Genomic DNA, 67,179 nt, shown 5'->3' with positions numbered 1-67,179 from the left:
AAGCTAAGTCCCCTTCTGTCCTGCTCTGAACTTGAGACTGTTCTCCACACCTTCATCTCCTGACGCTTAGACTACTGTAACTCTCTTTTCACGTGTCTGAGCAGAACCTCCCTGAACCGTCTACAGGTGGTTCAGGATGCCTGTGCTCGGCTTCTGACCAAGTCCTCCAAACACACCCACATCACCCCGCTTCTCCTCCAGCTTCACTGGCTGCTAGTCAACTTCAGGGTTCATTTCAAGATCCTGGTTCTAGTCTATAGGGCCTTACATGGACAAGCACCATCTTACATTGGTGATCTTCTTAGCCCCTACACCCCCAGCAGGTCCCTGAGGTCCAGTGATCAAAGCCTACTGGTTGTGCAGCACCAGGCTAAAGACTAAAGGTGACAGATCATTTGCTGCTGTGGCCCCCAGACTCTGGAACTCTCTCCCCCTGAGCCTGAGATCAGTGGACTCAGTGGTCTCCTTTAAAAAGCAGCTGAAGACTCACTTGTTCAAGCTGGCTTTTGTATGACCTTCTTAAACCACTCTCTCTTTATTCTGCTCTCCCCACCTATTCCACCTTCCTCAGGATCCACTGATTTCCCTCTTTCCTATTCACTCTCTCTCTTTCTTAACATTTTTTAATCACAATTGCCTATTTTTGCTCACTTTAAATATATTTTTAAACATTTTCTTAATGTTTTTTTATATTTTTACATTTTTTGCTTTTGTGAAGCGCCTCGTGATTTTTATCTTGAGAGGCGCTATAGAAATGATACTTTCTTCTTCTTCTAGCTAGGGCTCATGGGAGCTAAACAGCTTTTATTCTAACTTTTATTAGGGATTGGTTTGTTTATAACCCATTTCAACCAGAATCTTTTCAAACTAAGAAAAATCATGAATTTTTATTCCTCAGTGTTATAATTATGTGAGAGTTGGCAGTGGCAGCGTAAAATGCACAGTGTTTGCAGATGGTGACAAAATATCTCTTTAGTTTGAGACTACTCACCCTACCTAATGTGGCTTTCAGGAAAATTCCCAGCTTTCCTCTACTGCTCTGATCCTGTGATCCTGGAGAGACAAAGTGATGTCACAGTGAGAGAAAATGCCAGACTTATTCACCTGATCAATTAAGGCGGCCCAGAAATAAAAGAGCCTACACCTTTACTATTGATCTACACACAGTCAGTTTTCTCGGCATTGTTAGAAACATTATTTTCTTAATCAGTAAAGGTCAAATTTTTAAAATACAGCTAACAATTTTCACATGACCTTGTGTGTTGCTAGTGCACTGTTTATTATCCCTCAAAGGCAAACATCTGACAGATTTAGTGTCAGTTTGGTTCCTTTTAATGTCTGACCGAAGCTGCTGCTTCTCTAAAATCATCTGACCTTGCTTTGGAGTGATCTCTTACTGTGCTGTCAGCCATGTCACTAAGAGGCTTGCGTGCTGCAGATCAGTTTAGCGAGGCCTCGCCTGACTAATCTGATTACTTCAACAAGTCTTCTACCACTGCGCAAGGCAGGACAAACGAGAACAAATCTATCCTCATATGTTGAGCAATCCACCATATTACGGAGGTCACAGAAAATGCATGTCTGCATTTTCTTTTTGAGCATCTTGACTCGAAAAGCTTTGTTTTTCCATGAGGCGTTTCTCGTCTCTTACAGGCTTAAATTCCAGCTGTCAGGTCAAAAGAGCGCCTTTCAGTGGCTTACCACAGATACCACTAGAGTATTTTCAGCCCCGTGCTCCAGCTTACATACATCTTGTGCCCTGATGAGCATCGCTCCAATAAGTACATGTGTAAGATGCGCATGCTGGGCTTTGCGTCTTCAGTCTGTGCTGAAAAGGCGGGGGCACAGAGTTCAAAGTGTGGGGAAAACTCATCAAATACTGAATCAGTCTAAATTATTTTCTATTTAGAGTTTTGAGAGATGTTCTGTTTATTTTTAATGCTTTTACCAGTTGCTCATCCACTTGTTGGAGCACATTTAAGTCAATATATCTCAGTCGCTGACTTCATTTGCAAAAAAAATAAAAACAAAATAAAAATGACAGCAAAACATTTAGAAAAACATTTGGATGTTTGCTTAAAAAGTTAAATACATATTGTTATTACATGAAATTTACATTTCCTTTTTTTCTTTTCTTGCTGTGGACACTGAAGGAACTAAAGCTGATAAAGACAATTGGGTTTAAGTTATTGATTTAAAGGTTTTATCAGTGATTAAACAACTCCTTCAGGCATGATTTTGTGATGACTGTTAACGTGGTGTAGCAGCAACAAGCGGTTAGAGGGAGATGTGACCTGGCTTTTGCCTAGTCGTCCTCATCATGTAGCCCAGTCCGTGTCACAGCAATAGGCATTACCAGATCGTGTGAGATCATGCATGATGTTGATTTCAAGATGTAACCAAAGCTATAAACACAGCTATAAAGTAATCTTCTCTCAACATAAAATGAAATTACGAGGGAGAAATGATGAATTTCTTGCTCTATGCAATTTTCAGGCTGCAGTTTTCTTACGTTCTGTCTGCATGCAGTCATTGCAAATCAGCTTTTTGTTGCACGTGAGCATCTTGCAAACGGTGAGCACACTTCTACTTTCACCTCTCTCCCCTTCTTCCTCACACCACCCTCCCCTCTGCACACACATTTCCCACACTAGTGTGGATTAAATGCTAAGGTAGGTTGAGAAGCCAAAAGCTTGTCACTCCTTCCCACTTTTTCCTTCCCTTTACTTCTCCTTAGCTTTTGATCTATCTGGACAATCTATTTTTACCAATCCAAATTCTGGATCAGGATTGCTCTTTATCTCTTAGGTACCTGTGGTTTGGGGTAGGTCCCAGTCCAAAACAGGGACGAGAAGACCCAACCTAAGCAAGAAGACCAGTCCACTGGAGAATATGGACACTTTTTATTCTTTTAGCACTTTCTTTCAGGAACTCTAACACAAGAAGAAACAATTGAACTCGTATTTGTGTTCTTTTTCACTCCTTATGACGCTTGGATTACTTTTATTTTTCATAATGAAAAACCAAAGATAACTTCATGTGCTGCGTATCTCTAATCCATCAGGAATGTAGGTGTTGTTTCGACACTGACTGACATGGCTGATGTATAGAAATCTGCTCCAGGTAAGATTTCAGTCATATCAAAGGCTCTTCCTTAAACTGGTTTGTCAAATAAATGTGAAGAACGTCTTTTTACAGCATATCTGAGATCTGCTCGTGAGATTTGCGCAGGAGGAAGGCCATCAGTACATAGAGTTCTCTATAATCTCTTGCAACTTTGCTGACGGCTGCGAACCCTAAACACTTCAGAGGAATGAACATTTTGATTTATTTAATTAATTAGTAGCACACTGAAACAAGACAAGTGTTTATTAGACCTTCTCTTACCTCAGAAACTGAGAGGACAATGTCTATGAGGTACCATTTTTTTTAAGTCATACAGTCATAACTTAACAGCAATATAATTGGGTTATTTAGCCTATCAGAAGAAAAAAACAATGGGAGTTCATTTTTCTAAGTCAAATTTTCACCATGGTTTTCATAGATTTATAAATATTAAAGATTCCAACTAAATATTTAGTTCAAAAGCTAAATATTTATTTTAGAGTTATATTTGTTTTACAAACCAAATATTTAGATCTGACATAAATATTTAGTTTGTAAAATAAACACGAAATTTACCAACTAAATATTTAATTTGGAGCTAAATATTTATTTTACAAACTAAATATTTTACTCCAAATTAAATATGTATTTTGGAGATAAACCTAAACATTGATTTTGCAAACTAAATGTTTAACCCCCAAATAAATATTTAGCTAAGATCTAAATATTTATTTAAAAAAATAAAGATTTAACTCTAAATTAAATATTTAGCTTGCTAACAAAATATTTAGTTTGGAACTTTAACATATATAAATATATGAATAACATGGTGACATTTGACTTTGGAAAATTAACTCCCATTTTTTCTCCTATGGTAGGCTAAATTACCCAAAATACTACTGTTATGACTCTTTGACTTTATAAATGGCACCCCATAGATGCCATTAGCAGAGACTATGATAGGCTTTCTGGTGTCTTCAGGATTACGTTATGTCAGTTAAATCCACGTAATTGTATATTTTACGTTTAAATATCTCTTTGAGTTGAGCTAAAACTATGATTTTTTTTCAGCCAAGTAGTATGAGTATTCACTTTTAGCTTTCTGAAGAGTGCTCAGGTGTGGTGAAAAGTTAAATGGCAGACAAGTGAAAAACTAAATGTTTTACTAAATATCTTTATCTTTTTTAAAACGTGTTTAATGAGACATGATTGATTTTAAGGACACAACAGTTTTATGTAAAAAAAAAAAAACCCAAAAAGCATAAAGTTAAATGCAAAGCATGCAACTCAAATAGAGTGGAAGGAAATCAAGAGATGTTTGAGAATTTTAAATCAGAGGCAAGAAGAAGCGAGGAGACAGATTTAGCTTCTGGTTACCTGGCATTCGATTTGAACTCTGTGGCTGTGACAGGGCTAATGAGCTTGTTACAGACCAACTATTAATTCTTCGAGGGACAGCGTGGGCTCAATGTCCTCAGTCAGCAATGGGGCCAGATGGACACTGACAAGATTCAAAATCACTTTGCGTTAAAGGAAAAAGCTTAGCAGGATTCAGGGAACGTGTCTTTATGTGAAGACAAGCCTGAGTCCCGGAGCTGGACAGTAAAAGTTGTAAAATCTGGTGTTAACAGTTTCCTAATTCTTTGCTCTCTTTTTTCCTGGAGGCAGTGATGGCTTGGGGTCTTGCTACCATCTGTCCACTTTTGGACTAGAAGTCTGCAGAGTGCTACGGGAGACATTCCCAATACCACAGACTCTCACACTCGCTGGTACAAACTCTCAGTTTACCTTTCTGAGGCATCAGAAAAACTGTGTGAGGGAATGGAAAATCAGAGAGACCCTCCCTGTCTGCACAACCTTGCCTACCACCCGCGATGGCGGCACCGCTCTGTCAAAGTATTACGAAAAAGGCATATATGGACAGTTGTTGCAGAGAGTTTTAGCAGGTGTAGTAAGTTTGGATTATTATCATCATCAAAATTACCATTGCCATCAAGCACTGTGCAGCACACCAGAACATGGAGGGGGAACTGGTTTCTTCTGTTATTACTCACAATCTTATTATACCCCTGTCAAGTCTGGGCAACTACATTCAAAGTGACCCTGGTTGGACCCTGGACTTGTGACCTCTTATACTCTAAGGCGCTACCTGACTTGGCGGCCCGCCTTGCCACCAGCCGCATAAACAAGAACCCCTACCTCAACAAAGGCTACTGGTATGACTACACTCTGATTAATGAGGACTGCAAGGCAACCCGAAGTCTTGTTCGCTTTGCTGATCTGGAAAGTTACGGGGCTGCTTTCCTGGGCCCTGCAAACTCCGGTTACTGCTCTTCAACTGCTTTGTATGCCAAAGAGTGGGATGTTGGAATTTTATCCTGGGGTTGTCTCAACCCTGATATAAAAACAGGAAACATGTATCGTACCTTCCTGAGGCCACTTCCATTGTCCTCCCAAGTACTTTTCACTGTGTTGAGGTACTTCCATTGGGCCCATGTGGCCATCATCTCAGAGGAGACAGATGTGTGGGAGTCCACCGGGCATGAGTTGGCCTCTTCACTAAGGACTCTTGGCCTGCCTGTCAACCCTGTAGTCACAATGGAGGCTGACAAGGAAGGGCCTCGGAGAGCTCTGACTAAAATACGAGAAGCAGACAGAGTCAGAGGTTGGTTATACATTTTCAAACATATAAACCTAACATGTTTTATTCCAAGTTAATCAAAGGTTTGTTGTTTGTTACAGTGATCATCATGTGCATGCCTTCTGTGCTGATTGGTGGCCAAGCCCAGTATAAGCTCCTGACAACAGCCTTAACAATGCGTATGATAGACCGCGGTTATGTGTTTATTCCTTACGACACTCTTCTGTATTCACTACCTTACAAAGACACGTACTACTATCAGCTTGGGAATGACACCAGGCTCCGTAAAGCCTATGACGGGGTTCTCACCATCACAATGGAATCTGGAGAGCGTAATTTCTACGAGGCCTTCAGAGATGCTCAGGACAACTTTGAGATACGAAGCAGCACGCCGCCAGAGCAGGTAAGACACTTCAGCAAAGTTCTACTGTGATAAAAAAAAAGAGAGAGTCAAGACAAATAAATGCCTTTGTGTATTTTCCAGGTTTCTCCTTTCTTTGGCACCATTTACAACATGATGTACTTCATAGCCATGGCTGCAGAGCAGGTCCGTTTAGACAGAGGCCGCTGGGTCACAGGTCAAATGCTGAGCCAAAGTGAAGGTGGCTTTGAGTTTGAAGGGTTCAATCAGCACCTGCAGGCTGGAAAGAATGGTGAAGGGATGCAGGCTAGTTATGTGGTCCTGGACTACAGTGGCATGGGCAACACACTCTACTCCACACACTTTCTTCATGCTACTCACACAGATGGAGAGACCGGCGGCTTGAAATATCTGGGTCGTTCAATCCACTTTGCAGGGAGCACTCCCTCCAAAGACTCAAGCTGCTGGTTTAGTCCATACTTTGCCTGTTCTGGAGGTTAGTGAGCTATCAGAGGAGATACATCTATGCCGGTGTGGTGGACAATACAGCGCAATCTAAGTTGTATTCTTCCTTTCTTTCCAAAGGCATGGATCCAGTCACACTCTTCTTTCTGTTTGTCCTGTTAGTTCTGTTTGCTGGATTTGTGATAAACATATTTCTCCATCTGAAGTGAGTATTGCAGAGTTAGAGCAGAATAACGTCTCACTATTCCTACCAGAAGCTCTCATGACTGTTTTATTTGGTCCTCACAACAGAAAAGGCAGAGTTGGGTTTAGCTTTGGAGGCGATGGAAGCAGCGGTGCTTCAAAGGTTGTCTTGACTCTGGATGATCTGGTCTTCATCAATACTCAAGTCAGCAAACGGGTCAGTTCTAAAGCACTGAATCCATACTAACCACTGTTCATGTTTCCATTTATTTACTGCCAGCTGACACTAATCCTTAAACTCTTTGTGAGCAGAAGCTAAACGATGAAAGTATAATGAAAAGCCAAGGGGACATGAAGACACCTCACCACTCAGTGTCTGGTCGCAGCTACTTAGCCTCTTCCCCAGACAGCTCCAATGTCGCCGTGTTTGAGGTGAGAAATAAACAAAATGTATGTTCTTCCTGTTTTGATGCAGTTACGAAGCTTTTGGAGGGCAACGGGGGCAGAGAAGTTAAGCACCCGCCTCGTAACACAAGTGTTGCTGGTTCAAGCTCTACTCAGTCTGTCACAGTGGCTGTGTCCTTGGGCAAGGCACTACTACATTGTAGCTCATCACCACTGCTGTGTGTGAATTTATGTGTACGTAGGTGAATGACTGTGTTGTAAAGCACCTTGGGGGGTTCTAAAAGGCGCTTTAGAAATACAGGACATTTACTCGTGATTTTACAGCTAATTTGTTGTTTTGTTTCCATTCTAGGGTGATTGGGTTTGGTTGAAGAAGTGTCCCACGGGAACGGTGTCAAGTGTCAGTAACAGCACTGAAGTGGTTTTTGTGAAGGTAAATGAATGTTCAAGAGATAAAGAAGGTTGTTTTAGTCTTGTTAGGTTGTTGGGTCAACCTAACAAGACCTTACTTTATTGCCATATAAGAAGTATAAAAAGTTGCATTCATTGTTTTCCTCTCAGCTCAGAGAGATGAGGCATGAAAACCTAAATCTGTTCCTGGGACTGTTCTTTGACTCCGGGATCTTTGGCGTTGTGACTGAGCACTGTACCAGGGGCAGCTTGGAAGATCTGTTGGCCAATGAAGAAGTGCGTCTGGACTGGATGTTCAAGTCTTCCTTGTTAATGGATCTGATCCGGGTGAGACTCTCTAAACAAACTCTACACGATGCATGTCACCCCCAATCAAACCGTCTCATTACACATTTCCATTCTCCAAAATTAGGGAATGAAATACCTTCATCATCGGGACATCATCCACGGACGGCTCAAATCCCGTAACTGTGTGGTGGACGGGCGCTTTGTGCTGAAGGTGACAGAATACGGCTTCAATGAAATTCTGATCGCACAAGACATCGACTTAGATGAGGAAAAGCCTGAAGGTGAGACCTTACATCGAATAGTAGCTTTTATTTTTTTTAGCTTGTCATGGTTTTGTTCATGGTAATGTAACCTTTTTTCAACAAGACCTGCTTTGGACGGCCCCGGAGCTGCTGCGAAACTCAAATGAGAGGAGGAGAGGCACTTTCTGTGGAGATGTCTACAGTTTTTCCATTGTTGTGCAGGAGGTCATTTCTCGCTCTACACCTTTCTGCATGCTGGACATGCCCCCAAAGGGTGAGTGACTTGACACAAACCAACAAGCTCAAAGCATGAAATTTCAGACTGAACTGAGGAAAAAAAGGACTGTTTTTGAAAATGCCTCTTAAGAGGGAGTTACATTCACAAATAGATGATGAAACATTTGTGCGTAACCTATTTTCATGTGTTTCCTGTGCTTGCATGTGGACAGAGATCATCAACAAGGTGAAAAACCCTCCTCCTCTGTGTCGACCCATTATCTCAGTGGAAGAGGCTCCTTTAGACGTAATACAGTTAATGAAACAGGCCTGGAGCGAAGAGCCGGAGAAGAGACCAAACTTTGAGGACATTTTCAAGCAGGTACAAGTCCTGAAAACAAATAGTTCTCTGATGGTTTTGAAGTGAATCGATCCTTACTGTTGGCTCTTTTTCTCATGGCAGTTCAAGTGCATCACAAAGGGAAAAAAGACCAACCTGATAGATTCGATGCTGCGGATGTTGGAACAGTACTCCTCCAACTTAGAGGATCTGATCAGAGAGAGGACAGAGGAGCTGGAGGTGGAGAGACAGAAAACGGACCAGCTGGTGGCTCAGATGTTGCCCAAGTAAGAGTCCAACAGCTTTCATTGATGCTTGAAAGATGAGGTCAAACTGTTGTGTCCTGGTTGGAATGTGAGATTTTGACATTAACAAGCAGCAAAAAGGACCAAGGAGACTGCAAATTGTTGTGTTAATAAAATACATCTAAAGGTTTCCCTTCAAGGTCTCATTCACGTTTTTCTTTAATGAATCTGCTGTGGTCTCTAGTAGGAATGAATGGATGCCTTGAGAGTTGTTTTCTGTGAAAGACAAAAGCTCTCGCATTGTTTAAAGGGATTTAAGTTTGTTGAAGGAGTGAGGGGGCGGAAAACAACAGGATTTAATATTCATGAAAACAGCATTGAAACTCTTCCGCTGCCTTCTTTCTCTCTTTTTCTTGGGTAATAAATAGTAGCACTGATGTGTCGTCTTCATAAAAAACACAAGCCAGAACACGTTCAGCCATGCTATGGAGCTGGGTCACACAGGATGCGCCACGCCACTGAGCGCTTCTTGGAAAATCGAGCGATAGTCATTGAGCGGGACTTGAGAACAGGAAGCTGAAAGTGACTCTTTTGTTTTTACATGATCAGACTTGGCGTTGTGTTTTGTGAACTCTAATTCATAAAAAACGAGCAAGTAGGTTACTTATTAGAATATTTATCAATAGTACTTTAAAGTAATCAATTCTGCGGATGGGTTTACGCCGTGAAGCCGTTCCGTGTTGTGATGTCTGTTGTAAAGAACTCCACAATGTTGCAAACTGCCGCGGTGCTTGAAACATGCGCCCTAGGCGCATCTTGCTAATGGTTAGCTTCTATTAGCCCAGACTAGTGCTCTACTATCCGCTTTACAAAGGTCGTACGCCATGGTGAGCGAGGCCATGAAGACTCATTTTAGACGTAGAAAAGACAGGATTTTTCTGACCCAAATGTTTCCCTGTCTATTTCCATTCTGCGGCTAATGCAGGTGATAGAGGTTAAAGAAAATGTTCACATTTAGCATCCATGTGAAACTGAACGTGACCAATCGTATTTCAAAAAATACAAGTTTTACAGCTGAATAAACTATTACTACAAAGGAAAAAGTAAATCTAAGAACTATTTTCATTTTGCATATTAAACAACTGAGATAGATATATATGTATACTGTATATATATATATATACATTATGTTATAGTAAATATGCTATAGTAACAGGAGATACTAAAATAACTACAAAAACTTTTGCAGTTTTGTTTTCTACATGCTTGACTGTCAGCCTGTTCTTCACCAATCATCTTCTTCCTTCAGGTCTGTTGCCCAGGCGCTGAAGTTGGGGAAACCTGTGGAGCCGGAGCACTTTAGTGAAGTCACGCTTTACTTCAGTGACATCGTGGGTTTCACCACCATCTCAGCTCTCAGCGAGCCCATCGAGGTGGTCGACCTTCTCAATGACCTCTACTCGCTGTTCGATGCTATTATTCCCCTGCACGATGTCTACAAGGTTTGTCGTCTATCTGAAAGAGTCACCGCTTGAAAACAGTTTTGATGGTAACTTTTTGTGTGCTTGTCTCTTGACTCCTGGAAAAATTATAGTTGATATTTAACAGATTTATCTTACTTTGTAGAAAACATAGAATTTGATGGAATTTACTCGGGCAGTTAGTGTGTATTTTATTGTAAATTTTGTACAACACTATGAAAGTAATGTATGTGATACTTGTCTTGATAAATATTTAACAGATTCTTTGGATGAGATGTGAAACAAAAACAATCCTGTTATTTAATTTAAAGTTAAAGTCAAAGTTCCATTAGTTGTCACACACACAATCATGTGTGTGTGACATTTGTTCTCCGCATTTGACCCATCCCCTGGGGGAGCGGTGAGCTGCAGACACAGCTGCACCCCATTTCGTGGTTTAACCCCCCAATCCAACCCCTTAATGCTGAGTGTCAAGCAGGGAGGCACTGGGTCCCATTTTTTTCAAAGTTTTTGGTATGACCTGACCAGGAATTGAACCCTGATCTCCCAGTCTCAGGGGGGACACTCTACCACTAGGCCACTGAGCTGGTCACATTTATTTCTAATATTTGTTTTTTGTAATTAAATGACAGAGACTGTGTAATAATAAGTAGGATATTTGTGCAACATATGCTGCCAGATATATATATATATATATATATATATATATATATATATATATATATATAGACATTTCATTAGCTTCATTTCTGATTCTAAAACCTCCTGAGAAAGATTTAAACACATTCCCTGAGTTCATGCACCTTGCTCAGCTCCTCTTTTCTGTGGCCTTCAGGTGGAAACCATTGGAGATGCCTACATGGTGGCTTCAGGAGTTCCCACCAGAAATGGGAACCGCCACGCAGCTGAAATGGCCAACATGTCCCTGGATATTCTCCATTGCATTGGAACCTTCAAGGCGAGACACATGCCTGACATAAAAATCAGGATACGTATTGGCCTGCACTCTGGTGAGGAACACGCTTGTCTGTAATGCTCAGTGAAGTCAGAGGTGATATTAACATGCAGCTGCGTAAAAGACAGAAAATATTAAAGTTGTATGTTTACTAAACTAAACATAAATGCATCAGAACATCTAGACTTTGGATTAAGTAAGACAAATATGTCAGCTTATAATACAAAAGATGACAAAATTTATGCTAATTGCAAACGTCTGGAAAAATTACTCAACCTTATGAGTTTTTCCTACAAATGCATGAAAAAATTAACCTTTTTAGCACAGCAATATTCTAAAAAATGTAAATTGTTTGAATTCAAATGGGTTCAATCTTCATTTGGAAGTGAACAAGAGTTAAAGTAGAATCCAAGCTGCTAAATCAAGGAGATATTTTTACCTCCTTTATCCTCGTCTGAAACTTATTCCTGGAGCAGTGAAACACTATCCACTTAGAGCGCTTTCATCCAATTAAGACACTGGGCACTTGGATTTCTGACTCTAGCTGGTGACTTTCTTAATGCGCTGGTTGGTGGCACGCTGGCATTAAAGAAAGAAAGAAAAATTCTGCTAGAACGTTCGCATTAAAGATAAATAAATGAACAGCAGAGAGAATTGGAATCACAGAAGAAATCAGTGAAAATCGAATGGTCATGTGAGTCAAAAGTTATGAAAGTCAAGAGGAAGTGGTTTGTTTAACCCCCAAGTGTGTGTGTGTGTGTGTGTGTGTGTGTGTGTGTGTGTGTGTGTGTGTGTGTGTGTGTGTGTGTGTGTGTGTGTGTGTGTGTGTGTGTGTTTCAGGCCCAGTCGTGGCAGGTGTAGTTGGCCTAACAATGCCTAGATACTGTCTGTTTGGAGACACAGTCAACACAACATCTCGAATGGAGTCCACATCGTTGCGTGAGTGTCTTCTCATCCTTTTTGTCTCAGTTTTATTTAATTATATTATTTTTATTAAAATATCTGACTGGAGGATGAATATGTGACAATTTGACTTAATGCTGCTTCAGGTTAAACTGGGTTCTAAGACACCAGTTTGCAGTAATACTTTAACACCATTGGCAGAGTACCAAGTCCAGCTATTTGAATGAATATAAGTAATTTTCTCCAGATTTTTATCTACGAAATTATAAAAAAAAAGTTTTTAAATGCAAAATTAATTAAACCAGGTGTTTCTACTCTGACAGCTGGACATTGCTGTATAAAAGTGTTTATTTGTTGTATTTGAAATGACTTACCTGTACGTGGCTTTCTGTTATATTAAAAACCTAATACTGTCAGAAGCAGAGCAACAACGGGTCTTCTACTGCCACCATGTGGCTTGAACAGCACACAACACCCAGACTTCTGCCTGATTCAACAAAAACACTTCTTAAAAACTTCCAGAGATGGGAATTGTGGCATCAACAAGTCATCTCCATGTTGTGTTTTTGTTCTGATCAGCAACTGAACCAGGTTCATTCACTGTGCTCAGCTCAGCTCAACTCAACTCAGCTCAAGCTTTAATTCTAACGCGCCTTACAGGCACAGGGGTGACACCAAAGCGCTGCACAGACATGTATTAGTAATAACAGGACAAGATTTAAAAAATAAATAAAAACAGCATGCAAATTGCACTAATAAAAGAAAATAAAAGCAGACGGCCTCAGGTAAAGGCCAGATCAAATAAAAAAGTTTTTAGCCTGACCTTAAAAACTGACTCCGATGGTGAAGCACGCACGTTAAAGGGTAACTCATTCCAGAGTTTCAGGCCTGCCACGGAAAAAGCCCTGTCTCCTCTTGTCTTTAAAGGAGAACTACGAGTAGGAGACTATTGTCTGTGGAGTGCCCGTGCTCGTGTATCAGTGTCTGCAAATATGCAGGAGCCAGTCTATTTAACGATTTAAAAACCAACTAAAGCACTTTATAATTAATCCAGAAATCCACAGGCAGCCAGTGCAAGGATTCCAAGGCCGGAGAGACATGGTCAAATTTCCTTTTTTCCACCAAAAATTTTGCAGCCACATTTTGCACTAGTTACAGCCTTGCCAAATTTGCCCTGGTCGCTCCAAATAGGATGGAATTACAGTAGTCAATCCGTGCTGTACTGTAATAAAAGCATGGACTACTGTTTCCAGGTGTTGTATTGTCAGGAATGGTTTTATTTTAGCTCAACAGCGCAGGTGATAAAAAGAGGTGGACAAGACTCCATTTACGCGGGCATCAAAACCCCAGGCATTGTCAAGTTTAACGCCAAGGTTTGTGACAGCTGTCTTTACCTTTAAATTAAATGGCCCAAAGCCAAGCGAGGTGGTATCAATGCGGCCATTAGGTCCAAATAGGACTGCCTCTGTCTTGTCCTCGTTGAGACACAAATAATTTGCCAACAACCACTTCTTCACATCAAACAGGCAGTCTCCCCCTCCACTGAGGGGGATATAAAGTTGGCAGTCAACAGCGGAAAAAAAAGAAAACTAATGTCAAAATGATGGAAAATATCCCCCAATTGGGAGAATATAGATCAAAAACTGAAGTGGTCCCAGCACAGAACCCTGGGGAACACCCCTGGGGAGTTGCGAGGAGGCAGACGAGAAACCACCCATTCTGACGCAAACGGTTCTGTTTGAAAGATACAATCTGAACCACTCCAGACCCGAACCTGAGACACCCACATGCTGTCTGAGGCGGTCAATTAACACACTGTGATCCACCGTGTCAAAAGCAGCTGTGAGGTCAAGCAAAATGAGTAGGACAGACTCACACGATCTGTGGCAAGCTGACTGAAATCACCTGGTTTAGTTGCTGAGCTAAAAAAAACAAGGCATGAAGATGACTTGTTGATCCCACATTTCCCCATCTCTGGAAACTTCTAAACAGATTATATTTTGTACTCTGTGTGTAAAAAACTGACCAGTTTTCTTGTATTTTGCATAGCTTACAGAATCCACGTCAATCAAACCACCGTTAACCTCCTGAACGACTTGAAAATGGGATACCAGATTCAAATCAGAGGCCTGACAGAGTTAAAGGTAAGATGAATGACTCAGAGCACTCATGAGTGTAAACTACGACCACACACCCATGCATGAACGCAAACCATCATCTGTTTGTAGGGAAAAGGAGTTGAGACCACATACTGGTTGGTGGGGAAAGACGACTTCCACAAGGCTCTTCCAGTCCCAATAGAAGTTAAAGAGTGAGAAAATGTTTTATATGTTTACTACATTTTATAGTAATGAAGTTTAATGTTTTTTACATGGAAATGTTGTTTTCTTATTGCAGTTTGGGGGTCAACCATGGGATCGGTTTGGAGGAGATTCCCGTCGACAGAAGGCAGAAATTCCTAGATCGACAGAAGAAAACAAACTAACTGGAGGTTTTCGTATACTTTAAAGAAAACACAAACCAGATCAGTGACTGTGTGTCTCACTTTTTTGATGTGGCTTCACCAGAATTGTATCTCCAAAGCAAATTTTCCTTTTTACGTTTTCTCTATTTGTAGTTTTAACAGGGCAATGCCACAATAAATCCTGCATTTTTACAGTTTCCTTCCCACCAAAACACATAAATACAGCAACATTTTAGGGGCGGAGTCACATTACAGGTCAGACGTGTGTGTTTGTGTATGTACCAGACGTTGTGCACTGTGGAGGTAAAACATGGTTTGTTAATTTAGAAACGGATTCATATCTGGTCTAAAAGGACATGATTGATTTGTTTTTCTGTTACTATTCGACCACTGGGGATTAAAATTAAAACAAATGATTCCCAAAGAACTTTTTCAGGAGTGGAATTTATCACCATCATTTTTTGAACCTATAAACATAACTTTAAATACCTTTTTTTTTTTAAATCCAGCCCTGATTGGTTGCATTTTCTGGTTTCCCTTTCAGTCAACATTCGACACTCTGCATGCACGCCTGAAATGTTCAGCACAGACTTCTAACTTATTATATCTATTCTGCAATGATGCACAGAGAGTTTAATGATGAATAAGTCTGTAATGTTATGCTTCAGCAGGCTGAACTGTTTCTTTGTGTCTGTTTTCCAACCAAACAGTCACGTTTCGCCATTTTTTTGTATATACTGTAAATGTGTGCTTTGCTTCCTGCACTGTTGGGAGCATTTTTCAGTTTCTTTTGAGCTTCAGACAGAAACTGAGACAAATGAAACACAGGAGCTCAATCTCATTGTGTTCAAACAGCAAGAAGCTGCATCGCTGGACTAATTCTGGAGTACTGAAAGGCGGACGATGTCAGGATGGGAATTCGCTCTAAAATCAAACTGCACACCTCTTGGCTTCTTCTCCCCCCTTTTTTACTTGGCAGCTTGCTGCTGATCACTTTCGACCTCTACTGAATTGCTGAAGTAGCTGACTGTATGGCATAAAAAACAAAAACTGATGACGTAATTATCAGGTTGCTTGTGGTGTATTCTTTCACATCATTAACTGTTTAGTGGTATTGGCTGTTCAAGCATAAAGAAACCCATGAAAACGAGGACTCGTGCGGTCCTGAAACAAAAGAGAAGGGGTCTGCATGTTTCTTTAATTGATGGGTATCGCAAAATCTACAAAATGACTATTCCTGTTTTTTAGCTGATGACTGTCTTTGCAACTTTTTTTAGATTTATAATCAATTTGCCAAACAGATAGATCACATCAAAACTGAATGGGGCTCATTGTTCATTTTGAAAGTGATCTCAGTGTGTTTCTGTAAATAAATAATGGTTTTAGTGAAGACTGTGTGGTCTGTTTTTGCTGCCCACCATCAATTCTGTTGAAGCTAATCTCCTAAATGGTGTCCTGATGCTGTTTGGTATTATGCTTCACAATCAGTGAATCAATAAATAATACGTTGGAAAAAGCTGGTAAATCAAAGTAAATATCGTGAAGCTTTTTGTCTACATCAGATTCCTTTAGGAGTTTGGTCTCTTTGTTGATGTAACTGCTTGAAAGTGATGAAGATCCTTCAGTAGTATTGATCTTTACACTGAACTTGCACTAAATAGTGAGGTGGCTGATAATTTTATTTAAACCAGAACATTAGCAGATTGTGTCTGCACAGCTCACAGGAATGACCTGTTTGTTCTTATTTCTGCAGGTTTTCTTTCATCGCTTTGAAGGCTGCTTTATTAAAGACATATTATGCAAAATGTCATATTTTTAAATCGTTTTCTTGAGCCAGTATGTGCTAAAACGAACCTTTACATGGTTAATGATATGTCACTCAGACCCCCACTGCCCTCTGTGGCATAAATATTGCACTTGCAACTTCAGAGTGCCGGTCCGGCCCCTGTTGGATTTAGTAAAGTGGAGCTGACATGCCTGGTGGGTCTACTTCCAACATGATTCTTGCATGTTTTAGATCGTGAACACTGCTGATTTGTTTGATTTTGTGATAAACCGCTCTTATAGAAACTAATGAAGGCTGAGGAGAAATTCAGCAGTTAACGTGACAATGTGTAATTTTACCCTTAAAGTGACAATGTGTAGTTTTTACAATTAATTTCTGGAAATATCCATCAAAATGTTGTAAATGAATTAAAAGATGCCCAGTTTTTGAATAATATTGGCAGTTTCATAACATATAACCATAAAAATCTTTTCTAAAATACATGGGAGCGGGTCTAAGTCTCTGGGCGACGCCAAATTGGATGTCATGTTTTCTTCTACGGGAGCCCGGGAAGACAAAATGCATTTACTGATTTTTAACAAAAGTTACAACACTTTCACGAACAATAAACGTTGTTGTTTTACACATTTACCTCTTCACTTGTTGCCAGCAAGCCCCCATAATTCGGGTCTGGATATGAAGCAAAACAGGAAGTGACAAATCCACTGGGGGCTGGTGTCAGAAGCAAGCAAATCCTCATTGACTCCCATGTTAAAAATACCAATTTCACAGCAGAAATAAACATGTTTACAGCCTGATTCCAAAACATGTTTTAGGTTTAATAGATCTAGCTTATACTCATGACAACTCTGAGGGGGTGAATTTTTTCTCACTCTTCTGTTTAAGTGTATTAAAGGGGCATTATGGAAGTTTAACAGCCAAAACATTTGTAGAAATAATAAATTTCTTCTTAATACATTCTCCTGCAACGCCCTGGTCCTGTAGAATGAGCCCTGGCATTTTTACTGTGATTGCCTATTTTTCTGTAAAATCACAGAAAAAGAGAGCTGCTCAGGTCGAGCAGGCTGCTTCATGCGCGTTCACGCTCAGGCATCGCCCTCCGAATCGTTCTTTGAACGTTGTTTCAGCTGTCATCAAGGATATAAATGTTACAGATATAAAAGACATCATTGGCGCTGTAGCTCACCTAGTAAGATGATGGACTTTCATGCAGAAGACTTGGGCTCGAGTCTGGGTGTGAACATATTTTATTTAGTTTCTGTTTTACATTAATGGTATTTTTTACAGTACGATGCCCACATTTTTATTTGAGACTCGCCGAACGGCATTGAATTCACAGATAAAAAAGATGTGGGTTCAACTTTCATTTTGGAACAAATTTTCAAGCAAGGGAATGGAATGATCTGAGCATGCAGGAGGGAGGACTGACCCATCTTAAACCTTTGTCGGCTGTGCTGAAGAGAAAGGTACAGAACCAAATTATTTAATTAATTAGCTGCACGTTTTCCTGTCCTCTGTCCTCCGGGCCACACACACACACACACACACACACACACACACACACACACACACACACACACACACACACACACACACACACACACACACACACACACGGGACTGTCTCAGCTGTTATTTTCATTAAGGAGTGTGCAAGTACAGCATGCGCGCCTCGTGCACGAGCCTACTATTGAAGCTGCCGTTACGCTTTTGGCCTGAGGGGGAAATCGTGAGTATAAAAATTCAAAACTACATAAAGTCCCTTTAAATGCCTAAAATTCAGAATAATTAATGAGCATCAGACCCACATGACTGCAGAGCTAGCTCCAGGGAAAGGCCTCAGCCTGAGCCTCGGCCTCGCCTTAAAACTGTTCCGCGATTTTCAGTCTCTAAACTTAGACCATTAGTTATGCCATTTGTGTACTCTTTTTGGATATTATTTGTGCAATTGTTGAACAAAAAGACTTGCTGTGGTATTAACTGCACTAATAGAGCGTCCAAAGAGTCTCCACTTCTTTTTTTCGGTAAGTAAAATTATATTTATGTATTTTCGGTCACTGCCGCTCTTGCGCTAGCTGAGCTTAGATTTTAACATGTACTGTTTAACCATTAAATTTAAATGTAATGGGGTAAACCCCAGTGCATTTAACACAATGCTGTATTTTTCAAAATGGGTTGAAATATAACATGCTGGTGGAGCTGGGTTCCGACTATCGGTATGGTCCCCTCCCCTCAGCGACAGCTCTGCGCATCTCTGATCGCAGCGGCGCCTGTCTGCTGCGCAGCTGCCGGCTTGTGGAGCTCTTGGATGGAAACCGATGTTTTCCACTTGGTTCTCCCCAGTGGCAGCTCAACGCATCTCTGATCGCAGCGGCGCCTGCTGCTGCACGGCTGCTGGCTTGTGGAGCTCTCGGGAGACCTTTGTGTTCCACACGGTTTTACCCAGCGGTCAGCCCGGCGCATCTCTGACTCAGAAACTCTGGTGTTGTGCACAGCTAACTCTGGTTGTAGCTAGATAGCTACCTCCATTAGCTTAGCTCCCACCTCTGCGTTAGCTTTGAGTTAGCTTGTAGCTACATCGCTTTAGTTCGACGAATGTCGTCATTTGATCCCAGCCTTGCAGCCTAAATAAGCCTCAGCTCCACCTCTTTTCTCTTTTATGGAATTGTCTGGGCTTAACGGAACCTATGACACGGTCAAAATGGTGGTGGTGGCCACCTCCCATTTTGGCACAAACACTTATAATTGGAGCCTATAGAGCTCCGGGAGTTGACGTCACTTCTCCCGGCATGCAACATTTCAAATCGAAACGGCGCCATATTGGCAGGCAGAAGCCGGCAGCTGGACTATTTGTTATTGTCAGAAAACTCAATCAAACGGGAAATATGGTAGATTCCTGTTGTGCCCCAGGATGCAGAACAGACGCGGACGACATAAGGAATGAGTCATCTACAGGATTCCCCAAGATCCGGAGCGCCGCAAACGTTGGATCATTATAATAAAACGCGCTAGTGACCGGGCAAAAATGAAGCTGTGGGATCCCGAGAGTAAAGGTTTTCACTTATGCAGCGACCACTTCATATCAGGTACTTAAACCAACGTTTCCTCAACTGTGTATGGTATTTATTTTAAATGCTTTTATTACGATTCTTAGTGGGCTTCCTAAACTTATTTTGGCGTGGCTTTTTCTGTCTTATTACTCACAGCAACAAGTAAACATCACGTAAAACGGTGCCTCGTGAGTTCTGCGAGCTGCCGTTTCCCTGTTTTATGATGACAGCAATTAACCAGCTAAGCTGTTTTTTATTTTTAAGCAATGGGTGATCATTTGTCAGATCACACATAAAAAGCACTTTGGATTGCTATTATCTGTCTCACCGAGACTACTTACGTGTAAATCTGTTATTTGTCCGTCCATCCATCCATTTTCATCTGCGTATCCGGAATCGGGTTGCGGGGGCAGTAGCGTGACTTCCCTCTCCCCAGCCGCCGGAGCCAGCTCCTCCGGGTAAATCCCAAGGGGTTCCCCGGTCAGGTCCGGTGTTGTGCCGGTAAGAAGCCCGCTCCGACCGCTTCTGGCGTCGGAGCGGGCAGTAGAGTCGAGAGTCCCAGACCTCTCCCCAGCTCCTCCGGCCGGGGGAATCCCAAGGGGTTCCCCCGGCCAGGTCCGGTGTTGTGCCGGTAAGAAGTCCGCTCCGACAGCTTCTGGCATTTTTAAAAAGTATCCCAGGGGCACGGTAAGGGTCGGAGATGTTTAGTCTATTTAATTTCTGACTATATAAAACGATTTCTTCTGTTTTAAAGTGTGAAGTAAACTCAGACGAAGTAAAATCCAAGCGGATCTCATTCATGTTCATGGTTACATCCGTGTTTGTTTACCTTTTTTGCATGCCAAAATGGCGTCCACTAACTGACAGTCACGTGGGGTCCGGAGCTCTATGGACACGAATTGTCCAGTATATATGTTGTTGGTTGCCAGTGATGAAAAGGAATCTGATGTTCTTGTTATATTGCTGGAGGTTGTACTCCCTGGGAATTTTTTGACCCTGACCATGGCATTACACCCTAATGGCCATCTGTTGGTAAGGTTGTACTTTAAACACAAAAATAATGCTTTCTTGCAACGATTTAGGTATCTACTGCCCCCTATCGCCAAGGGAAATACACACTGTCACTTTAATCTCAGGAAATTTCCATCAAAATTTTGTTGAAAATGAATTAAATGATGCCCAGTTTTTGGAAAATACTGACAGACTTGTAACATATATAACCATAAATATTGGCTCTAAAATACATGGGAGCGAGTCTAAGGGTGTTTCTCAGTGTCGAGACGCCTGGTCTAGCTAGGCAATGTCTTGCTAGGCCAGGTGCTGTTTTCTGGGAAATTTTTGACCAAGGCTAGTCTAAATGACTAACAAATAGAGAACTAACGCCTCAGTAGCTCATGAACATTTGTACACACCTGGGCAATTCCTGAGGATGTTTCTCCTAGGCAACCAGAACGGGACCAAGGCATCAAGACGAGGTTCCTTGAAATTGAGAAACACTCTTAAGTCTATGGGTGACGTCATATTAGACGCAAAGTTTCCTTCTACATGAGTCTGTGAGGACAAAACGCATTTACTGATTTGTAACAAATGTTTGAAAACCTTTGTCATTCATAAAAGTTGTTGTTTTCCTCTCTGCTTGTTGCCAGTGATGAAAGGGAGACCGATGTGCTTGTCATTTTGCTGGAGGTTGAATTATCTGACAAAGAACTCGTTCGGAAATTGTACACCAGGGATTTTTGACCCTAATGCCCAGAACACACCAGATGTAGAGGAAGTGTGAAGATGCGCCACAAAGCACCATGGAACGACAAGTGCTTATATTCAGCGCCCTTGTTAACCTACGCTCTCGGTCACAGCAGCTGCGAAGTGCCACGAAGGCTCGTGCCGTACCGTGCCGCGACCATTTTGGCGTGAGCTCTAATTGTTTCGTGAGCCATGAGTGAGCCGCGTTAACTTTGGCAGGAAGTCAAACCAAAACAGGAGAGGCAGGCCGGTAAATCTAACAAAATAAAGAAAATTTTCTAAACAAAACATCTCAATTGATAAATGTGATAATTTTTGTGCATCTAAACAGACTAGAGAGATGAAAATGAACAAAGACACACACACACTCCTGCAGAGAAACCATCGACATAAATATACTGGACAATTCCTTTCCATAGACTCCAATATCACGTTTTTGAGGCCAAATGGGAGGTGGCTTTGTGGCTTTTTGCAGCTGGTGTGTTCCGGGCATAATGGTCTTCTTTTATAAGGTCTTACTCAAACACAAAGATATCACAATAATAGCTTGCTTGGAGTGCCCCCATCACCAGAGAAAATACACACAGTCACTTTAAGGTGTTAAAATTAGGAACGCCCAGTGAGGAAATAAGTTTCACTTTTGGATTCACTAACGGAACACTAGGGGGTGCTAAAAGCAAGCCAAAACTGCCTAGTATCTCTTTATAAATGTGCATGATGCAGTCACACCCTCAACCTCACTGTAACGCCTTGACACGTTTATGTTTATGCTTATTTATTTGGCAGACACTTTTATCCAAAGCGACTTACAATTTATAACATATAAGGCATGTTGTGATCTGTGGGGGAAACCGGAGTACTGGGAGGAAACCCACGCATGCATGGGGAGAACACGCAACTCCACGCAGAAAGGCCACAGCAGAGTTTCAAACCTGCAACCTTCGTGCTGCAACAGTGCTAACAACTGCACCACCATGCTGCTCCACTGCACCACCATGCAGCCAACACACATTTAGAATACAATTCTGCTGTTTATTCTGTCTGCACATAATGAAATCAATCTTTCATTAGATATTAAAGCTCCAAACACACAGCTGGATCTTCTGTTATATTTAGTGTGTTTGAAGATCAGCAGGTAAATCTATAAAGCATCAAAGTGAAAAATCACCTCAAATTCATTATGCAATTATTATATTTGACTTCTGCTTTATTTTCTAGTCACCTTGATAATCTTTTAGCCCTGTGCATCATGCTCATTTGCATTGTGGTTGACCTCTACAGACTGTGATGTTTAGTAGCTGCAGATCAGCCTAGGATGGAACAATGTGTTCTCCAGCAGTTCTCCTCTTGTCTCTGTGGTTAAAAAATGCTAAACTCTGCACCACAAAAGCTCCCATCATAAACACGAGATCATGAGAGTTCCCCTGCTGAACAGCAGCCGCGAAGCCTCCTGCTTTCTGACTGACACACCGGCTTGGAGATGCCAGGTTAAGCAGTTAAGTTGTTTTTATAACAGATAGGCAGGACACTTCCGGAAACTGACCTTTAACAATAAAAGCATGGAAACATTTACCGTCAGAACATTTTACTCCATAAGACTATAAGACTGAAACTAAAAGAAAAAGAGATTAAGATGTTTTAAATAATCATACTTAATTTGAATAAATGAAATAAAACATATATATATATATATATATATATATATATATATATATGTATGTATGTATATATATATATATATATATATATATATATATATATATATATATATATATATATATATATATATATATATATATATATAGTATGGAAGGCATATGCTTCCCAAAACTAACAAATAAACAAAAGACCAATTCCCAAACTATTTTTACTGTATATTTCTGCGTTATATATTGTAGCGCAGACAAATCGATTATTTTAATTTGTTATGACCAGGAAGAAGTAATATTCTATATAAATATAAAATATCAACCTGCTAGGTCTTTATTTTATATTATCAGAAGATTCTAGGATTTCATTCAGAAGATCTAGGTTCTTTGCTTTTTCAGTGATCAACCACACTTCGTGTTACTTCAAGAAAGAGTCAGGTTTATAAAAGTAAGAGTTTATTTTACTGTGGCAAGGTGGAGAAATGAAGGCCCGGGCAGGATTTGATCCCCAGACTCCCAGGTGAGAGTCATACGCTCTAACCAGTCAGCCAAAGGGACATCCTCTTGGCCAAGTAGCCAGGGCGCATCATCAATCGGGACACTGTGACAGGATGCTCACACTGCCACATTACAAACAATTTAAAACATGATTAATTAACTAAGCATTTACTGTGAGTGGATGTAACTAAACGTGATGAAGGAAACTATGTGTGAATACGATGTCAGTCAGAGCTTCCTTATCAAAGTAAGCTGAGTTCTGGTGAAAAGAATTTGGTTTGCTCTAAGCTATAAAGTTGTTATCATCAGAAGAACATCAGATGCAATCTGTCATGTCTACTTTGACCGTTCTGGAGAGACCCTCTTGGTGGATCTGAAAGTTGCAGGGGTTGGCTGACCTCTGGCACCGGAGGACTGTAGAATACCGTGGTACCGACTCTTCAGTCCAGAGATGTCTCAGGTCACAACAGCTGGATGGAACCGTGCGTCTGGCGGACTCTTAAGGAGTCTGACAATATCAGCTTTGTTTCTGCAGGAACTGTTTGCTCATCAGCTTTGCAGGTGCAAAAAGGTTTTGATGACGTGTCAAAATCTTTGATGGTTAAAGAGGTTTTGCTACAGATGGCCGGCCTGAGCGAATCTCTAGAACTGTCGAATCACTCAGGATGATCCAGTTTTAAGGTTTTGATGTTATGACTTGCACAGCCAATCAAAGGCTGACAGCTTGGGAGATGTTACCTAGACAACTCAGAAACACACCTTCTTTGATACCGGATTTTCTGACTGGTTAAAAGGGCAAGTTATGTGTTGGAGTTTAACTTAACCGTACTTGTTATTGTGTGAGTGCAGGTGTGAGGACCTCATCGTATAAACATGTTGAACACATAGGTTCTAGCAGACAAACATAACATACCATCCATTCAGTGAGCACAGATTAATGAAGCATTTTATTATACTATAATTATTATAAGTAGTAATAAACAAATGTTCATTTAATAATAAACTAGATTATAAATCATGGAAGAAGTTCATATTGATGTAGGAAATCATTCTTGAATTTAGCAATTGATTCGAGCTGGAGTTCTTCCTTCTGTGGAGACAGCCAGATGGGACCTTGGGAAAGAAAGTTATTGTTTATCTATTAGACATTGCAGAGTCTGTGAGTCCCAGCTGGTATGAAGGCAGGCTCATTTAAAGGGAACACATGCAGTGTTGTGTCTCCTTTCTGACCAGATGTTGAATAGACTTGTAAGTCGCTTTGGACAAGAGTGTCTGCTAAATACATAAACATAAACAACATAAACATAGATGTTGAAAGGTCAGACTGTACCTAAACTGACCATTGCTGAATGATACAATATATAGTTTCTTGTTTTATTTATATCACGAATCAGTCTAACCAGGAGAACTGTGCAAAGTCAGTGGAAATGATCATCATAACGAAAATTCAGTTCATGTAATTACATCAGTCATTGTGCAATTTTGTCTGTTATTTGAAAATAAAGGGAGGGGGGAGCAAAATAAATGTTATCATAGCAAATTCTCTAAATTATACAAATAAATAAACAAAGAGACAAACAAATAAATTAAATAAATAAATAATCTCCGTCAAAGCAGGTGCTGTTTTCCTGTGTGGACACTCAGAAGGCTTAATAAAATCAATTTTTATGTTATAGAAATGTTAAATGCTATATTTTATTCATCTAAAGAAAGGGGAGATCCTGTCTTACGCACCAGTTTAAAGAGTATTTTTCATGATTGCTTTTATTTTGAAAGGTTACACAGGATATTGAGTTTCCATCCCGTCTGACTTGACAGCGGAGGGTATCCACGGGCTGTGGGCACCCTCAGACAGGTGGAGGAGACGTCCTCGAGAATCTGAGCTGCTTGGTCCGGAGGACTGGGCTGGGCTGCGGGACCCGTGGTCGCCGTACACGCTCGGTGCACGGATCCTCCTCCACCCCATGCACCCCGCAGCTGCTGGGTCCACATTATGGAACCAGAACCACAACATGGTTCGGCTCATCTCGCCGTCCTGATCTCTCACACACATGCTTGATGCTTCGGTGTGTGGACTCACACGGGGAGGACGATGGATAGCTGCAGAGGATACACGAGGAGAACCCACAGACTCGAGTTCTTTCCCTGAGATTTCTTTCCGCCTTCCGCCAGTTTTAGTCTTCATTCCTCTTCCACGGTCATGGAGCACCAGGCAGCCGAGCCGCAGAACTACGAGGACGTCCAGAAGAGCGGCTACCTCCGCAAGCATAAATCGATGCACCGGCGATTCTTCGTGCTGAGGACGGCCTCTGAGCACGGTCCCGCTCGGCTCGAGTACTACGAGAACGAGAAGAAATTCCGCAGTAAATCACCTGTGCCCAAGAAGGTCCTGAACCTGGAGACGTGCTTCAACATCAACAAGCGGGCGGATTCCAAGAACAAGCACATGATCGTCCTTTACACCCGCAGCGAGAGCTTTGCCATCGCTGCGGACAGCGAGGAGGTCCAGAACGAGTGGTACCAGGCGATGCTGGACCTCCAGGACAACTGTAAGACCCGAGGAGAGGGGTGTGATTTTTATTCCTGCATCAGGCCTGTCCTGCCCTGAAGGCTGTTGGGCTTCATGTGTTTGGCTCGCCCTTTTCTGATTCCGTCTGCTGGTGTCACTAGAATATATACTTAAGATTTATCTTATTTAATTGTTAGTGCTGAATCCCGTTCTTTTTATTTAACAGTCTAAGTGGAGCCTTTTGGGCAGTTTTTAGGCGGAGGGGGGCAGGTGCATGCGGGGTAGACCATCACGCTATGGGCGGCATGTGCTGTTTGTGCAGCACAGATCCAATCAGCTCTGCGTTTTATTACAGCCAAACCCGCACATTTGTTTTATTCTTATGTCCGTAAATGGAAACCGGTGCGTTAAATGGATCGTGCATGTGAACATGGAACAGATTATCGCCTGTTCTGAGTGAAAAGCAGCCCGAAATCACACGACGGTGTGTTTTTGCATGGCGCAGTGGGCATATAGCAACCATCCAAGGGATGCATCATATAGTAGTAGCCTATCGCGGTGCACTCCGCTGCAGCCTGTGTGTTTTTGTTTTTCTGCACAGCTCTGACTGCCGTTCGCCTAACCTACATTCGTACTAGTGGGGAGGAGATGCCATCGTCAGTGCGTTCTCCCTGGATATTATGTTTCTGTTGGTTATCCTCGTGTTTACGCTGGTATCCCTATGGAGCAGAGCAGAGCAGAGCCCCGCCACCCCTCCCCTCCCTCCTTTTTTATTTATTATTTATTTATTTTTTGCATCTTGGTTGAGACTGATGGGCTTGCCCAGCGCTGATGTGTTTGTTGTTGTGGAACCCTGACCAGATACGCATTAGAGTGCAGACCACATTTTCTTGAGGTTTCCAGCCGAGACAGACGCAATCAAAGGCTTTCCGCATTTTAGTTTAATTCTACATCCGTTTGTGAAATAAACAAGTCTAGAAACAGCTCGAAGCACAATGTGTCATAGAATATGTTGTTTTCTGCAACATCGTTTAAAAAACTGAAAACATCAGCAGCTTTGTATTTGAACTGTATTTTTTTCTCACAGTTAAATGTTTTATGACATCAACCTAATTATAATGTCAAAGATTACCTGCTGAATACAAAATACAATTATCAGATGAAGAATGTATTAATTAAAGAAAGAATACATTCAAACAACCCTAAAAAGTTATTGATCCCTAAACTTACTAAATGGCCATAAATCAGATGGAGGCAACAACTGTGAATGCTAATCTAATATTGCTAAAGAACCCCAGACCGTCACACCACCACCACCATGCTTCACTGTTGGTATGATGTTTAGAGTTAGTTTGTCTCCAGACAGAACAGGAAAACAAAAACAAACAAAGTTAGTTAGTATCTCCTCAGTTTTTAGACAAAAACATCTCAAATATGGATCATCAGGATGGTTTTGGGTGAATGTGAAATGGGGTTGTATGTTTTCTTTGGGCATCAGAATAGACCGTGGAAGTTCCTTATGGTCCATTTTTGGCCTCACATCTTTCTTGCTGTTCAATCATGAACTCTGACCTTAACAAATAAGTGAGGCTTGCAGTGCTTTGGGTGTTCTGGTTTAATTTATTTATTTTGGGTGGGTGGGATGGGGGTGTTGTTCTTGATTAATACAGGATAGGATATTATTTATTTATTTTGCTTTTTGAGATCTTTTAGCCTATTTAATTTTGTTGGGCAGGCTCTACTGATGTGATTTCTCTGGTAGCAATTAGACCTGGGTGTGGCTGGTGCAACTGGCCTCAGCTTTTTATAGAATGTGGTTGATAACAGTTAATTAATGTTTTACTAAAGCGGGCAATTACTTTTCCACAAAACAAAATTTAGCACAATGTTTAACGTAAAAAATCTTTTGTTTTTTGTTTTTCTAGGTAAAACCCCCGAGGACTATGGCAGTAGCGGAGAGTGTAGCTCTCCATCTCCTATTCCAACCTTTAAAGAGGTGTGGCAAGTCAAGGTTTGGCCTAAAGGTCTTGGACATGCCAGGAACTTGGTGGGCATCTACCGGCTGTGTCTAACAGATAAAACAGTCAACTTTGTCAAACTGAACTCTGACGTGGCCGCTGTAGTGTTGCAGCTGATGAACGTTCGAAGGTGTGGCCATTCAGAGAACTTTTTCTTCATTGAGGTTGGACGCTCAGCAATCACAGGTCCTGGAGAGTTTTGGATGCAAGTGGATGACTCGGTGGTAGCTCAAAACATGCATGAAACTCTGCTCGAGGCCATGAAGGCCTTAAGTGAGGAATTCCGACAGCGTAGCAAGTCCCAGTCTGTGGGGACATCATGTGGAGGTGGTACTGCTTCGAATCCTATCAGTGTCCCGAGTCGACGCCATCACCCAAATCTTCCACCGAGCCAGATTGGCTTCTCCCGACGTGCAAGGACTGAGACCCCTGGAACAGGAGGCAGCAGCACCAGCACATCTCCTACATCCCGTCACGGGTTTCCAAGGGCGAGAACAGCAAGCATTGGAGCCAGGTCAGAAGAAGGAGGAGCAAGCGCCAGAGGGACATGGGCCAGTTCCAGTCCAAGTCTAAATGGGTCCTGCTCAACTACACCAACGCTGAGACCTAAGCCTACTAGGGCTCCAACCCCCGCTAAGATTACCCTAAGCCTTGCCCGCTACACGCCTAACCCTGCTCCATCTCCTGCACCTAGTCTGTCCTCCAGCTCTGGTCACGGTTCAGAGTGTGGCCTAGTGGGGGCAGTTGTTGGAAGCATGTCAATTTGCTCCTATGCGCGTGTCTCTCAAAGAGTTTCTGTTTCAGGTTCACCGAGTGACTATGGATCCTCAGACGAATATGGTTCCAGTCCTGGTGAACACTCTCTGCTCATACCTAGTATGTCTGGACATCATGCACATGGAGAGGGCTCCTCCAGCTATATTGTGATGGGGCAGCGAGAGGGTGTGTTTGGTTCCCATCATCACCCCAAAGGGAGGCGGATCCTGCGGCGTTCATCTAGTCGGGAATCAGAAGCGGAACGCAGGCTACTAAGTAAAAGAGCTTCCCTTCCTTTGGCTGCCCAGGAAAGACTAACCCCACACAGAAAAGATGAAGATGATGAAGATGATGAAGAATACGCCATTATGTCACAGAGTGCCAACAGAGGAAGAGCTGACTTACACCATGGCTCAGGGAATTTAGCTATAAGAGGTGGGCAGCTTGATGTGGCGGGAAAATCTAGGAAGAGGGCCGAGAAAAGCAGAAAAGAGGTGGACTCAGGAGGAGCTCTGGATAGTGGTTACATGTCAATGTTGCCAGGAGTCACATCGCCTCCCGTTTCGCTCTCTCTGTCGATAGGTATGTACGATACGAGAGCTAAACCTGGGGCAGATGACGAGTATATGGCCATGACCCCCAACAGCAGTGTGTCTCCTCCTCAGCACATCCGTCACCCCAGCTCAGAGGGTTACATGGTCATGTCTCCCAACAGCAGTAGTTCCACAGACCTGCACGGACTGGGCATGTGGGAGAGCAGGGCCAGCATGGAGAGCCGGGCTGTCAGCGACTACATGAACATCTCACCTGTTAGCAGCCGCTCTGCCTGCAGCACGCCACCTTCCCACCCCGAGCAGCATCAGCTGCAACCGAAAATGTTCAATTCATACTTCTCCTTGCCACGAGCTTATCAGCACACCCTCTATTCTCGCTTTGAGGAAGACTTAAATAAAGGAGAGGAGAAAAAAGACAGCAATGGACACGAAGTTGCTGGAAGGGGAGGAAGACAGGGGTGCAGCAAGAGAAACAAAATTGCAGTGGGTTCTGCAGGAGGCTGCCAACTCTCCATGTCTTCTTCTTCTTTTTCCTCCAGCTCCGCCAGCAGTGAAAGCCTCGAAGACAAGTCATCATCAGCAGGGAGGGGGTTAAGTTTGTTAAGAACTGGAGCAGAATACAGGAGTGCAGGAACATGCACAAAAGAGGGACGTCATAACCAAAAACGTGGCTCAAGTAGCAAGAGCCCCAAGCAACACAGGAGGGGTCGCCCTCTGAGTGTGTCTTCAGACATCACTAAAGCTAATACCTTACCAAGGGTGAAGGAGAACCTGCCACCATCAGTTTCTCAGAGTGTTGATGAATATGTAAGTATTGTCTTTAAGGATGACGATAACTACGATGAGGGACGATGTGCAGGGTCTCCGCGTGGACAGCCGGTAATCCATGGAACTCTACGGCCCTTGAATCAACCACTCCTCCGCCATGATAATCCTGCCAACCTTCCCCGCAGCTTTTCTGCACCGCTGTCCACCTCTACCGAGTACGTCAACATGGATCTAGGGAAATCCTCAACAACCCTGACTCATGTCAGATCCACATTCAACACCCTACAGGGCCCGCCGGCTGCTTCCTCCAAGGCCCGACATGAACACAGCACGTCTTCTCCACTGGCAGCGGAGTGTAGCGCAGGCCACAGAACAAAAACAAAGATGCCAACAGATGCCCCCCCAGCATTTACTGACAGCAAAGGTTCAGATCCCAGCATTTCAGCAAGACCTGCCATCCACTCTGGTCAACCCTTACCCAAAGAGCAGGAGACGAGTTTGGGTTCCTCTCTGGTCAAATCGTTCCAGTCTCCCGACAGGAGCAACAGATTGATCCGGACTGACCAGCAGGGACACTTGAGCCACCATTCTGAGACATTTAACTCACCGCCATCTTTACCAATATACGCATCTTCTTCTACCTCCCTGTTCACAGAGGGCAGCCAGGCGGCAAGTCATCGGCAGGGTTTGGACTGCTCACTGTGGGAGAACGGGCAGGCTGCTGGTTTGCCTGCCACACCTCCACCCCAAGCCTCCACCTCATCCACTGAACAAGGCCTTAACTACATAGACCTTGATTTAGCCATGAAGGAGGGTCCTCAAGCTGGAGCAGAGCGCACCTCTCCCATCTACAGCATCGGGGGGAGCGCTTTGGGTAGCAGTGCTGGCTCTGGCCCCAACACTTACGCCAGTATTGATTTCTACAAGTCAGAGGAACTCAGAACGACCCAGAACAGTCGAAAGGATGGTCAAGGTGAGTGCAGCGGGTCTTTAAAGATAGTTTGTACTGATGGATTAATGATTATAACATCTAGCTTTGAAGTATTCCATAGACATTTATTGACATAAACATTTAAATTTGAGTGGAGGTAGAAGTTTTACTGTCTGTACTCCTTCTCTTCAGTCAGTTCTGATCCATCAGCTAAAAGGAAAACTGGTCTGTGCAAAAATAAATATCATTAAATATTATTTGTAAGAACCAGGTTTCGTTTAAAGGTGTGGAAAAACTGATTATAATCCATCACTGAGTTTTACATGCAGGCTGAACATTAAAACAGTCTCCTACACCTGTCTCCTGCATTAGCTTCTGAAACTCTAGGATTTGAAAATTCTCACAGATCTACATCACACTGTGAATTAGCATTAGCATTAGCATCTTCCCGCCATGGCAGAAGCTCCTCCAGGCTTGTGTTACTTGTGGATATAAAACATCCATGTTGCAAGTCAGTGGTAGAGTCGCACTGCATTTATCCAATCCAGGGCAAGACGTCTAAACATCAGGAAATAAGACTTCAAATTCTGTTGCCTGAAGCTCATATTTGATGTTGCAGACTTGGCCTGATGAGACAGGGGGTGTTTCTCAATGTCAAGGCGCCTGGCCTTGGGAGGCGATGTCTTGCGAGACCAGGCGCCTTGCTTACGAGGACACGGTCCTTCCTTGGTCAAAGAAAACGGTTAAATGGAAGAGACATGCATCGCGTGACCACGGCTTCCACGGCGGTCACCTAACGTCATGTGACACTGGAGACAACGTTATATTTTATAAGTATTAGTTTCAATATCAATATTTAATGAGGCTTTAACTTTTTAAATTGTGTATATATTTGTTAAATGAAATATATAAGTGAGTTACTACTAGGGCCTGGCTGATATGCTTTTTTTGGGACGATACCGATATAAAACTTTTAACAAAAGCCGATAGCCGATATAATGGCCGTTAAATCTCCCTCACAAAAAAAGAAATAAAATTTTTCTTGAGCTTAAACCCTTCATTCTCTGCCTTTTTGATGCAAACTTATTTCTCTATTACACACCAAAGAACTGTCTCAATAACTCACATGGGGTTCCACACGGGCTGCATGGTGGCGCAGTGGTTAGCACTGTTGCCTCGCAGCACGAAGGTCGCAGGATCATAACTCGCCTTTCTGCGTGGAGTTGCGTGTTCTCCCCATGCATGCGTGGGTTTTCTCCGGGTACTCCGGTTTCCCCCACAGATCACAACATGCCCTATAGGTTAAAATAAATAAATAAATAAATAAAAATTGTAAGTCGCTTTGGGTAAAAGCGTCTGCTAAGCACATAAACAACATAAACAAGTAATGCAAATAAGATTTTTTTTAGCAGATCTCAAAAACAACAGAACACACAAACTCAGTCACAGCATCAATCTAACATTCAAGTGTTTTCTTGTAATCTGTGATTTCCACAAATACATTTTAACTTAAAGGAATATTCCACCACTCAGTAAAAGTGTGTCTTGTTAAGATTCCCCAGAGTTAGACAAGTCAGAAAAAGCATTTTATGACCAGCCCAATGTGATCTGGCAGCAGTTGGTTTTCTTAGTTTAGCATAAAACAATGTAAGTGAATTCACATACATTATAGTGTTTTTTAATATAGGTGAATGTAAGCCTTCCCTTCCGTTGCTTTATGCTAAAACAACTGGTTACAAAATGTTTTTTCTGACTTTGCTAACTCTGGGAAATCTAACAACACACACACATTTAGGGACAGAAGATCCCTATAAGGATATTAAAATAATAAAAATGCAGCAATAAATAAAACGTAACACTTGTGCTTTGTAACAAAGTAACACTTTGTGGAAGTTAACTTGGTTAACTTATTCACCCTGGACAGGAAATAATTGCACATAAGAAACATAAATAAGAATAAATAAAAAAATGTTCCAAAACAATAATTTGTGTTCAAAGTTCAAAGGAGTGGAGCCACACAACATGAGTTCATAAAGCTGGCGCCATCTGCAGGATAGGTAGCGCAATATCGGCCATATCGGCCGTCTTTTTGGCCGATAGCCGATACTGTTAATGACCCCAATATCGGCCGATATATCAGTCGGGCCCTAGTTACTACCCGCTAGCCACCGAAGCTGCACTTGCTAAGCAACTAACCAACAATACATAACTTCGTTGGATCTAAAAAAACATTTTAAATTAGTTGGCTTACTTTTAAACTTGAAAATTGCCCTTGAAGTAGCTGCCAGCTTCTGATCCGCCATCCTTTTGAAAATACCGCGGTGTATTTTGGGTAATTTTTGACCAAGGCTAGGCTACAAGACACCTCCCGTGTATCCTCCCTCAGCTAGCTAAACGGCTAACAAACGGAGAACACACGCCTCGGTAGAACATGAACATTGGAACACGTCTTGGCGGCTCCTGATGACGTATCTCCTAGGCAACCGGGGCGGGACCAAGACATCAAGGCAAGGTTCCTTGACATTGAGAAACACCCAGGGGTTTGTGGGCTTTTTTTGGGCCCTGAGTTCTGCCTGCAAGGCATTCATTTCTTCTAGAGACCACTGCAAATGTATTTATTAAAAGAGTTATCCACACCTTTAAGGAAAAACAACAGTGAATTTGAGTTTTGATTCATGATTACAGTAAATTTCATGAGCATAAAGGAGCAAAAAGACACTGAATGATCATTTCCCTTTATATTTACAATAGCACATGTTTCTATTCACATTTACTTGATAATCAATTGACTAATAAAGGCAGACTGTTCAATCGGATGTATTGGATGAATTGATCAAAACCTGATTAAATAATAAACTCCAAATTGGACAGTCAAAAGAAACACATATTGCTTTACTGCCATTTAAAACCACCATGAGTGATTAAAATACACAAACATGTGTTGAAAGGACTAATTGTGTAAGTTCTCGTCATTTTCATGAAACTGGATGCAAACTTCAGCATAATGTAAATGGTACTGAGACACAAACGCCTGTCTGGCTCTTAGTCACTTATCTTTTCATCGTGTACTGATGTGGCCTCAAGCTGGTGGGCAGCGCCGAGCTTCCTGTCTGTAGGCCATCTGTAGAGTCTCTTAATATCATAAGTGGGTGTTCAGAGAGCAGAGCCGATTGATTTGTCTGCTGGTAATGAGCCATTTCACATGAATGGAGGCATAAGGGACGGTAACACGGGCCAGGTGTTTATGTTTCTATGTGGGCGGTCTGCTGGCTGCAGGATTTCTCATGGCGGCTTTGAGGTTTCCCTCAGACTGTACAGACGACAGATATTAAATGGTTAATGCTAATGTTTTATGTGAGGTTGATGCTAAAAACAATTTGCATGTAAATAAACGGTGTTAGAATAGATACAAGTAAATATCAGGCAGAAGAATCTATTTTATTGACAGCAGAAACATTTGCTGAATCGATGTTTCTAATGGTGCTCAATAGCCTAATATTTAAGTAGCGTTCATAGCCAATAAAGCAAGATCCTTTATTCATGCTGCATTTAATGATTGACTGTGTTTTACCTGTGCAAAAGCTTCTTGCCTTTGTTTTACAACCTGCAAACATCTTCTAATAACTGAGCTCAGTGTATGAAATCTGAAATCCTAAACGTCCTGCCGTTTTATTGTGCTGACACGATTAGAAGTAGATCGGCGGAGAACTCTGTGTTGTCAAGGAGGCTCATGAAGAGAAGAAACAGTCTCTGGAGGTGATAAAGCAACAGATACGTCATGTTGACATCTGCAACAACGGCCATGAGACCAATCAGAAAATCTTAGCACAAAGATATCACGCTCCACGTGATATTTACCTAAGCTGCCAGCGGAAACTCCAGATTAAACGAAAGCAATATGCTGAGGCAAACTGCCGTTTTATCCTCCTGTGTGGAGAGATTGGCATCAGATGTGCTGGAGAAGACATTTTAGCTTCATATGTTGTTGTAGAATGCCTTCTCCAGGTGAGGGACGAGGTCCTGCCTCAAGTAGAGGAGTTTAAGTATCTCAGGGTCACAAGTGAGGGAAAGAGTGAGATCGATAGGTGGATTGGCGCTGCATCTGCAGTGATGCGGGCGTTGTACTGGTCTGCCGTGGTGAAGAGAGCTGAGCTGGAAGGTAAAGCTCTTGATCTACATTCCTACCTTCAACTATGAACACAAGCTTTGGGTAGTCACCAAAAGAATGAGATCGCGGATACAAGTGGCCAAAATGAGTTTTCTCCACAGGGTGTCAATCTCTTAGAGATAGGGTGAGATGCTCAGTGGTTTGGGAGGGGCTCGGAGTAGAACCTCTGCTCCTCCACATCAAGAGGAACCAGTTGAGGTAGCTCTAGCATCCATAGGATGCCTCCCTGGTGAGGTTTTTTGGGCACATCCAACTGGGAGGAGACCCAAGGGAAGACCCAGGACACGTTGGAGGGGCAATGTCTCTCGGCTGGCCAGGGAACGCCTTGGGATTCCCCCAGGAGGAGCTGGCCCAAGTGGCTGGGGAGAAGGAAGTCTGGGCCTCTCTGCTTAGCCTGCTGCCCCCGCGACCCGACCTTAGATAAGCGGAAGAGAATGGATGAATAGATGGATGTTGTTGTAGAAGGAAGTTTGTGCCATTTATATAAATTAAATCTCTTCCCTAATTTTGGATTCCAGACTGTTGATCTCCATCTTTGTTCTGGACGTATGTGACGACTGGGAGACGGCTTGACCCGCGACGGGACGGCGGGCAGCCTGATCTGCTGCCACAACACAGACCCTGGAAAGCCTCATCTCCATCCGTCTGCTGTTTTCTGTCAACCAAACGTGTGCCAAACACACACACACACACACACACACACACACACACACACACACACACACACACACACACACACTCGTTGACCTTGTTGGTATAAAATGAGATGTGATTTTGGTTTAACTTGTACAGATGAGGACTGAGATCACGGGTGTTGACGAGACTTTCAGGGAACAACGCAAAATTCATCTGTGAATCTTTATTTATCCTGCGAGTGAGCCAGTATGATCAGTATGGTGACTTAATGTTAACATAAAAACAAAACCAAGGCAGCTGCTATGTTGACACAGTCTCAGCTAAACCTGGAGTGTTAATTGGTGTTTTCATTCTGCTGTCGCCTTTTACGTCTCATCCTGGTGTGTACGCAGAAGTTAAACGATCATCAGGTGTCATTTTGACTCGAACCAACAGGAATCATCAGACACACTCTTACTGTAAATATGTTTGAATTATCATATATATGTCGTTGCTTTAAAGAAAAGCCTTTATACTTCCTAACTACTGTTTTTGTGTTACCGAAGTACTTCAGATTGTTAATTGTTATTACAAAAACTAGCATTCTGGACTTGGCAGGGAAATCACATTATCCAGATGAGTAAAGTAGGAATCACATTTAACAGTTAACTGCATTTAATGTGTTTTAGCTCAAATACTATCAGTTTTCAATATCTGATTCGTGATGTGGATCTAATTATAGGAAAATTAAGACTCTTGAAAGCCTAACTCCACATTTTCTTACATGAGAAACTGCAGATAATTTACAGAAAGAACGTGAGTCTCAGTTAGCCACAATGCAACAGTAAAAGTTGTGTAGAAGCTGCAACTTTTATTAAATTGCCATTTTACTCACTTTATTTTAAAAAAATTGCGCAGGAAGTCTAAAAAATGAATAGATTTCCTTTATAACCACAGTAAAAAAAAAGTGGACATGTTTCAAACTGAGCTTTTTCATAAACCCATAAAACAACCTGATTAAAGAACATTCGACTTGCAAGATTAGGGAAAGCCAGGGGCTGCATACCACTCTTGCAGCTGTAAAACCTTTAGAAAGCAGAACTCCTTCTAAATGGAATGCAGCCGTCCTTAACACCCCCGTGCACAAGTCATAATATTTGCACTCAGATACGTCTCTAGACGTGCTCCAGATTAAAACCTGCAACTCATCTGATCATAACCCGTTTGATTCCCCCTTTTTTTAATTTAAGCAAAAATCTGAGAATTAGATGTGGTCCTACAGGAGCAGATTGAGCTCATGCAGCAGGTCTATGACATCGATCGAATAGAGTGCTGTAATTTTCTCCCACTCTTCGCCCCCAGATCCCACTTAATAGCCGTATATCAGATGAGTCTGACACAAGACTGTCAAATCAATTACATGATGTCTGAGTCACATCGCCGGGCATGCTGGGAAACGACACAGAGCAGAACATCGTGTAGCGTGGAAACAGGAGAGCATTTTGAAAATCCTAGAGCGGTTTCAAACAGATAAGTAACACAAAAGTATTAGAGAAGGTGTAAAAGCTTCATTTTTTAGACATCCGGACTTTTCTACTCCAGCTGTATATTCCACTATAGTATCTACTATAGTACATGCTAGTAGGACAGAAACTATAGTACATACTGTGGTTAGTTTCCTCAATCACGTAACAGTTTTAATATAAAGTGACACATTACAACAGTATATAAAATAAACAGTATATCATGATTAATACTATATAGCCTAGATATCTATATTCTCTTTTATAAAGTGCCTCATTTTTGATTGTAGCTGTGTTGACACAGTTGATCTGAAACTAGGTTGTGAAAATGGGGTCAAAATACAAAAAGTGTGTTTTTTCTGAGTAAGAATCTGTGACAGAGCAGAAACTTCACATTGCTGCCACTCACTGGAGATCAGACTGCCTTGTCCCAAATATGAACGTTCAACTTTTTTTTTCAGTGCCTGATGCTTAACACACACACACACACACACACACACACACACACACACACACACACACACACACACACACACACGCACGCACGCACACACACACACACACACACACTTTTGCTTGGTTTTGTTGAGAAAAAAGAAAAAAAAAGTTTCTTGCCCTGTGATTGGCCCACGTCCAACCCTCATGTCCTTAACTACCAAAACTCCTTGTTGATCGTGTCTGACGGGGAAACCTCTGACAGATGCAACAATTTAAATGATTCAGATAATAAACTTGTATAATTCTCCAGTGTGTGTAGATTTTAATGTCTGATCCTGTTTATATGACGTCTATTTTAACTTTCCGTGTTTTTAAAAGCCCTGTAAATAAAAGAACTCAGTGTTTGAGTTGACGTTTGGTTTGAGAACAATTTAAACCCAACAGCTGATCTGATGTGTGAACGTTTGTGTGATGATCAGATATTAATTCTGCTCCTGAAACACATGAACATGTCAGTTTTCTCTCATTTATTACCGCTTCTTTTTTTGTTGTTTTTTGTTTATTTCTAACATTCTGCAACAAAAAGGATAAAGTTTATGAAAAGACGAAAGACTGAAACCTAAAACTAATTTTTACTTAACCAAAATGTCATAGATTTGAAATCAAATTCAAAAGTCTTTTTTGTTTTCCCAGTAAAATGAAATTGTGTTTTGACTGTTGCCAGAGCCTCTGAGGTTTTGTTGACATTGCTGAAGCTATACATTGATTATGAACATTTTTTGGGCTGCAGATGCATATAAAGGTAAATATGTTACTGTATTTGTGGATGCAATGTCAGAGCGAGACGTTTGCATGCAGGGCTCTGGCTTTTGTGTACAGGGTAAAAACCAAGGAGGCTTTCTTGATGTATTTCAGACACTAGTAGCTTTTCCCACATTTAGATTTATTATGCGTGCTTTCACGCGATTATACATTATAGTATTAAGTTTTAGTTTAAGAGAGTTGTTTCTGTGAATGAACCAGACTAACTAGACTTTTTTAAGTCTAGTCAAAAGATATTAAAAATGACCTTGTTTTTCTATTTGGTGCCAAAAGTTTGACCTTTTATATTTGAGGCCTGTGATCCTGCATCTTGATCACTAAACGAAATATTTAAAAAAAAATGATCTGCTTTTCCACATATTTATTAAGGATGAATATGTATTAAACAAATCTTACCCGTGCACGCTCCTCTTTATGCTAACTATTGACAATCTCAAAAACATCAATTAGCTCCATGTTTTGTTGAGGTGATCTTTTATAATCTCTTTGTTATTACCACAGTGCAACTCTTTTAATTAGGGATTAGTGAGACTCTCTGACTGTACCTCATAATCTCGGTTCCGTTCAGACGCAACAGTTGGTGTGTCAGTAAAACCCCTCGGAGGTTGGTGCAGGAAGAGCGCCCGCGTGAAAACAAAAAACAAACACAGACATGTACAGAACTTTAATACCAAAATGTTTTAATACCATCCCATCCAGATTTGATACAAAAAGCCTCTCATCTTCTGGTCATCAGGACTCTGCTGAGTATTTACTTTGGGTGTGAAGCAGACGCGAGCGCCTTCTGAATATTTTATAGCAGCAGCACACGGTTTAAAGTGCTCAACAGACTCTAAGTGTGGGAAACGATACTGTACGTACAATCAGGATCGCAGCTGTAATTGCAACGGGAGGGCAGCAGATGTATTTTAAAGGAAAGGAGACTACTTTGATAATGATGTAAGATGAACAGGATCTAAAGGGATGTAAAGTTTACTGTGTATAAATAAAGTTTGCTTCAGGAGGGAGGGGCCGGGTGGGCGGGGCTGTGGGGTAAGGGGTTTGTTCTGTTCATGGAGAAATGGATTAAAACAAACTATTGATGATTCTTGTCTGTGATGTAGACAACGTCAACTTTTTTCTTTTGATAAAAGGCAAAATGATATTAAAAAGAAAAACTGTGAATTTTATTGGCCGTGTTTATTTTTTTATATATAATAAAATCTAAACTGAGAACACGAGTCCAGACTGCAGCGGCGTAAGCCTGCAGGTCCGAGGTTTAAAGACTAAGCTCAGGGCACATTTGTTTAATCCCAGGCTACTCTGTTTTTAACAGATGGTATTTGGGCAGAATTAAAGAGGAGAGAAGAAAAACAATAGAGACATCCGTCCAAAAATATCTGGTGTGTGATAAAACCAGGAAAGAATTCCAATCAGTTTATAACAAATCTTATTTATTCAAAATGCTGTTGACATGTTATATTAAGACATTAAAGTGACAGGGTGTATTTTTCCTGGTGATAGGGGGCAGTAGATACCTAAATCATTGCAATCAAGCAGTAATTTTGTGTTGGAGTAAGACCGTACCAACATCAGGGTCAAAAAGCCCTGGGGAGGGCAAACTTTAGCAAAATTACGAGCACATCAGACTCCCTTTCATCACTGACAATAAGTGAGGAGGTAAATGTGTAAAACAAAACATTTAAGAATGACAAAAGTTTTGTAACTGTTTGTTACAAATGAGTAAATGCATTTTGTCCTCATGGGCTTCCGTAGAAGGAAACATGACATCTAATATGGCGTCACCCAGAGACTTAGACCCGCTCCATGTATTTTAGACTTGATTTTTATAGTTATATGTTACAAAGCCGCCACTATTTTTCAACAACTCTGCTTCATTTCATTCATTTTCAACAATATTTTGATGGATATTTCCAGAAATTTAGCATTTTTGACGAATACGAGCATGAAACGAGGAAAAACTCGTAAATATCTGTAATCGTGCTGAAGGAAAATCTTCATTGGGCAACTGACTGTCTTCACGCTCTGTGATTGGTCAGTCACATAGAGCATCCACCCCTCCCTACACACAAAACTCTGCAGCCGGGAGCTCACTCCGGCCCATCCACGCACACACACAAGACAGTAACTGATCCCTCTGTGCTTGCTTCACTGTTGCTCACTTTTCTTCAGTACTCCATAGGTTTTCTTCAGCTCGGTATATTTAAAGTTACTTTTTTTGTAACGTACGTGGTGCATTTGACAAGACAGAGCTGAAAACAGCTCGTGCTGCGTCGGTCACTGCCTCTGCTCCGCTCGGGTCGGGGTCGTCATTTGCATTTTTTTACTGTTTAGGCTTCGGAACGAGCCTCCGCGCCGAGAGAACAAACATCTCAGCTCTGAAGCCGATCTTCACCCGCATACGTCACACGACACCTGATCAGGAAGCAGAAAATCCGGTGTTAGGAGATCATTTTGGGCTGTTCCTTTAAAAAAAAAGTGAGGAGCAAACCGGAAAAGCTTCTGCCGATCACAATTCCACAACGGATTATGAAAGAACGGATAACACGTGTCAAGTCCTGCACTCTTTTGTGCCTTCCCACTTGAGGGATAAACATCCACCCAGAGTTGAGGAACTGGATTTCACTCAGAGACCGAAACGATGCTTTACTTTTTGCTTTTATGTTTATTTTTCAGCATGTCAGCACGGGTCAGGTCAGGTGAAAAACCTTCAAACAACCAACATATACCCTTAAATTAGTTTTACATAGTTTTACATCATTATTTTTAGCATTAACTTTATACAGCCTTAACAAACATCAAATAATTATCAATAATACATCTACTATTGAAATCTAATCACAGAACCTAAAAATGGACAAACCCTTTTGGGAGCAGATTTATCACCACATGAAACATTAAGAAACCCACCACAAACAATTTGCTACAAGCATTTTCTGATTCTATAAATAACGAAACAAAGTAATTATGTCACTACTTGGCAAATAACCACAAAGTTATGGTGAAACCAAACAAATCACCCAGAATCTCAATTGTTTGGGACACGCCTAGACAAACAATCAGGTCAACAGTTTCTTATTTAATCAGCAGCAAAGTCCATACACAACCATCATATGTTATAAATTTATCTTACCGGCTGCCTCTCTGATATTCGTAGATGTATTTAGTTCTGAAGAGACTTTCTGAATGACTGACTCAGAACACCATGCTCTCTGGTAAAGTTACCTCTCGGAGAGTGGTGCATCACCTTTATTGTCCCTGTGGAACCCCTTCTGCTGAAGATGGTTCCTACTCTGAAAAAATCAAAGCTTGACTTGACACCTCCTACACGATCCTTCCATAATATCCATGGGAGGATCGTCTGTTTGGTGATTATTCATTTGGATTCAATGTTCTGTTTGTTCTTCAACTGGTAACAGGCCGATGAGCCTTCGAACATCTCTGTGTAGGACAATGGGCATCGTTTGCTCCTTTTCCTTTAATTTGTCTTCGTTTCACGTGCCTTATGATGGGGGTGCAGTAGCTAGGAGAGACTTGAACTTCAACATCCCTCACAACGTCTTTACTGTCTGGATTTACTCCAATGACTCGTCCAAGCTTGGACTGCCCTCTTAGTGCATTTTGGTCACTTAGCCAAACAATATCACCAACTGCAACATTTCTGTGGAGAGTGTGCCACTTGTTTCTCACAAAGAGGTTAGGACCAGCAAGCTGGCTCCAATTCTTCCAGAACTGTGTCACGGTTTCTTGCATTTTCCTTAGTCGACTGTAGGGATACGTAGAAAAGTCAAAGGTTTTAAAATCCCCACTCTGAGAAGCTTGGCCGAGGAGAGAGTTGGGTGTTACGTACTCTATGCAATACTCTCAGCTTTGTGTCCTTGCACCAATTGGGCGCTCATTTGTGAGATTTGCTGCAATTTGTAGGGTTGTTTGGAACTCACTGTAACTGAGTGAAGAGTCTTTGCCAATACTTTGAAGGGCTCTTTTAACAACTCGTACGGCAGCTTCTGCGGCTCCATTTCAATATGGCGAATCGGTGGGAAGAATTTTCCACACCCACTCGGTTTCTTGCTTGACTGCATAGTCCTCCAGATCCATTTTGTTCATGCTGTCTAGGCACTGGTAAAGTTCTTTCAGAACAGGTCTTGCCCCGACAAAGTTAGTTCCAAGATCGGACTCAACTTTCTTTGGGTGCCCTCGAATTGCAGTGAAACGCTGATAGGTCATGAGGAAACTTTCAGATAACAGACTGCAACGTCAACATGAATGGCATGACTAGCCATGCAGCAGAATTCAACACCCCAAACCTTCATGGGCACTCTTTTCTTGATGTCATCTTTTACTTGGTAAGGGCCAAAGAGGTCAATGGAGGTGAACTCAAAGGGTGTCGCTGGTTCACTTCTTTCTGTTGGCAAATCTCTCATAACTTGTTGACAGGCTCTTGCTTTTGCCTTTCTGTAGATTATGCAAGCATAGACAATCTTTTGGACAAGTCTTCTTCCTCTCACAACCCATGCCGTTTTCCTCATCCTTAACAGGGTCCCTGTCACTCCATCATGGGCCTTGTTGTGAGCTTCACGGGCTAACAAGGTAGAAACCCAAGCATCATAAGGCAGGATGGGAACTCCAAGTCGATCAGTTTTGAAGGATTGGACTCTTCCACCACAAATGTTGTTTTGCCATGGAGGTATTTAATTCTTCATATCGAAGAGCAGCGATCCTCATTGACCTTGCAAAAAGTGTCTTCGACATGTGGGCTGAGAAAACACACTCTTCAAATAATGCAGGGTGTGTCCCACCAACCACATTTGCCAGAGGGCCGTCCCACAGCACAAGGTCTCCGACAGCCTTCACCCTCTGTGGAGCAAGTTGACCTTCTCTGTGACTGGTGAGCAGACTTATCTCCTTTGGTCTCACAAACTTCCAGTGGCACATCTGGGAAGAACTTTTTTAGTTGCTCTGGGGATACATGCTTGTGAATATGTGCTATGCTATCAATTCCATAGCATATCATTTGATGAGATATGAAACTGCCTTTAGAGGTTTTCATCCTGATCTTTAGGATATATCGTTTCATCTCCACTTGAATCTTCATGCTTCTAACTCCATGAATGACATGTGTGATTTCCTCACTTCTGAGATTCAGCTTCTGTGCAGCCTTGTGGGTTATATAGTTTGTATCAGATGCTAGATCAATGAGTGCACCAATTTTTTGCCCAGCATTAGCTGTAACTTCTAGGAGCATCACGATCCCTGGCAATTCTTGCAACCCACTCGCCGTTAAGAGGTCTGATTGGTCTGTCAAGGTACTGAAAGCTCTAGATGCAATATCGGAAAATACATCTCTGCATTGTTTCTCATGTTCAGGTGAAAGTTTCTTCAGGAACTCTTCTTGCTCACATGTGTAATTCCTTATGCTTTCATCTTCCTTTGTATGCTCTCTTCTCCATCTTTGACCTACATCATTTTTCTTCACCTCTGTCTTAGGGCACAGATAGTAGTGATGATCAGGGGTTTTCCCATCTTTGCAACTCTGGCTTCTGTGTAAGTAGTCGGGCTTGCAGTATTGGCTGCCATCATGGACTTCCAGACACCTTTTGCATGTCCCCAATTTACTTATTGCAGCTTTTCTTTCTGACAGTTTTAATGTACGGAATTGCTTGCAGAAATAAAGTTTTCTTTTGTGGCCTCCATCACCACAAACCACACAACCTGGCTTGTAACTGTTGGCTGACTTTGTTCGGGTGTATTTCAGATCAGGTCTGGTGTCCTTTCTGGCCTGCTCTTCATCCCGCAGTTGCTCTAGCTGCTCGTATATGCTTTTTTTGCCCTTTGAGAAATGCCAAAAGACCGTCAAATTGTTTATCTGGAACCACAACGTTGTCAGCTGCATAGATTAGCCACTCTTTTTTAAGCACTTCTGGAAGCTTACTTTCTACGGACTTAGTTTCAAGAGGGTTTCTGGTGACACCTGTGTTCCCAAGGTCTTTCAAGTCTTGGAGTGCTTTCTCTACAGTTTGAATTAATTCCACAATTTTCCTTGGCTGATGACCTTTGACTGCTGGCAATCTTTGCAATTCTTCCACTATTTCAGTGGCAATGGATGCTTCATTTCCAAACCGGTTCGCTACGATACAAAAGATGTCTTCTGCAGTATTGTACATGGTGAGACGAAGTTCTCTTATAACCTTGTCCTCAATGCTGTTCAATAATTGGACCTTTTTCACCTCTTTGGACCCAGTTGGTTCTCCTTGTTGCTGTAGAACTTCCCAATCCTTTTTCCACCTATGGAAATCACATTTGTTTCCAGAAAATTTGGGAAGAGATGGTTTGAATTTTATAACTGGGACAAGATAATTGCATTTGTCAGACTTTGTTTCTCAGTATGATCTTTTGTTCTTGTTTGGATGAAATCTGCTTTTCTTGAAACCAGTCTAGGGATGAGGAGTTCAAGCTTTTGGAGATGACGCTGCAGGTCCTTCTGCTCTTCAGGAGGAATCCATCTTTTCCGTCTCCTATGAACCTCCCTTGCTGTCCTCATCAAACCTTTCAGGTGATTGAGGGTGAACTCATATGCTTCCTGCTTTGTATCAGGCTGTACATCAGCTGCATGCTTGCACTCTGTCTGTGCTGCTTGCAAAGCTGTAGACACCAATGATTCCAAAGTTTTCCCAAAGAGTACTCTGGATCAGACTTTTAACTTCATTCAGTTTCTTCTCACATTCATTTGTAGTCTTTTCCAAATCATCTTGCTGCTGTTGTGTTAATGACACTTCTTTATCTGTGACCAACTCCAACTCTAGAAGGAGAGCAACTTCTAGATCTTCATTTGCTGCCATGACCTTCTCAGCCTCTGATGCGAGTTTGTCAAAACTATCTTTTGATGGTTCCTACTCTGGTAAAAATTCAAGCTTGACTTGACAACGCTTGAAACACGCGGATTCTTCCTGATGTAAGAGGTGAGTCTCCGCTTTGTTTTGGTTGTTTTGGTGTCGATATCAACCTAGCGCGCAACATTCAGTGACTCGTAAAAAAATAGTAAAAACATTGAGAAACGCTGGCAGGGAAGGCCTTTAGCGATCAGGAAATGGCTGGCAGTGAATGAGTTAAGTTACGGGGCACGTGCCCCCCAACCCCCTCACCACATAAAGGCTGGCCGCCCCTGGTGCCACCCCTATACTGAGACAGTACAACATCTATGACATATAAAAAATGAAAACATAAAATCTGAAACATATAAACAATAAAATATCTAATGCAAGATGACATGCTCACAGTGAAGCTCAAATGTCTGATTGTAAGTGAATGCAGCACAGCTGCAATCAGCGGTCTCCATCTGCAGGAGTTAAGCTCTTGATGAGAAAAGAGAAATAATAACTTATTACAACGTCCGGTTGCTGTTGACTCATCGAAGTTCTGGCTAAACTATTTTTTTTTTTGTTTTGTTTCATGGCCCAAGAGGACGTTATTGATGTAAATGCGGAGAAAACTTTGGTTAAGTTGCAGGATAGATGGTTTTCTCGTTTGTCTGCTCCTGGCCACAGGCATAAGGAGATAGAAGCCCCAGTGTCCCACAGGACAGGTAAGTGGAAAGGTTTTTAATGCAGTCAGGAGATCCACCAGCTAGAGATGTTGTTATTAAATCCAAGTCCAGCCCACAGATTCCTGCTGGTATTTATTTATTTTCATTTTAATCTTTCATTTCAGGCATTTGGCATTCACTATCTAGGTGACAAACCTCCTCCAGAATAAATAAACATTTTAAATAATGAACATTAGTATTGAATGCCTGAAAAGGAGTGGGAAGAAGAAGACTTGTTTAATCCCACCCATTTACACACTTATTTCCTGTATGCTTCACTGCTATTTTCATAATGTATCGTTTACATGTGCCACCCTTGTTCAAATTTGCCCCCCAAATAAAATTCTAGACACACCCCATCACACCAATAACATGTTGAATTAAAACGATGAGGAAATGACTTTCAATAAGTCATCTGGTTTTGTTTGAGTCTCTATCAACAGAGGGGTGAACCACAGTTCTACTTAAGTAAAGGAAGAAAATATTCCATCAGACCCCTGTAACCGTGGATCTTGAAAGGTAATAATGCATGAAGCAAATTAAAGAGCTGAGAACACAGAATTCCCTGCAGCTGCATCAAGAACAGAACATTCTGAGATGTCTCTGGTTTCAACTGCATTAAAGGCATGCAGTGCTGAATATTTCAAAGGTACTACTGAAAACGTGTGTGTGAAGAAAAACACCAAAACGACCATTATTTACTTTTTAGTCTCAGTGTAAACTGATATATTTAAAAGACTGCAAGTAGCATAAATAACGACTGTCAAGGCTTTCTTATTGCGTTAAAAACACAGCTTTACATGAAAACCCTTTTCCTGTATGCTTAGAAGTTAATAGCTATGTGTTAATAATGCCTGTCTTGAATGGTAGCGCCCTCATTAGAAGACAACAGCGGGGGGCGCTGCACAATCCCTCGCGGAGATTACGTTTTATTCCAAGAGCATCTGGCTGCAGACATCAGCTGGCGTCTTTGCCGTGACAGGAAATGACGTATCCGGAAAAACAAGTGTCATTACCTTCGCCGGAACTCATTGCCTTTGCCGGAAGTAGTTTTTTTTTCGGGTCATTACCTTTGCCGGAAGTAGTTTTTTTTCTTGAATACGCTTTATTGACAAAGCACAAAAGTAGTTTGGATTTGTCAAAACCATACCGTGTCGCTTTTCTCTTCGATTTGTACACATTTAAGAGAAAAATTACACGGTGGGTCATTACCTTAACCAGAAGTCATTACTTTCACTGGAAGTAGTTTTAAAAAAAACAAAACTTACCGGAAAAAGCTTTTTATTTCGGATTTTTTTTTTCTCTTCAGATCTGGACTGGCAAACTTAAGTAACGTTGTTACCTGCGTTGCATGAAAATTGATTAAATCCCTTTGTTCTTCAGACAGGGAATTTTTATGACAGTAGCACATACATACATACATACATATACATATATATATACACACACACACACACACACACATATATGTATATATACACACACACAATAAAAGGCTGTAAAGTGAATTAAAAAAACATATGGATAAAATGAGAACACGTTAAACTAAGACTTTTCAAAATGTGCAAACACAATAGTACTGGCTAAATATTCAGTTTTATTGTTAAGCCCAAGATGAACTTTTGACCTACACCAGTTGCTAAAGTACAGGACTCCCAGAAGCAGTGAAAAACATTTCAGCAACACTCCTCTCTCACCAGCAACAAAAAGTTACTAAATATCCATAACACTGTCCTATTGTGTATCACAGCAGCTCATTGCAACAGAATTTAACTACTACAGCTGATAACTATTTAGCTAGTTGGTATTTATTTTGAGTGAAAGACAATAAAACCAAAGAAACACTTAATTTCACAACCATTTTATTTTGGGTACAAATGAATTTGCTGAAGCATGGCTTTCTCAGCTGCATATCGATTCATCCCCTCCCATTTTTCCAACACTTTTATTGTTACCTGAAAAACATGCAGGATTACTTCATCGTCGTCGTCTTCCTCCGCTTATCCGGGTCTGGGTCGCGGGGGCAGCATCCCAACTAGGGAGCTCCAGACCGTCCTCTCCCCGGCCACCTCCACCAGCTCCTCCGGCAGGACCCCAAGGCGTTCCCGGACCAGATTGGAGATGTAACCTCTCCAACGTGTCCTGGGTCGACCCGGGGGCCTCCTGCTGGTAGGACATGCCCGAAACACCTCCCCGGGGAGGCGTCCAGGAGGCATCCTGACCAGATGCCCAAACCACCTCAACTAACTCCTTTCGATCCGGAGGAGCAGCGGTTCTACTCCGAGTCCCTCCCGGATGTCCGAGCTCCTCACCCTATCTCTAAGGCTGAGCCCGGCCACCCTACGGAGGAAACTCATTTCAGCCGCTTGTATCCGCAATCTCGTTCTTTCGGTCGTTACCCAAAGCTCATGACCATAGGTGAGGATTGGGACGTAGATTGACCGGTAAATCGAGAGCCTGGCTTTCTGACTCAGCTCCCTCTTCACCACGACAGATCGGCTCAGCGTCCGCATCACTGCAGACGCTGAACCATCCGCCTGTCGATCTCCCGATCCCTCCTACCCTCACTCGTGAACAAGACCCCGAGATACTTAAACTCCTCCACTTGAGGTAGGACCTCTCCCCCGACCCGGAGTTGGCAAGCCACCCTTTTCCGGTCGAGAACCATGGTCTCAGATTTGGAGGTGCTGATCCTCATCCCAGCCGCTTCACACTCGGCCGCGACCCTACCCAGCAAGAGCTGAAGGTCAGAGCTGGGTGAAGCTAGGAGGACCACATCATCCGCAAAAAGCAGAGACGAGATTCTCCTGCCACCAAACTCTGTTAAGGATTACTTCATACACTGTCAAATGTTTTCGAAAAGTAACTTTTATACCAATCACTGCTGAAGACTGCTTTGTACCTCTGGAACAAGGACATCAAACACCAAGTCCAGAAACTGGAACTCTCTTCTTTATTAGTTTATCTATTCCTGAGCATGAACCAATCCGCTCCGTCAGCTCATCAACCTATAAAACACGTTAACATAAAAATGAACAAAACGTTCCTCTCAGCATTAGACAACGGACCCAGGTGGCCCACTGACCATGCATCCACATAAATAAATGTGATGCAGCTTATTGTAAGTCAGTATACATTTACCTGTGCATCAGCAAAGTGGAACATCAGTGGCTTTAGTCTTTGCTTTAATTTAAGCGAGACACCTGGATTGTGCCACAGATACATGAGGCCAGACTTCACTCCACCGCTGCAGAGATCCTTATACACAGTCTGAGTAGAGACAAGAGTTAAAAATAAGCAACATTACCACAGATAACAAGAGATTGCATTATCCTATGTCCAATTTTAGAGTCTTAATTTATTATAATTAAACATTACCTTGACTTCACCATCTGAAATCACTGCCTGGGTTCCATTTTTCAAAGCCTCGATTGTCCTGTAATTAAGATAAAAATACATCTTATTGGCAAATGAAGAATACAAGCACATGTAAGGAGTTTTGTCAGTGTCACTTGAAGAAGTCCGATATTCATTTTAGATCTATATTTAAGGCCTGTAACTCCTGAATGATTTGCAGCTACATGTGCTTAAATCCGGTAATATTAATATAAACCAAACCCGATCAAAGCAGTCAGTCAAAAATATCTATTTTTTATAAGGATAGGATTATTCTGAAACACAATCAGAAGGAGGGCGGCATTAATTAGAGAAGCGGCTACTATTTCAAAGTTATTGTACCTGTTGCAGGACACCTGATTTGTGCAACCACAGTAGAATGACCCAGCACACCACACACAATAACTGAAAAATATTTAGAGATATTGAAAGCTAAGCTTGTCCAGAAAATACATTTTATTTCTGGGTGCACAGGACCAGTTCCAGTGTGGGCCAGATGCTGAAAAATAAATTCATAAATCTGTCTTTTTGAAGTTTCACAAATCAGAGGAAGGTTTCACAAATCACAAACTATGTTTTATGCATTCCTACGAGCCCAGAATAATCTAAAACAGGTTTGAAGAGTGTATGTGTTGTAGGTTTTGAGCTAGAGCAGAATAAAAATGGTCAGAGTAGAGAAAAATTGGGTGTATTAGCCCTTTAGCCATTTCCCGAATCGGAAGCTAACTTTAGCCTCGTATGAAAACTAGTGATTGAAACCACTTACAAATCTCTGAAAATCTACGCTTTTTAATTAAAAAAGGGTATTAATAACGTTTCAGTCAAGTCAGTATTAGAAATCGTGGTCTTTATATCATATCTAAATTATATATAAAGTTAAAATGATTACTTTAACTGTTTTAACAAACAGGGAGACCAGAAAAATCAAATAGCTAAGTTAAAGCTAAGCTACAATTGCTGATAGCTTTATTGATGTAGCTTTTGTGTTAGCTTGTGAACTCCCTGCATTCATTTTAAGACTGCGTGTTAATATTGATACAATTAGCTATGAAACACGGTGCCTTTGCAATAATTCTCTGGTAAAGCTTTAAACGCTACAGTGCCTACATTTAAGAACTAAGAACGGTTGCAACAATTAGTTAATTTCATCCTTATCTTTCTTTCTTTATCTATCATCCTTATCCTTACCTTTCCTCAATTGAAATCCGCCGAGTATGGTTGAAACAAAAACAACGTAGCGGCCGCCAAAAAAAGACCAACTTCCTGCCGAGGTCTTTTTTTTTTTTTTTTTTTTTTTTTTTTTTTTTTTTTTTTTTTTATTTAGTAAATTTACAAACAAACATGGCACCTTGACAATGTTAAGTTCAAAACTTAAATTCAAAAGGAGCAGTTAATATAACATTTGTAAGTATCCAGTAAAACAGAACAACAAGAGACAAAAGAACATGAAGAACAAGTACAGCTTTCAATGAGGGTACAGCATATATCATACAGAATTATGAAATCACTTTGGAAGTTCAGCTAACATGTTATATAGATTTTCACTATATTTGTTGAGTTGTTTCAGGGATTTTAAATATAATTGAAATTCTATTAAAAAAACATTGAAGACAGGGGATGATTGCAAAATTCGTTGTTTATGGATAAAAAATTTGGCTAAACAGAGGATGATATTATAGCAGAGTTCTTTATCTTTATTATTGAATATAATCCCAAATATTATCATATCTTTAGTGATGTGAACTGGGAGTGGTATTTTAGTTCTGATCCACATCTCTAGCTTTTTCCAGAACAATTGTGTTTTCTGACATTCATAAAATATATGATCTATAGTTTCTATGTGATTTTCGCAAAAAGAGCAGTTGTTGCTATCAATATTAAAACGAGCTCTTAACAACTCTTTTGAAGGATAGATTGCATTCATTATTTTAAAGTGGGTTTCTTTAGCTTTCGGTGGTATAGGTAATTTTAGGTAGATAGTTCTTATTTTCTCAACAGATATTTTATCAAATTTGTAAATTATGTTATTTTTGTTTGTTTTTCCAGGAAAAAGAGATTCATTTAAGGCTGATCTTATTGTAAGATTGTTGCATTTTCTGTCAGTTAACAGAAGACCTTTAATAGATAAGATAGGAAGGATTGGAATAGAACATTGATGTTTTAGATATTCTTGGGCTTGGATGATAAACTGTTTTGGAAGTGCATTATGTAACCTGTTAAAGTCAAGCTCAGAAGCCTTAAAATTGTATCTTCTGCAGAAATTGTCATAATTCAAGAGCTGACCATCTACATCCATTAAGTGTATAATAGACCATATATTGTTATCTAACCAATCTTTATAGAATAATGATTTGTTTCGGTGCAATATAAATTGATTGTTCCAAATGATTATAGAGTGTGGTGAGTAGTTATGTACATATATCATTTTCCAATACAATAAAATTTGTTTATGGAACTCTGAAAGTTTAATGGGGAGTTTGTTTATATTGTAGTCAGTTAGGAGAAGAATTTTTAAGCCACCAATTTTGTTAAAGATGTAATTGGGGATACTATACCAAAAGACGTCTGGGTGATTTAACCAAAATTTTAACCAGTTAATCTTTAGGGTGCCATTAAGACATTCAAAGTCAATGGCCTTTAAACCTCCATCTTTTATTTCTTTAGTCATATGAGCCTTTTTAAGGTAGTGTGGTTTGTTTCTCCAAATAAAGTTAAAGTTTGTTTGATTTATTTTTTTAATTAGGTCGTTTGGTAAGGCAAGGTTACAGGTTGGGTAAACTAATCTTGATAGACTTTCCATTTTGGTGAGATAGATACGACCTAGAATAGAAAGGTCACGTTGGAGCCACAGGTTAAGTTTAGAATTTCCTTCTTTAAGTTTATTTTCAAAGTTTAAGACTGAATTAAGTTTAGGGTTTTTGTTAATGGTCACTCCTAGATATTTAACCTCAGATTTTATAGGGATATTATGTATTTCTTTTAACACTGTGTCGTGAATTGCTAGAAGTTCACATTTTTTTAGATTTAGGTTCAGACCTGAGGCCTCAGAGAAGAGTTGAATCTTTTGGATGGCTATAGAAATTTGTTTAGAATCCTTTAAAAAAAGCGTGGTGTCATCTGCAAGTTGACTTATAATTAGATCAGTGCCTAGAACATTTAATTTTGCAATGTTATCACAGTTTTTTAAGTACAATGCCAACATTTCGGTAACCAGAATGAATAGATATGGTGAGATTGGGCAACCTTGTGGGATTCCAACATTAATATTAAATCTAGGGGTGGTGTTTTTTGGTAGGATGACACAGCTGTTTATGTTGTCATATAGGCCTTTAATTAAGTTGATAAAGTTGGTACCAAAACCCAGGCGTTCTAAGACTGAGAAGATGAACTGATGTTCTACAGAGTCGAAGGCTTTGTAAAAGTCTAAGAAAAGTATGAATCCATTGTCAGTAATCAGATCTTTGTATTCAATTAAGTCCATTACCAATCTAATGTTATTATGGATCGATCTGCCTTTTAGAAAACCGGATTGTGATTCACTGACAATATCTGAAATTCCTGACTGGAGGCGTAAGGTAAATATGTAAGTAAGCAATTTATAGTCCGAATTTCTAAGTGTGATGGGTCGTCTGTTTTCAATATTTCTTGGGTCTTTGCCTGGTTTGGGGATAGATATGATGATGCCTTGTCTCATCGTGGGTGGAAGAGTAGAATTATTAAAGATTTCCGAAAAAACTTCAAAGAGTAAAGGTTTTATGTCCTCCCAGAAGTGACGGTAGAAGTTACCTGTAAGGCCGTCTGGGCCAGGTGCTTTATTAATCGCTAATCTTTTGACTGCCTTATCTAGTTCGCTCATTGTAATTTCCTTTTCACAGGTATTTTGGAAGGAGTCATCTATTTTAGGGATGAAGGAATCAATATGGTTTAGAAAAGCATTAGAATTAGGGGCTGAAAATTTAGAAGTATATAAATTTTGGTAAAAGTTGAAAATTTCTTGTCCTATTAATTTTTCATCCGTGGATTCAACATTATTTATTAGTAAAGAGTTTATAGAATTTCTTTGTTGTCTTCTTTTTTCTAGGTTACAGAAATAAGCAGTGTTTTTCTCACCTTCCTCAATCCATTTGGCTCTCGATCTAATGAAGGCTCCTTTAGTTTTTTGTATGTACATGTTATCCAACTTTATTTGAAGGGTTAGGACATTTTGCTTGTCTATCTCAGATGGATTAGGTTTATTGCAATATAAGTTTAATTTTTGTATAATGTCTAATTCTAAAACCTGAAGTTCGTTTTTAAGTTGCTTACTAAATGAAATGGAAAGTTGTCTGATTTTGTACTTTAAAAATTCCCATTTAGTGGTTGGACTGTTTAAATCTTTTGAGTTTACAATATCTGTAATAAGTGACTTTATTTTTTTACAGTAATGGTCATTTTGGAGAAGGCAAGAGTTAAATTTCCAATATTTGTTTATCCTATAAGTGTTGTTTTTCGGCTTAATTTTAAGTGATATAAGGTAATGGTCCGTTAGTGGGGCAGCAGATATATCAGAGATGAAGTCATATAATAAAAGTAAGTCATTAGTAATAAGCCAATGGTCGATCCTTGATTTATTAGTTGAATTAAACCATGAGAATTTCTGAGTGACTGGGTTAAGGTGTCTCCATATATCCATAAAATTATGTTCAAAACAGAAGTTGGTAAATAATGGATTTGGGTAGCTTATCTCATATTTAGATGGCCATCTATCCAGAAATTCATCCTGAACAAGGTTGAAATCTCCTCCAATAAGGACATTATTGGTGGAATGTTTGGCTTTTATATGGTCTAACCGTAAACCTATTTCTTCCAGCAATATTTTATTTTGAGTTAAGGTATTATATCCATATATATTTACTAGAATAAAAATAGAATTTTCTATGTTTATGGTAAGAATTAACCAACGGCCAACAATATCATTCTCAATAGAAGTAATTTTACCTCGAAAGTTTTTCAACAAGATGGCAACCCCAGCTGACCTTGAAGAGCCATGAGAAAAAAAGGCTTCATCTCCCCATTGCTTAGTCCAAAAGTTGCTGTCTTCATGTGTAGAATGAGTTTCTTGTAAAAAGGTAAACACAGCATTTTTCCCTTTGCAGAATAAGAAAAGGCTTTTCCTTTTAGTGATATCTCTCAACCCTCTTGCATTGATAGAGATTAACGAAAGTTCGCTGTTTATAATAACCATATAATGAACAAAAAAGAACAATATAGGATGAGCTAACCTAAAGCAATAAGAGAACCTAGGTAGCAATCCCCAAAAACTATAATCTGAGTGAACAACATTTATAACATTTGCGGATCTGTATCCTCATACAACTACAACTACATACATATGTAAATAATCATAAGTGGTCTCATTTTCACTTACACATGTTTATGTTAAACTGGCTAGGGTGTAACCCGCTGTCCATTGATGAAGGCATATGGACCTTTAAAGGTGGTTTTCAGCCCTGCTTTTCTCGCTTGTTCCACCCTGGGCCATACCGCAAGACGTGCTTCACGGTCCTCCTTGGTGAGGTCCTCGGCGAATCGGATGTTGAGCTCTCTGCATGTGGGATGTTGTTTAGTGGATCTCCAAAGTTCATCTCTGTAGAAACGGCTGGTGAATTGTATGATGACTTGTCTTGGGTGATCAGGGTTTTTGGGGCCGATACGGTGAACAGAATCCAGAATGAAGTTAACCCTCTCCTTCCAGCTGGGTTGGATCTTTTTAATGATGTCCGATACACTTTGTCTTGTGTCCTCCTCTTTGTCCTCTTTTAACCCTTTGAGCCGTAGGTTCCATTTTCTTTGGTATCGGTCAAGGTTTGAAGCTTTGTTTTCCAAGTTGTCAACTTTTTTGGTTAACACTTCATTTGTGGTTTTCAGCTGAGTTATTTGCTTTTCCATCTGCTTATTTTTCTCTTTACAGTCTTGAATTTCAGCGCTGTTAAATTCAACCGCTTTGGCAATGTTAGAGATGGAGAGTGTATTTTGTTTGAGGTCAGCGCCAAAGCTTTCCATCATTTTTTGTAGACCTTCAATGGCGGCTAGTAGCGCACTGTTGGATACATTAGAGTCGGTTTCTTCTTCTCCTTTTTGTTTTTTGTGTGATGTTGTGGCTTTGCAGGGTGATGAAAGTGGGTTTTTATTACCTCTTGAGTTGGTGTCCATATTTTCCGAACCAAGGTAGTCGTGAGTTAGCAGGGCTTTGTGAGCTTTGCTGTTAGCTTTAGCCATTTCTTCGTGTTTCACGTATGGCCTCATCCACTCTTGTTTAGCTAATACCAGTACTAGTTGTAGAGGGTAGTTTTATATTCCCGATGAGATTTTTCATTAAACATTAAGTAATAATAGTTCTTAAATTAGACCATTCTTTGAGGTTGCTACCGGAGCTCCTTACAGAACGTCTGCTCCTTCCGCCATCTTGCCTCCCTCTCTCCCTGCCGAGGTCTTTCGCTCGTCGATTTTACGGTAAAAGTAATGACACGCCATCTTGCTCTCGACACGCCAGCTGATGTCTGCAGCCAGGTCCTACTCTTTTATTTTGAAATTTAAAAAAAACGTGAACCGGAAGTTTTATTGGCCAGTTCATGGCGTCATATTAGAGATGTTAAAAGTTTAGAGTATCACTCTGTATTTTTTAACTAACAGTAACCGCCTGTTACAGGTAAAATAAGGAGACGTCGATAAATCATTATAACTGTGTTCTGCAACAGTTTCTACTAATACTGAAGAATCATGCAAGTGTTGCTTTATTATCATTAGCATAATTATGGAGCGCAATCTAAACGCAATTTGGTACCGGGAACTTTGATCAGAGTGAGAGCTCTTCGCAGAAAACCTCTGGATTGTCTTCCTCTGTTTGACATCGTTGATGGTCAAACCATTCATTTACCACAATCGGCGAGGACAGGGACAGACATTGGACATAATGAGATAGCATAAGAAGAGCCGAGTGTGTTTTTCGGATGGTGGAAGCTAGCATGCCGTGGGCTGTAGATGCGTCACCGTTGGTTTCATAGTGGGTCTCGTGCGAGGTTTGTACAAAAAGGACTCTTTAGCTAGCTCTGGTGAAAACAGTAACTTTCTTTATTGTTTGCCAGTCTTTATGAGTTTATTATAGTAAAGTTAGTCTCTCAAATGGAAAAATAATATTTTTAACACTTAGCAATAAATAAATAAATTAAAAAACAGAATTGATCAAATCTCTGCTTTTTTATTGGCTTTTATAAACGTGTCATGAAAATGATAGCACCGTGTCGCCCCCTGGTGGTGCAACAAACGGGTGTATCCCATCGACATATCCATATATCTAATGCTACTCACGTTTCCACCTCAGGTCAAGGGTCACTCTGGCTCTAAAAGTAGAAATACTCTGAATACTCTAATAGTTGAGTCAAGCTGGAAGAAAACAGTCTTGTGAAATACTCCCATGAGTTTTGTGAGTTTTTCCTCTGTTTTTTAAAGGTTTGTGTCAGGTAAAAACATGTAAATGTTTTGAATTATATTTAAGGGCTTTGATTTTCCTTAAAGTCATGTACAGATGGCAGCAGCTGTTGTGTTTTCAACGTTTGTTGTCCAACTGTTGATTCAGCTCTATATGATAATCTGTTTAGTCAGGACAGAATAACAAAAATTTATAAGAGACTTTTTTTTTTATCAGGTTGTTGAGAGGAGAAATCCACTTTTATGACCATGGCTCCCCATCCAGTGGTCCAGGCCATCATTGATCTTACAGCTGGTGCCATAGGTAATTACGTGTCTCTTGTCTCCTAATGTCTACAAACAATATATTTCAAAAAAAATATCCTTTGCTTGTCTATTGTAGGAGTTGGTCAACTGAGTTGTTGTTTTTGGCACCAACAATAGAAGTTATTATCAGCTGCTTGTCCGACACAGTTGGTCATTATGATGACGCTTCTTTTTTTCCGGCTCGTTTCAAGTGATTGTTTATTTTGCAACCGTCTGCAGAGCCCCCTGATCTTTATCTCTCCTTTCAGCTCATGTCATTAGCTTTCCTGCAGGTTTCAGAACCTGAAAGCTCGTTGTGTGCCATGCATAATTCTTCTGTCAATAATTTTGGTGGTATTTTTTTGTTTTTGTTTTGTTTTCTGTTGATGCCGTCAGGGGGAGCTGCATGCGTCTTCAGCGGACAGCCCCTGGACACAGCAAAGGTGAAGATGCAGACCTTTCCCAGGCTGTACCGAGGTTTCATCCACTGCATCGTGTCCACCTACAACCAAGTGGGAGTACGTGGTCTCTACCAGGGCACCACACCAGCACTGATGGCCAACATAGCAGAGAACTCAGTGCTCTTTATGAGCTACGGATTCTGTCAGCAGGTCATCCGCTTTGCAGCTGGGCTGCACCAAGAGGCTGTGCTGAGGTTTGTCACCGAGCCCCTCCTCCCTATCCAAATACAAGCATGTGTCCAGTTTGTGATTGTGTGTCTTCTTATGCATCCCTCTGTATCAGTGACATGCAGAAAGCTTGTGCTGGCTCTGTAGCATCTATCTTCTCATCTCTGGTGCTCTGCCCCACCGAGCTGGTTAAGTGTCGACTACAGGCCATGTATGAGATGGAGGCGTCAGGTAGGATCGCAAAGAGCCATAAGTAAGTGAAGCTTGGATTGCTGCGTGTTTATTTATCAGTAATGTTCCTAAAGATGTATGTCCACATAGTGCCTAAACCTGAAAGGACAGCAACAAGATGTTGGTGTAGTGTGTCTAGTTGTCCAGGTTTTATGACCAATAGGGGTGTAACGGTACGCTAAATTCGTATTCAGTGTTTTGAAGTTAGATCAATTTTCTGTATATTATTATTATATTTATTTATTTCATCTAAAGCGGCTCCTATAGTGAGCAGAACCAGGTGTCATCACAGGCTGCTGATCTAGCATGATGTCTTTAGTTATTTCACAGGGTATTTGTGCAGCTATGAGTGTCACTCTCATACACACCAGTGTTGATGCTCCATGTTTTTATTTCTGCAGCGAGCCTTAAAAACTCACCTCACACCGCCCAGAGCTTCTTCTTTAAACTCGTATTAAATAACGAGCTTCCTCCGCGCCGTATTTTTGTTGTAGGATGAAAACTTTGCATCAATTGTCCCAGAGGGAAAATTCAGCAGACATGTTTGTTTACATGGGCTGCGCAGTGGCACAGTGGTTAGAGCTGTTGCCTTCCCAGCCTGGGATCTTTCTGCATGGAGTTTGCATGTTCTCCCTGTGCATGCGTGGGTTCTCTCCGGGTACTCCGGCTTCCTCCCACAGTCCAGAAACATGACTGTTAGGTTAATTGGTCTGTCTAAATTGTCCTTAGGTGTGAGTGTGTGTGTGTGTGCATGATTGTTTGTCCTGTGGGTCTCTGTTGCCCTGTGATGGACTGGCTCTCTGTCCAAGGTGTACCCCACCTGATTGCCCATTGTCTGCTGGAGATAGGCACCAGCCCCCCGTGACCCTACGTGGACAAGCGGGTTCAGAAAATGGATGGATGGATGTTTGTTTACATCTTTGCCACTGCATGCGTGCAGTGTGAGAGAAGGGAGGGAGGGGCGAAGCGACACTCCGTTCAGCGTCTCTACAGGTGCCACAGTAGCAGCGACAGCCAGGATTGATCCGCTCTGACAGGCGTTGATCAGAATTTGCACATCACATCTTTTAAACGAAGATCGGGCACGTGCAGCCTTCATGCGTCACTCAATACGGCGTCCGTGCGGAAACTCGTCTAGGAACTTTTATCTGCTGCACTTAAATCACGCAAATAAAAACTTGTTATTTAATGGAAAAAATAAACCGAAACGGTTCGCAAGTGGACCGGACCGAACAGGCTGAACCAAAACGGTTCAACACCCCTCCGTGAACCATTACACCCCTACTGACTAATTTATAATAGTAATTAGAAAGTAGATAATTATTACTGTGTGTATTCCTACAGAACTTTATTCAAATGCAATAATAATAATAACAATAGTATTATTATTATTGTTGCTGTTATTAGTGTTATTATTATAGTAATAATAATAATAATAATTTGTTCTGTTTTGTTTTCAATAACCAATACAGATATTAAAAACAAACCAGTAACAGTAAAAAAATGTTAAAAGGTCTTTATTAACAAACTTGTTAATATTCAGAAACACAAAAACAATATGATGAGAATTTAATGATCTAAAAATTAATTAGTGAAAAATTAGGCTGTGTGTAAAATATGTTCATGAATTGGTTCTAAATATTCCAAACTTTAAATAATAAAACAAAAAACGTGCAGAGTTTTGTGGTCATTTGGAGAATAAAGAAAGCAGGACTGGAAGCCTTTAGGCCTCTAGGTGGCGCTACAAGACAAACAATTTATTAAAATAGTAAATCGAGGCAGCATCTTTGGTCAGTGGTTATCTGCACACAACTAATGGTGAAAACTCAGAATAAAACGCTTGTACTTAATGTTAATGTGACGTTTTTAGTGTGATACAAGATTTAAAGTGTTGAAAGGATGGAGGATTATTTTTTAGTAGTGATATTATTTGTGGAAGTAGGAGAGCGGTTTATTTTTTTGTGTATAAGGCTATTTTGTACTCTTTGTTATTTATCTTGTCTTAGTTAAAGGGGGTAGGTCATATAAGATTTTTTCTTCTTCCTCCCCCTATTTCACTTGAATGCTTATATTCTAATTTGAAGTTTGTATATTTAAACTTTGAGTGAAATAAATTATTGAATTGAAAAATTGAATTTAAATTGAAACGTTAATATAATTTATAAAATAGAGCCTGATCTGTGAAGACAGCAGTAACAGTGTCTGACTGCTGTGTCTGAAGCTCCGTGTGGTCCGTGGTCAAATCCATAATGAGGAACGAGGGGTTGCAGGGGTTCTTCCAGGGTCTGACCACAACCATCGCCAGAGAGGTGCCAGGGTACTTCTGCTTCTTCGGGGCCTACGAGCTCAGCCGGACGGCGTTTGCAGACTACATGAAATGTGGCAAAGACGACATAGGTACTGGAGAAGGTTGGGCCTGCTCCGTCAGAGAGCCGGAACCAACATCTGTATCTACACTCCACACAGACGCACACTGAAGACTCATTCTGGATGAATGTTTAGATCTTAGAAATGATAAATAGCCTGAGAGAAGGACTTCCTCAGTGACCTTCTCCTGTTTGTCCTTGAAGGTGTGGCTCCGATCGTGTTCAGTGGTGGTTTCGGGGGGGCGTGCCTTTGGCTTGTGGTCTATCCCATGGACTGTGTCAAATCCAGGATTCAGGTCATGTCGATGACGGGCAAACAGGCAGGATTCTTTAAAACCTTCATGACCATCGCTCGTACTGAAGGTAAGAAAGAGCAGGAGGTAAACAAAAATTCTGTTTTAGTTCTAAGTAATCTGGAGGTTTGAATCGTGTCCTGTTCTTAGGTGTGAGGGCGCTGTACTCTGGCCTCACCCCCACCATGGTGCGCACCTTCCCGGCTAACGGGGCTCTGTTTCTGGGCTACGAGGCCAGCAGGAAGCTCATGATGAAGCAGTTTGACAGCTGAACGGGTTCACGGGAAATGCGAGTGTTTTGAGCCGCGATGGTCTGAATTGAACACTCCAACTGCAACACTTCTCTTTAAGAGTACAATCATATATTTATAAATATATTGCGTTTACGTCATTTTAACGTAACTACGTTTTTAAAACTGATTATTGATTATTTCATAAATGTTCTACCTGCATACAGGTTTAAGTCAGCCTCTGTTTAAAGAGCTGTCGACACTCCCAACAAGTTTTACCTCAGCGAGGTCGTGTCTGCACTTCCAGTGTTACATCAGTGACGCCTAACTAATCATTTGCTGCTAGAAATCAACACATTTCAGGGTTACATGTCATTGAATCCCAAATAAACACTCAAATTTTTGTTATAGTGTGAAAATGCAGCTAAACTATTTTATTCTCCTAGTTTTTCCTTTTAAATCATAACATTTCCATTGTTGCTTTTTGTCTCGTAAACAAATACCTGATGAAATCTCAACTGCCTAGTTCTGTGCCATTTTCACCCTGTGCTTCTTACAATGGTTTCTTATGCATTTATTATTATTGTGTTTTTGTTTGAAGACAAGGATTTCAATTTGTAGTTTTTATTTTTAACAAGTGTTTGTAAAAAAAATGTTAGTTCATTGTCATGTAAGCTTAAAATAAAGACCAGTCAAGATTTTAAAATGTATTTTTTCTTTATTTAATGTACAACAATCACTTTGACTTTATAATGATCAAAAAAAGAAAAGACAAATTTTGTAAATTATGAAAAATGCATATTTTTTGCACCTTGAAATGCTAAAGAAATAAATGAAAAGTAAACGATTGAGATTTTCTATCCCAAACTTTTTCACTTTCTGCCCATGAGTCACTTTAAATTTACATTTTAGAAAAGTAACAAAACTAACTTGTTTTGTCATGTTTTAAATTAGCTGCCTTAAGATATTTCACCAGTCAGGCTTAAAGAGCAAAAAGTGACGCAGAGCCTTTTAGAGGACGGAGGAGGTAAAACATAAAAATAATAATAATAATAATGTGCTTCACATCCGTGTGTTTCTAGGAAAACACTACAATATTTAACAGCTGTTTGGACAACCTCATAAAACAAAAATTAATTGTGGGTGGACAGCTGAGCTAAGAGCTGGTCAGAGAGTTTCTGGTGACCTAGCAACGCTAAAGAGTTTAAGCTATTGTTCTCAAATGTTTCCGCTTGAGCAACTTCTCATTGGACAGCTCTCTGAAACCCTCTGCTGACCAGAAACTGCACTTAACTGTTGTGGTTCAGGTAGCAACACATAGAGATGAATACGTAGATGCGCCATTGGGAGCTGGAGAGCATCGCTGCCATATTGGATGGGTTCCTCACTCTCCAAACCCAACTGAACTCCGAGTGAGCAACAGTTTTTTGTGCAGTCTACAGTTGCAACAACCAGCACACTAGTGCAAACAGATCACGTGGGATTACTATTGACTTTTCTAGCCTACCTGTTGGGATTTTATATTTTAACCTATTTAATTGTACTTGTATTTTAACTCATGCCATGCCACATGTCTGGTTTTGTGAAAAAGCATAAAATGTTTTTTGTTGGGTAAAAACCTTCCTCAGTAGAAATAAATGCACTGGGGGCAAATAAAGACCCATCAAAGATGGCGGCTGGCCATTATGGCGGCTCCAAAAGGCAGCGTCAGTCCACATTGCATCTACGTATATGACGCCTGTAGTGGGAGGTCTCTACCTGGTTTACGGCAACAGCTGTTTACTGTGCCAGTAGCTCATAAAAAGGCTAGCGGTTAGCTATTTCAGTTTGCTGACTGTCAATAAAAAGCACATGAAAAATAATGATTTTGCTTATTTAATTGGTGTCCTAGTGAAGCGTGCAATTAAAAGTAAGGGTAGTGTCTGGAGGCGAAGCAAAATTCTAAACCGAATTGAACATCGCTATGGCCTACACTTGTTTTAGGGAGCTGAAGGAGGCTACGAAATCATGGACTGATGGTGACCTGGCTTTGTTGCTACTAGACACGTAAGATATATATATATGTGTGGCCTTTTACTATGTGGCTTATTTAGTATCAGTTGACTTGTGTTAGCATTAGCTTGTTGTTAGGACTAGCTACAGCAAGCTGCAGCAGGGTTGTTTCCGACAGTTGTAATTCCGTTTTCAACCAGTAGGAGGAAAACTTATTAAAGCAACACTAAATGAGCTTAAATAGTTTAAAAACTCTTTAGTGTTGCTTTAAGATTTGAAATGCTATGAAACATTTGTTTCTGGCCTCATTAAGTTGTTAGCTAGTTTAATCAGAATTAATCTCACATGAGAGATAATAAATTACCACAACATTCCTTCAGAAACTCACTGTAGAAGATCTGAACTACTTTAACATCAGTTTAATGTATTTTTTGCAGCAAAGCACAGAATTTTCTGAGAATTTGGGACTTTGATGTAATAAATGAAGATAAATAAACACACTGCCCAAATGTCATGTTTTCAGTTTTCCTGGACAGTCCTCACAGTGCCTTTAAAAATGTAAAAATGACAAAAACATGATGATTTCTGGTTATTCACTTAATACATATGGGAACAGGTGGAATTAAACACCAGTTTCTTTAAAAATCACCTTCATATTACATCCTTCTTGATGCAGGTTCCACACAGGCAGCCGAAGAGCCCGTTGATCATCTGAGCAGCACAGAGGATCGCCTGCAGGCTGCTGGTTGCCAGCAGGGTGCTGAACAACCCGATGTGAAACGGGAGGATGTCTTTGGGCGCCGTACACATCCACCACTTTGACTTGTCTGTCAGATAACCCGTGTCACTGTGAGAAACAGACGGTTCAGTGAGGGGCACAAGTCTTTGAACCCAAAAGGTCTTATCTGAGTCATTTCCCGCGTGTCACCTGTCTTTGAAAGGTGTCGTCCAAACAAGCAGGACCTGACACAGGGGCCCATTCTGCAGACCGAGAACAGCAACAGCAAAGCTGTACAGAGCTCCAGCCACACCCAGAGCAGCGAAGGCAATGGAGAGGAACATCTGAAAGGTTGAAACATTAACCAGAAACATCTCTGAGGCAGATAAGGATCAAAACAGAGCTGAGTTCAGGAAGAAACAAGGTTAAAAAAACAGGTCCTGTCACGAATATTTATGTTCATCACAGTTTCCACCCAACATAAAGCCAGTTTCTGTTTTCAGAGGAGTACACACCAAGTTTAGATTTGTCCTCAAAGAAGAAATCTCTCAAAAATATGACGGATGTTATTGCAAAAGGGTTCAAATGAAGGCAACTGGACTTGTTTGGTTTCTTGAAGACGTGTCACTTCTCAACCGAGGAGCTTTGTCAATTCTGACTGGAATATGGGAGAGTCAAGCTTATAAGCTGTAGCTTTCTATTGTTGCTTAACAAGCAGAAACTACATATGAATAGCCCTCCTCCCTACCTCATGATGAGACGTTCAGGTCATTAACCTCTATTGTTTGGGAATTGTTGTATTGATTAGATGCAGGAGGATGTGGCCTGCACTGAAACTGGGAATTAGGGTCAGAGCTGCATTATAGGACCCTGGTCCTCACAACGCCCGTGTTTCCCTGCTGCCACACACCTGATTAAATCATGTAAATCATGTTTGCTGAAGCAGATGCATGAAAAACATGCAGGTCTTTCTCGTTTGACATAAATAGCTTCCTTTACTCTTCTCATAAACCATCTATCTTCTCTGTCCAGAATCTGTACTTCGTCATCTTCATAAGTGTGAGAAGCGAAACAAAGAAGGCCAGTTGCCTTCATTTGAAGCCCTTTGGATCACCATGACCTGGATGAGTGAGAACCTTCACCAGCAGACAGATATCTGGTTGAATCAATAGTAAAGATAATTACTTTTTAAGACCCATTTTAATGTGTTTTCTAGCTGTTCATGAGCCACAAACATACATACAGTTTAACGTTTTAGATCCTTTTTGCTTTACGTCTGCTCACCTGCTGCAGTCTCACTTCCCCTTACTGCTTTCATGTTTACTTCCTTTTCTGTTAAATTTACATGGAGCCGAACGTTAAATATGTCTGTTCAGGACGTCTGACTCACCCCACAGCGGTTCCCACAGCAGCCCTGTTTCCCCGTCAGATGAATGTGAAGAGCAGGAATCAGCACCTGCAGCAGGACACTTGTTTAGTTTGTGTCCTAAAGTCTCACTTATTATTCCACTCTTGTAGGACTTATTAAGATATCAAGTTCTGGAAACATTACAGAAAATAGTTCTGCACAAAACACTTCTTAAAACAGAAGTTGCACCTGTCTTTGAAAACTACTTAAAAAAATTAGCCGTTGTGCTTAAAACATTCCCCAGCCACTTTTCTGAAAGATAAGATCATAACTCACCATCACTCCCCCTCCGATGAGACCCCCCATGTATTTCACCTCCTCTGTGATGTGTCCATCTTTGGCGTACTGGACGTCTCCAGCAGGAAAGAACAGCACGATGTTACAGATGATAGAAATGAGCGCCAGTGGGTACAGACTCACAGCGATGCACTGGGAGCATTTTCCAGTGCACATGTTGACCGACGGCTCTGAGATGTTTGAGCTCAGAAGGTTTCTGTTCTCTGAGGAGAAGAAAGGCTCTGCTTCACTCTCTGCTCTGACTGACCGGGACCTGCAAGGCGGAGGTGGATGTGGCTTAGCTGGAGGGAGTGGAACATCATCCTGATAACAAGAACAAACAGACTCGTGGATGGGATGCAGAAGTGACTCATCCCTGCTGTAACGATGGTACACGAGGGTCGTTTAGCTCAGTTAGAGTTGGATTTACACTTTTTGACATTTTTGTACTGGTTAAGAATGTGTCTGCAGTCAGAGAACAACACCTGCAGTTTCTGGTCACATCGATTTACACTTTTTACACACAACTTCTCTAAGTGTTCCTTTATTTTTCTCTAACCAGTTAGAACTTGACTGTCTTTTGTTGCAGCAACATTCTTCAAATGTCCTCTCGCTGACGCTCCTCGGGGGATGTTGACATTGTGAGCAGAAGCTCTGAGAAGCTTAACTTTACACACAATGAGGTGGGGAAGAATGTGTCAGACATCTGCCAAACCCTGACAGCAGTTTTAACCCGTTAGCTCATCTGGTGAGAAATTAAATGGATTTGTTAATGTATGAAAGGAAAGAGGGAAAGAAGGAGTTCTGCTTTCCTAAACATGCCGGGTCTCTTAGCAACGGCTGGGCACGGCAGCTTTACTCACTACTGATAAGACGGCTTGTGCATGTTTAACAGGTAGGGATGTGTTTTTGTCCAAAGCAGATCAAAGGCTTTGTTTAACGGTGATATCTGGCAACAGAAGACATGTTCGGTTTTTCTTCCTCTGCCAGTTTGATGATAAATGATTAAAGGTCCGTGGTGGTTACATGGAGGAAATGTGTTCGTTTACTTTTGTTTTGAGCTATCCGTGCAGAAACACAGTTCTAGGTTCATTTAAGGAATATGTAAATAATGACAGTTCATTTAAGGAACATATAAATAATGACATTTAAGCTAGACCGACACAGAGATGCTAATAGTGTCAAAGTGACTTGACTGAACATAACTAATGTGTTTTCATGAAAAATAATCATAAGAATTTAAATACAGCAAAAGAAGAAAGGAAATGAGTTTTCTCTAAGTATTAGCAAAAGCTTTTATCCAAAGTGACTCACAGAGGTGAGGCAGCAGCTGTCTGTGGATGACTTGGAACGAACTGGCAGCCCACTGACTATCTTATCTCTTGAGCCACCACCTCCAGGCGGATGGCCAGCTCTACCCAATTTTATTCCCATAGGATAGTGGCTGGATAGTGATTCATGACTTTCTCATTTCTTATCATCCCATCCAGCTCGGCCTGAATGTTGCTATGTCTGATGATGGTGAGGAACGTTTGAAGCTCCGCATTGGACCAAAAGCTATTACTTGCAGGCATTTTCGCACAAGGAGTACTGCCAAACACAAACACTCGAACTCTGGGATTGTCGCGGGTAGTTACGTAATCTCTCCCCCAATCAGAGGACTCTAGACCTTTTACGCTGTGGCTCCGCCCAGACCAAAAATCTCTGGACCCACAACAGAAGGGGTCCTGCTCTGGCCCGGTCCGGGTAGGTTTTCTGGACTGGTTTAACAAT

At 41.1% G+C, this 67,179-nt stretch overlaps 4 protein-coding genes across 7 annotated transcripts; 3 read left to right on the top strand and 1 right to left on the bottom strand.

Annotated features, from left to right (window-relative positions):
* The first annotated feature begins 2,623 nt into the window (after window positions 1–2,623).
* Window positions 2,624–15,498, top strand: gucy2d (guanylate cyclase 2D, retinal). The gene is made up of 19 exons (XM_015960922.3): window positions 2,624–3,123; window positions 4,774–5,770; window positions 5,848–6,149; window positions 6,231–6,603; window positions 6,693–6,777; window positions 6,864–6,972; window positions 7,068–7,187; window positions 7,513–7,593; window positions 7,722–7,898; window positions 7,984–8,140; window positions 8,226–8,375; window positions 8,551–8,699; window positions 8,781–8,944; window positions 10,212–10,404; window positions 11,219–11,393; window positions 12,179–12,277; window positions 14,291–14,385; window positions 14,470–14,552; window positions 14,639–15,498. The coding sequence occupies exons 2-19, from the start codon at window positions 4,927–4,929 to the stop codon at window positions 14,724–14,726; spliced, it is 3,444 nt and encodes a 1,147-aa protein (XP_015816408.3). The 5' UTR covers window positions 2,624–3,123; window positions 4,774–4,926; the 3' UTR covers window positions 14,727–15,498.
* Window positions 15,499–24,632: 9,134 nt separating this feature from the next.
* On the top strand, window positions 24,633–39,702 carry si:ch211-284e13.4 (insulin receptor substrate 1-B). The gene is made up of 3 exons (XM_015960921.3): window positions 24,633–25,980; window positions 27,866–31,009; window positions 35,654–39,702. The coding sequence occupies exons 1-3, from the start codon at window positions 25,632–25,634 to the stop codon at window positions 35,659–35,661; spliced, it is 3,501 nt and encodes a 1,166-aa protein (XP_015816407.3). The 5' UTR covers window positions 24,633–25,631; the 3' UTR covers window positions 35,662–39,702.
* Window positions 39,703–46,010: 6,308 nt separating this feature from the next.
* Window positions 46,011–61,718, top strand: slc25a15b (solute carrier family 25 member 15b). 3 transcript variants are annotated; one of them, XM_054730581.2, is made up of 7 exons: window positions 46,011–46,115; window positions 57,196–57,282; window positions 57,660–57,918; window positions 58,008–58,145; window positions 60,345–60,520; window positions 60,694–60,852; window positions 60,933–61,718. In XM_054730581.2, the coding sequence occupies exons 2-7, from the start codon at window positions 57,222–57,224 to the stop codon at window positions 61,052–61,054; spliced, it is 915 nt and encodes a 304-aa protein (XP_054586556.1). In that variant the 5' UTR covers window positions 46,011–46,115; window positions 57,196–57,221; the 3' UTR covers window positions 61,055–61,718. The 3 variants fall into 3 exon arrangements, with proteins under 3 accessions (XP_054586556.1, XP_015816399.1, XP_015816400.1); XM_015960913.3 differs by lacking the exon at window positions 46,011–46,115 and adding an exon at window positions 56,347–56,569; XM_015960914.2 differs by lacking the exon at window positions 46,011–46,115 and adding an exon at window positions 56,955–56,973.
* Window positions 61,719–63,408: 1,690 nt separating this feature from the next.
* On the bottom strand, window positions 63,409–66,855 carry LOC107386492 (transmembrane 4 L6 family member 5). 2 transcript variants are annotated; one of them, XM_015960917.3, is made up of 6 exons: window positions 66,721–66,855; window positions 65,407–65,730; window positions 65,113–65,178; window positions 63,933–64,066; window positions 63,654–63,851; window positions 63,409–63,552 (listed from the first exon to the last, which is right to left on the bottom strand). In XM_015960917.3, the coding sequence occupies exons 1-5, from the start codon at window positions 66,838–66,840 to the stop codon at window positions 63,656–63,658; spliced, it is 840 nt and encodes a 279-aa protein (XP_015816403.3). In that variant the 5' UTR covers window positions 66,841–66,855; the 3' UTR covers window positions 63,409–63,552; window positions 63,654–63,655. The 2 variants fall into 2 exon arrangements, with proteins under 2 accessions (XP_015816403.3, XP_015816402.3); XM_015960916.3 differs by having other exon boundaries at window positions 63,409–63,851.
* Between the last annotated feature and the right edge of the window lie 324 nt (window positions 66,856–67,179).

The sequence above is a fragment of the Nothobranchius furzeri genome, chromosome 10 (assembly GCF_043380555.1).
Source record: "Nothobranchius furzeri strain GRZ-AD chromosome 10, NfurGRZ-RIMD1, whole genome shotgun sequence".
NCBI classification, from domain to species: Eukaryota; Metazoa; Chordata; class Actinopteri; order Cyprinodontiformes; family Nothobranchiidae; genus Nothobranchius; species Nothobranchius furzeri.
Note: the sequence above shows the minus strand (reverse complement) of the source record. Positions and strands in the feature narration are given on the sequence as shown.

Coding starts and splice junctions, on each gene's coding strand:
- si:ch211-284e13.4 (XM_015960921.3), top strand. CDS start 25,632: ATGGAGCACCAGGCAGCCGAGCCGCAGAACTACGAGGACGTCCAGAAG. Junction 25,981..27,865: donor GCTGGACCTCCAGGACAACT/GTAAGACCCGAG, acceptor TTGTTTTTCTAG/GTAAAACCCCCGAGGACTAT.
- gucy2d (XM_015960922.3), top strand. CDS start 4,927: ATGGAAAATCAGAGAGACCCTCCCTGTCTGCACAACCTTGCCTACCAC. Junction 8,700..8,780: donor TTGAGGACATTTTCAAGCAG/GTACAAGTCCTG, acceptor TTCTCATGGCAG/TTCAAGTGCATCACAAAGGG. Junction 14,553..14,638: donor GTCCCAATAGAAGTTAAAGA/GTGAGAAAATGT, acceptor TTCTTATTGCAG/TTTGGGGGTCAACCATGGGA.
- slc25a15b (XM_054730581.2), top strand. CDS start 57,222: ATGACCATGGCTCCCCATCCAGTGGTCCAGGCCATCATTGATCTTACA. Junction 57,283..57,659: donor TCTTACAGCTGGTGCCATAG/GTAATTACGTGT, acceptor TGATGCCGTCAG/GGGGAGCTGCATGCGTCTTC. Junction 60,853..60,932: donor GACCATCGCTCGTACTGAAG/GTAAGAAAGAGC, acceptor TCCTGTTCTTAG/GTGTGAGGGCGCTGTACTCT.
- LOC107386492 (XM_015960916.3), bottom strand. CDS start 66,840: ATGGGAATAAAATTGGGTAGAGCTGGCCATCCGCCTGGAGGTGGTGGC. Junction 65,731..66,720: donor ACAGCTGCTGCCTCACCTCT/GTGAGTCACTTT, acceptor TCTTGTTATCAG/GATGATGTTCCACTCCCTCC. Junction 64,067..65,112: donor GCTGTGGGAACCGCTGTGGG/GTGAGTCAGACG, acceptor TCAACCTTTCAG/ATGTTCCTCTCCATTGCCTT.